Below are 71914 nucleotides of genomic sequence, written 5' to 3'. Positions count from 1 at the left end.
TCGAATAACAATTCTAACCATGAGTATTACACTATTATACACCGGGTTGGTCTAATCCTGAATGTTGATTGGTTAAAAGCGCATTCCAGTCGGTGTCTATTCCACAAATTTCCACCGGCTAAATATATGACCTTAACCCTCCTGCTGTGTTCCGGTCGAATTGGACCGATTTACAAGTTTTCTCTCTGAAAAATGTAGTTTAAAAAAACTCTGATTGTCATAAGGTTCCATGACTTTGCACACACAGGGCATCTGAACACACAAAGTACATTTTGATGATTTCATTAAATTTGGGGTGTTTTATTTAACTTTTGTATACCTGTGGTGTTCCCGGTCATTTTGACCAGTCATTAGAAATGAATGGGTGAGACTACAATTAGTGTATAAAGGCACATGCCCATTCATCAGATGGACACATTTCCTCTCCCAGACCCTCACACGCATGTGTGTTTGAGCACATACACACACCTCACTCCCCTTCTTGGCTTCCATGGCAACCCCCAACCCCCAAGGGAACCTTTCCCCAATAGAATATTTCCCCAACAGGAACCACACCTGTTGACATTTTCACAAACAATCGCAACATTGTTTCAATAGTATATGGAACTTTTCTCACAGCTCTGGTATATAAAGCTTTTTTGAGGCCTTGCTCACAATTCATTCTGTGGCAGCACAATGACCAAACTTTATACTGTATGTGAGGCTCTTGGTCATATCTTTGATCATGACACTGGTGAGGAGGAGAGAGTCCTTGTTAAACTTTGACACAAAGTAGTCTGTGATAAATAGCACAATTTGTTTCATCTGAGTATTTGTTATAGTCAAAATAATCATTTTTTTAAAACTCAAAAACGAGTTGTATGAGCTCAGGTCAATGAGGCCTACAGGCCATAAATAGCAAATAGAAGTTCAAAACAATTAATGATCACAAGAACTTAAGTTGATAAAAAGATTTAACACAACATTAGGTGTTAATATATGTATTATTATGGATTTATAACTGGGGCGGTCATTTTGGACCCGGGAACACAGAATTAATTAACATGAAAATGAACAGTTGGTAGAGCATGGCGCTTGTAACGCCAGGGTAATGGGTTCGATCCCCGGGACCATTATGACTGTAAGTCGCTTTGGATAAAAGCGTCTGCTAAATGGCATATATTATATTATATTATTAACATAACAGGACGGTTAAAATGCCTATTTACTCTGTTCCATCTGACTGTGCAATCGACTGTCTCATCAGCCCAGGCAGGGAAATTATTAACTTGATCTCCAATATAAAAAGCATATAGACATTATCACATTTCTTTTAGTCTAACATTCAGCCAGTCGAAATCATGAATCAGCTGGCATCATTTTCATGGATATACACAAAGAAATGTAAATTGAAAAAATGTCAAACGAAACGAAGTGCAGATAGTTTGCGGTCTTTCCAGCTTCAGTTTGACGTTTTTGTGTTAGCTGTTTTGTTGGTTAGCTCTTAGCTCCTCTGAACAACGGTGTCCTAACGAGAAAACACATTTTCTATACCAGGCGAAATCGTGCCTCATTAGCTTATTGTTATGGATGTATCCAAATAAATGTCACTAGAAAACAGGTTAATTAAACAAATGCAGCTACTGTTATTCTGCCTGCACTGTTTGAAGTTAGCCGTAGTTGGCTAGTTGGGAAGCAAGGGATAATAATGTTGCTAGCCAGTATAGCGATAGAACATTTAGAACCTACGACTGGGTCGCGTCCATAGGTACAGAACAAAAAGACTGAACGTCTGGGTTTTGTGTGTATAAGGTAGTTGTTGTGAAATTGTTAGATTACTTGTTGGTTATTACTGCATTGTCGGAACTAGAAGCACAAGCATTTTGCTACACTCGCATTAACATCTGCTAACCATGTGTATGTGACAAATAAAATTAGATTTGATTTAGGAACAAGTTGTATAAAAGTGATAATGTCCTCGAAGCTGGTGTTTTGGAGGATATGGCACCCGTGCCGATATCTTCCAAACAACGCCTTCGAGGGCATTATCACTTAATTAGGGCAACACACAAAATAGAAATTGACCATGTGAACAGATCTAGGATCAATCAGTAAACCATACTACAAATTTGAGGATGGACTCTTAAGGGGTAAAAATCTAAACTGACTGTAGATCAGCTGCGAGGGCCGCAGTATGACCGACGAAAGGTCCTAACAGGTACACAAAGTAAAATACACCTATTATAATTTAAGACAAAACGTTGATCATGGGATTATCTTTGTCTCCTTCTTTATAATTGAAGATGGCGGATCAGAATAAATATTTAATTTATAAATATATGTTTTATCATTGCCATACAAAAATGTCCGGGACCTGACTGGATTTCCACTTTACCAACCGGGTCTGGGTCTGGGTCCATCGAATTAAATGCCTGACAATATCACCGCCGTGATTTAGCTAGTATTTAGAAATGGTGCATTTTAATACATTTTAGTTAACAATTTATGCTGTAAAACACTGTTCATCGGTCGTTATTCTCAATTTAGCAAATAATGTCGGGAGCGGCCGCCGGAGGGGCGTCCTCTTGCATCGGCGCAGCCGCTGCCAGTTGTAGCTCAGCTGGGTCGTCCTATGTTGCAGCGGGCGGGGAAGTGGGAATAGCAGGCAGGCTACCTAGTCGGGTTCTGGAGCATGTGTTCTCCTATCTGGACTTGTATGATTTGATGCGGTGCTCGTTGGTGTGCTGGCACTGGAACAACTGCCTCGCTGATGAGAACAGCGAGGTGTGGCGGAGTCTGTGCGCTCGCTCTCTTAGTGAAGAGGCACTGCGTTCCGACATTCTTTGCAATCTGACAACATACAAGGGAAAGGTAGCAGCTACTAGCTAAGCTAATAACGTTTGTTTACTATTTGAATCCCGAAGTGAATGCCTATAGCTGTTGTTACAGATTTGGATTTCAATCCAGAAGATACCACATTGTGAAACGATCACAAACCCAATCAGCACACATTAACTTGCCATTCAATCATAGCCTAGGGTACTCATCAATGGTATGAGTCTCCCTGTGTGTCATGCACAGACTAGTGGCTAGCCGTCTATACACACACGCCCAGTTGTTTATATATGCAGAAACGCCAGCATTAACTACGATCCATAAGCATGTTGCAATCATTTCCTTGAATGAGATAATATTTTAAGTAAAATGGAATAGCAATGATTTTTGGTTGGCATGCATGTTGATTCTCTGGATAAGAGCGTCTGCTAAATGACTTAAATGTAAATGTAATGTAAATGATTCTGCTCTCAATCACTTGGATTTATGTCCTCTTCAAAACCCTAGCTCATCTTTGTCTGCCTCTCCTGCAGCTCAAGTCCTACCTGCACGCTCTGAGTTCCCACGACTGCTCACGCAACGTCTACATGAAGAAGAACGGTTTCACCCTTCACCGCAACCCCATCGCCCAGAGCACCGACGGAGCCCGTGGCAAGATCGGCTTCTCTGAGGGCCGCCATGCCTGGGAGATCTGGTGGGAGGGGCCCCTGGGGACCGTGGCAGTGATAGGCATTGCCACTAAGCGTGCTGCCATGCAATGCCAGGGCTATGTGGCCCTCCTGGGAAGTGACGACCAGAGCTGGGGCTGGAATCTGGTGGATAACAACCTGCTCCACAATGGGGAGGTGAACGGGAACTTCCCTCAGTGCAACAACGCACCCAAATACCAGGTAAGTTAATGTTTTTCTCCTGGGTCATATTGATAAGTGCACACCATAGCAAAATGTGTTGCAACGGAAACGACAGCTAAGCCGTGAGATTAGTGCCGGAGTTCAGGGACTTTGTCACCATGGGTAGGCTGGGTAGGCTGCAGACAGGAATAGACAACATATCTGTATGCATCAACTAAAAATGTTCAATTGAAGTTCTAAGCCATTGTTTTAAACTGATGACCCATCCCAATTAAGTGATTCTAGTTGAAATATTATAAACATTTATTGGTGGGATGAGTTAGGCCTGTGCAGTAGAATACATGTCAAGAAGAACGCTACCTTAAATTAGAAGTTCTCTCAACAGTAATCATGTTCAATTGCAGCGTGAAAGAGAAGCCATTCCCTGTATTGTAGCTGTTACTTATTGTTATATTACTTTCTAGTGTAATGGTGTCCATCCACAGATCGGGGAGAGGATACGAGTGATTCTTGACATGGATAACAAGACCTTGGCCTTCGAGAGAGGCTTTGAGTTTCTGGGAGTGGCCTTCAGAGGGCTGCCTAAAGCCTGCCTCTTCCCGGCTGTCTCAGCTGTCTATGGCAACACTGAGGTGACCATGGTCTACCTTGGCACGCCTCTGGATGGATAGCACCGCCACAACACCCGCTGGTGCCACGTCACATCAGGTGTGCCAAGGATAATGACTGATGGTTGACACCGAGAGGATTCTAAACGAACATTCCACAACCACAGGGATGGACTGCAAAATCAACATGGATGAGAGTGAACTATTGATGGACAAGAGGGTTTGACTAGGTTTTTGGGAAGTGATAATTGATAGAGGGTGGGGGACTGGGGGCTGTTTCAAAGGTGTTTCTGACTCAACGTGGATCCTATCCACATCAGCTGCTGGACCATTTTATTTACAGTACGGGAGGACTTTGCTTGTTTTTTTAAATGTTATTTTAGGAAGTAACAACACTGAGTCCTGTACATGCGGACGGTTTTATGATGTCTGTTCCTATGAGGCAAAACCAAATATGAACTGTGGCAAATAAAGACCAATCATAACGTGTGTGTGACAATGCAAGTTGTAACATTTCTAGAGTACACGTGTAACTGCCATGGATGGAACAGCAAGGGGGACACTTCAGAGGACTATACCGTATGGGACACTTGGAAAAGACTGCTTCAGTAGAAAAGCTAGTCATTGCAGTATAACTGAAACGTCTCCTCTCTTCAGATACATTGTATAGGAGAGCAGAAGTGAGGAGACCATGCTACTGTGAATCCATTTTAATTGTGGTGGTATTCATCATAGTATTTCATTATATTTATTTATAGGTTTTAATTCGTGGTACTATTGAAGAGGTCATGGAACCTTCAAAATAAAGTCTACCTGGTGTCAGTCTGTAATTGATTGATTGAGTGTTTCATAATGCTTCCACAAGAGGGCAATCATTGACTTCTATATTCTATATAAAATAAGAACCACCCAATGATATTTGTTGTGAAATCTGTGAATGTATTGTCATTTTTTTTAAATTGTATAAACTGCCTTAATTTTGCTGGACCCCTTGGCAGCAGCAGCTAATGGGGATCCATAATAAATACAAATAGGACATTATTTTACTTACTTCCCAAATTGAAAGCCACCTTTCAATGTATCTAGTCATATTGTACTCTCCCTTTTATCTACAATCAAATTATTGCTGTTTTGTCTGACTTTCTCATACAATTGGTGTTTGTGGGCTGAGTTAACTGCAGCACCATGAAATTTCCTATGCCCCAGGTGACAAGTGTTGGCAGGTTTCTGATATAAACTGAACAAAAATATAAATGCAACATGTAATGTGTTGGTCCCATGTTTCATGAGCTGAAATAAAAGATCCCAAGAATTTTCCATACTCACAAAAACCTTATTTCTCTCAAATTCTGGAACAAATTTGTTTATATCCCTTTGCCAAGATAATCCATCCACCTGACCGGTGTGGCAAATCAAGAAGCTGATTAAACAGCATGATCTTTATACCTTGTGCTGGGGACAATAAAATGCCACTCTAAAATGTGCAGTTTTGTCACAATACAATGCCACAGATGTCTCAAGTTTTCGGGGAGCGTGCAATTGGGAAAGTGACAGCAGGAATTTCCACCAGAACTTTTGCCAGAAAATGTCATGTTAATTTCCCTACCATAGGCTGACATCAGCAAACTGCTCGCCCACACAATGCCATACACACAGTCTGGCAACTGCCCGGTACAGTTGAAACCGAGATTAATCTGTAAAGAGCACACTTCTCCAGTGTGCCAGTGGTCATCGAAGGTGAGCATTTGCCCACTGAAGTCGGTTACGACACAGAACTGCAGTCAGGTCAAGACCCGTCCCAGGGAAGCTCATCTGCTTGCTCGTTGTCCTCACCAGGGTCTTGACCTGACTGCAGTTCTGCTTCGTAACCAACTTCAGTGGGCAAATGCTCACCTTCGATGGCTACTAGCACGCTGGAGAAGTGTGCCCTTCACAGATGAATCCCAGTTTCGATTGTACTGGGCAGATGCCAGACTGTGTATGGCGTCGTGTGGGGACAACAAACACAATTGCATTTTGTCGATAGCAATTTGAATAGACAAAGATACCGTGAAATTATTTTTCTAAGGTATCTGTGACCAACAGATGCATATCTGTATTCCTAGTCATGTGAAATCCATAGATTTGGGCCTAATACATTTATTTCAATTGACTGACTGCCTTATATGAACTGTAATTGTTGCATGATATGTTTATAATTTTGTTCAATATAGTTTTGACAATAATGTACCAGTTTGTCAAGCTTCCTAAGTGTGTTTGTGTGTGTTTCAACCACATGAAAGCTTAGCATGTCATTGGGGTTCTACCTCAATGCTGCACACACACTTTTGATGAGGGAGCATTTAATTTTTGTATTTTATTTAACCAGACAAGTCAGTTAAGATCAAATTCTTATTTACAATGACGGCCTACACCGGCCAAACCCGACGACACTGGGCCAATTGTACGCCACGTTATGGGACTCCAAATCACAGCCAGTTGTGATACAGCCTGAATTCAAACCAGGGTGTCTGCAGTGATACCTCTAGCACTGAGATGCAGTGCCTTAGACCTCTGCACCACTCGGGAGCCCATGAGGGATGTCTGTGTTTGTAGTTTCTACTGTGTACAGTTTTTAAAACAGGCATAAATGTGTTTTTCTAAATAGGATATTGGAAGAAAAGAGATTAGGCTTAATATTTGAAGGGATGCCAAGCCTATGAAAAATGAATGTCAACTGAATTAATGAATTCAACTGAGCATAAAGCTGGCTTCATTTGCCAATCACTTAATCAAGTCAGAAATTAGAACGAGAGGAGAGGACTCATTGCATGAAAACGGGAAGGAAGCCCCAACAAATCACCACTGCGATGGCAGCTCCATCACTTCCTGATTCTAATTCCCTATTCTAATTCCAGAACTATGGGAAAATACGACACAAACTATGCTGTAGGCCGCAGAATTAAACGTAATTACCAGTACTTTCTCAGTGTGTGTGTGTGGAGAGAGAGTGCGCATGGGGAGCAGCAATTTTAATCTGTTTTGTGGTAAACTCGTATGTCATGGTCAGTAAGTTCACAACCAGGTACTATGCTACTGATAACAAGCCGTGTTTCTCTTCCAATGGTTCATGGTAAATGAGAGGGCTGGTTGAGTATTTACAGTGTAAATGTCAGTATGACGTGTCAAAGTAGCTGAACAAAACACAAATAATCAAATCGTTCCCTTGGCTGTTGCAAAAGTGTCAGCTAGGCAGGAAGGGTGTGAATGTTTAGTGGTTTCCTCTCTGTAGTATCTGATGTTCAGAAACAGGAGTTGGAGAGTGAGAGGTGAGAATGGGGTTTGTCGGTAGGTTTTTGTAGTAGCCAAGATAAGCCTACACAAACACATGCACACACAAATCATGATTGCAGGTTTCCAATTATACCAGGGTTTTTTTTGTGAGAGGATGAAGTGCTTCACATTGCAAAAGTTTTTTTTTTTAACAGAATTCCCAAATAGAAACAGATAGGTTAGAAAGTTGCATTTGATGTAAGTCTATTATCTGCAAATAACACAAGTTGACACTGATGTACTATGGACATGCATCACAAAAAAATACAGGGAATCTTCTAGTTCCAATGCAACATGTACAGGACATGCATGTCTCTGACCTAGGCCTGCGAACCTATATATATAATCTTGCTTGTCCATGTGACTTTGGTTTCCGTTGCTTGCCTGCTTCCGCAAATACTAAAAGCACCGCTCAGCTATGTAGAGAACACACACCGCTCCACATAGATGAGAACCGACTTACAGACCGACGCTGCGTCGAACAAACCAGAGAATATGGTCAGGAGCTCAACCGTCAGTGGCTTGAATAACACACACCAAACCACCAGCGTAAGTAGTAGATGCATGGCGCCTTGTGCACTTGCTCTACCTGTGCGTGACCTATCTACACTCAACAGCGTCTGACAAAGTAATGAATGAATAACATCAGCGCAAATGGCACACTTCTCAGTACGTGCTTGTAATATTAGAACAGAAAGTGTGACTTTGAATGTATTGTCATTCATGCTCTTAAGTCAAGGAATGTTACTTTGTAGCTTAATATCCTTATCGTTATACAGCCTATGCTAATTCGTTGTATTCCTCAATCTGCTTATAAATTGATAATAAACGATTAGTTTATTTGACTATTAGTTAACGTCTTGTAAAGCATTATACTGTGCATTATCTGTTCAGATATGTAATATGTCAATTCAATATTTTGGATTTATAAGTAGATTTATATATTATTCCTTATTAATGTATTTGATTACTACAGTAGTGGAGAGTTCAAAAGGTAGTCGCACTCAAACCATGATAAGGACTAACCCTGAGGCTGAGATACCAAAAATTATAAAGGCCTACTTAATTTAATCAATGCTCAAAAGAATACAAAGGGTGACAGTGAAATGTGTTAAAAATTAAACATAAAATAACTTACGTTTCAGACAAGCATGTATTAAATTAAGTATGTTCTTTTTGCGTCTCAGCCTCCTTGGGTTATTCATGTTCATGGTTTGAGTGCGAATACCTTTTGAACTCTCGGTATATACAGTATTACAGTACAGTATTGATCAGATGTAATGGTTGCAGTATAAAAATAATTAATTGAACGCTTTATCAAGGTTAAAAGATAACGGAGATATACAGCTGTTATTCTGTTTTTATGGTTGAGAGACTGCGTTGGTGTTATATTGTCTGGCATACACTCAGTGGCCAGTTTATTAGGTACAGCCATCTAGTACCAGGTCGGACCCCCTTCCTTGCCCCCAGAACAGCCTGAATTCTCTGTTGCATGAAAACATTGCTTAATCGGTATCAAGGGAACTAATGTGGGCCAGGAAACATTCCCCACACCATTACATCACCACCACTAGCCTGTACAGTTGACACAAGGCAGGTTGGGGCCATGGACTCATGCTGCTTATGCCAAATCCTGACTGCCATCAGCATGACGCAACAGGAACCGGGATTCGTCAAACCAGGCAATGTTTTTCCACTCCTCAATTGTCCCGTGTTGGCAATCACGTGCCCAATGGAACTGCTTCTTCTTGTTTTCAGCTGATTGCAGTGGAACCCGGTGTGGTCGTCTGCTGCAATAGCCCATCTGTGACAAGGACCGACGAGTTGTGCATTCCAAGATGTTGTTCTGCACACCACTGTTGTACTGTGCCGTTATTTGCCTGTTTGTGGCCCGTCTGGTAACTTGCACTATTCTTGCCATTCTCCTTCAACCTCTCATCAACGAGCTGTTTTCGCCCACAGGACTTCCCGCTGACTGGACATTTTTTGTTTGTCACACCACTGAGTTTGGGAAAACCTGACATAGATTACCTCTCATTTTCTGAGTCTCAGTCGTCTCCTGCTCCCCTTCTCTCCTCCACAGTGAGGATGTTAAGATGCCCATCCAAGGCCTACTCCCTACCCTGGTCTGTCTCACCATCTGGACCCTGTGGAGCCTGCTAATACCTGCCCTCAGCCACCCTCACCACAGCCTCTGCAGACTGGTAAGAGCTACATTTCTTGAACAAGCTTATTAGAGCGTAGAGGAGAAAATATACACTCTAAAAAGAATGTTCCTATAGGCACCTCCAGGGCTTCCTCTAATTGCAGCTCCAGTGGAACCCCTAAAGGTGCCTCCTGGAACCTTTTCCCTTTGGAACTTTTTAGGTTTTAAGGATCCTGTAGGAACCTTTTATGTCCCATGTATTCTCTTATGAATAATATAAATAATAATACTATTAATACTAATAATACAAATAACATTGAGTGGCACACTTAGTCACAAATGAATTTGATTGACTTTGAAAGTCACAGAAATCCAAATATGCAATCAATAAATAAAGCACAATGCCAACTGTTGACAAACATTCATATTTAATGTGTATCTACAACAAGATAGGAGCCTATACTCATCTGAATCTTGTGAGAAAATACAATAACTATTGTCATCAACAAGACAAATAAAATAAAAACATTTTACTGATAAAAATTATATGTTTAGACACATGGAGAATATTTCACAGGTCAATAATAAAACTCATAGGCATGTATAGCACATTGAATAACAGCTTTTCTAAGTAGTTTCTAAATTGTATACGGTGAGGGTCTGAAATTATTGACATCCTTGATGAAGATGAGCAAATGTTTTATACTAATACAATTGCTCAGAGAAAGAGATGAGTTGAAGAACACATTGGGATGAATTTTAGACCATTCCTCCATATAGAATATTTCTAGATCCTTGATATAATTAGATCTGCCCTTATGGACTGCCCTCTTCAATTCAAACCACATGTTTTCAATGGGTTTCAGATCCGGAGACAGATGGCCTTTGCAAAAAAAATTTTTTTTTATGTGTGCTTGGGGTTATTGTCTTGCTTCAAGATGGCCACCATTGTTCCTATACTCATGAATGCAAAGGTAACTGAACTAAATGACTATCGCCTCGTAGCACTGACTTCTGTCCTCATGAAGTGCTTTGAGAGACCAGTCAAGGATCATATCACTTCCACCTGACCTGTCACCCTAGACCCACTTCAATTTGCTTACCGCCCCAATAGGTCCACAGACGATGCAATCACCATCACACTGCACACTGCCCTATCCCATCTGGACAAGAGGAATACCTATGTAAGAATTCTGTTCATTGAGTCCAGCTCAGCATTCCATACCATAGTACCCTCCAAGCCCATCATTAAGCTCGAGGCCCTGGTTCTGAACCCCGCCATGTGCAATTGTGTCCTGGACTTCCTGACAGGCCTCCCCCAGGTTGTGAAGGTGGGAAACAACACCTCCACTTTCGCTGATCCTCAACACTGGTGCCCCACAAGGGTGCATGCTCAGCCCCCTCCTGTACTCCCTGTTCACCCATGACTGTGTGGCCATGCACGCCTCAAACTCAATCATCACGTTTGCAGACAACACAACAGTAGTAGGCTTGATTACCAACAACGACGAGACGGACTACAGGGAGGAGGTGAGGGCTCTGGGAGAGTGGTGTCAGGAAAATAACCTGTAACCAAACATCAACAAAACAAAGAAGATGATCGTGGACTTCAAGAAACAGCAGAGGGAGCACTCCCCTATCCACATCAACGGGACAGCAGTGGAGAAGGTGGAAAGTTTTAAGTTCCTCGGTGTACATACATTTGAAGTCGGAAGTTTACATAGACCTTAGCCAAATACATTTAAACTCATTTTTTCACAAATCCAGACATTTAATCACAGTAAAAATTCCCTGTCTTAGGTCAGTTAGGATCACCACTTTATTTTAAGAATGTGAAATGTCAGAATAATAGTAGAGTGATTTATTTCAGCTTTTATTTCTTTCATCACATTCCTAGTGGGTCAGAAGTTTGCATACACTCAATTAGTATTTGGCCTTTAAATTGTTTACCTTGGGTCAAACGTTTTGGGTAGCCTTCCCCAAGGTTCCTGCAATAAGTTGGGTGAATTTTGGGCCATTCCTATTGACAGAGCTGGTGTAACTGATTGGTTGGCCTCCTTGCTCGCATGCACTTTTTTAGTTCTGCCCACTAATTGTCTATGAGATTGAGGTCAGGGCTTTGTGATGGCCACTCCAATATCTTGACTTTGTTGTTCTTAAGCCATTTTGCCACAACTTTTGAAGTATGCTTGGTGTCATTGTCCATTTGAAAGACCCATTTGCGACCAAGCTTTTTTTGAGATGTTGCTTCAATATATCCACATAGTTTTCCCTCCTCATGATGCCATCTATTTGTGAAGTGCACCAGTCCCTCCTGCAGCAAAGCACCCCCACAACATGATGCTGCCACACCCGTGCTTCACGGTTGGGATGGTGTTCTTCGGCTTGCAAGCCTCCCTTTTTCCTCCAAATATAACGATAGTCATTATGGCCAAACAATTCTATTTTTGTTTCATCAGACCAGAGGACATTTCTCCAAAACGTACGATCTTTGTCCCCATGTGCAGTTGCAAATGGTAGTCTGGCTTTTTTATGGCGGTTTTGGAGCAGTGGCTTCTTCCTTGCTGAGTGACCTTTCAGGTTATGTCGATATAGGACCCGTTTTACTGTGGATATAGATACTTTTGTACCTGTTTCTTCCAGCATCTTCACAAGGTTGTTTTACTGCGCTGTTGTTCTGTGATTGATTTGCACTTTTTGCATCCAAGTACGTTCATCTCTAGGAGACAGAACGCGTCTCCTTCCTGAGTGGTATGACGGCTGTGTGGTCCCATGGTGTTTATACTTGCGTATTATTGTTTGTACAGATGAACGTGGTACCTTCAGGCTTTTGGAAATTGCTCCCAAGGATGAACCAGACTTGTGGAGGTTTTGGCTGATTTCTTTTGATTTCCCCATGAAGCCAAGCAAAGACGCACTGAGTTTGAAGGTAGGCCTTGAAATACATCCACAGGTATACCTCCAGTTGACTCAAATTATGTCAGTTAGCCTTTCAGAAGCTTCTAAAGCCATGACATATTTTTCTGGTGTTTTTTCCAAGCTTTCCAAGCTGTTGAAAGGCACAGTCAACTGAGTGTATGTAAACGTCTGACCCATTGGAATTGTGATAGTGAAATAATCTGTCTGTAAGCAATTGTTGGAAAAATGACTTGTGTCATGCACAAAGTAGATGTCCTAACCGACTTGCCAAAACCATAGTTTGTTTACAAGAAATTTGTAGAGTGGTTAAAAAAACTAGTTTTAATGACTCCAACTTAATTGTATGTAAACTTCCGACTTCAACTGTATCACTGACAAACTGAAATGTTCCACCGACACAGACAGTGTGGTGAAGAAGGTGCAACAGCACTTCTTCAACCTCAGGGGGCTGAAGAAATTTGGCTTGTCACCTAAAACCCTCACAAACTTTTACAGATGCACTATTGAGAGCATCCTGTCAGGCTGCATCACCACCTGGTACGGCAACTGCACCACCCACAACCTCAGGGCTCTCCAGAGGGTGGTGCGGTCTGCATAAAGCATCACCGGGGCAAACTACCTGCCCTCCAGGACACCTATAGCACCCAATTTCACAGGAAGGCCAAAAAGATAATCAAAGACAACAACCACCCAAGCCACTGCCTGTTCAACCTGCTTGTCATCTAGAAGGCGAGGTCAGTACAGGTGCATCAAAGCTGGGACTGAGCAACTGAAAAACAGCTTCTATCTCAAGGCCATCAGACTGCTAAACAGCCATCACTGGCACAGAGAGGCTGCTGCCTATATACGCAGACTGTAAATCATTGGCCACTTTAATAAATGGAACACTAGTCACTTTTAATAATGTCACTTTAATAATGTTTACGTATCTTGCATTACTCATCTCGTATGTATATACTGTATTCTAAACTATAAACTGTATCTTAGTCTATGCCGATCTGACATTGCTCGTCCATATATTTATATCTTCTTAATTCCATTCCTTTACTTAGATTTATGTGTATTAGGTATTTGTTGTGAACTTGTTAGATATTACTTGTTAGATATTGCTGCACTGTCAACTAGAAGCACAAGTATTTTGCTACACCCGCAATAACATCTGCTAAACATGTATGTGGCCAATAAAATGGGATTTTATTTTATTTGGAAGAGCCACTCCTGGCAGAGGCAACCAGCTTTTTGGCTAAAATATCCTGGTGCTGGGTATAGTTCATGATGTCGTTGACCTTTAACAAGGGCCCAAGGACCAGTGGAAGCAAAATAGCCCACTAACATCAAAAATCCACCACTATATTTTATGGGTTATTTTCTGCTTATGCAGACACACAACCCAAAACCCATAACTAGCCAAAAAGCTCTATTTTCATGTCATCCAACAACTGTAAACGGCAGGAGTTTGCTAAACAGCGGTGGCACTTGGATTGGAATTGGTGCTTTGGTCAGATGACATGAAAATAGAGCACACCAGTGGTGGGTTTGGCGTCAAAATGAGAGTACATGAGAGAAAACGTACATAGTAAAATATGAATGTACCCAGGAAAATGTACCCCCCCCCCAATCATACGTTAGCAAAAATGTCTTATCAAGTAAATTAAGTAACATGAGTAGACTTGGTAGATAGTTGTTCATTATTTTGACCCCCCCCCACATTATAATTGGAAGAGAAAGTGTAAACTCTAATATAGCCTATTAGACAGAAAGGTACTCCAAACACTTTTGCAGCTGTTCGCAAAAATGTATGTCCAAGGTAAGGAAACTTACCAGCATCCAGCGTCACTTGCTACATTGGTAGACTATTCATAGGTGTGTGAGTGTAATTGGCTCCAATTAGTGTAATTTGCTCAATATTAGGAGTTAAAGGTCCAGTGCAGTCAAAAATGAGATTTCTCTTGTGTTTTATATACACTGAGTGTACAAAACATTAGGAACACCTTTCTGATATTGAGTTGCACCCCCTTTTGCCCTCAGACAGCCTCAATTTGTCGGGGCATGAACTACAAGGTGTAGAAAGCGTTCCATAGATATGCTGGCCCATGTTGACTTCCCACAGTTTTGTCAAGTTGGCTGGATATCCTTTCGGTGGTGAACCATTCTTGATACACAACGGGAATCTGTAAAAATACTGTGAAATTGTGAAAATGATGATAATACCCTTTTAGTGTAAGAGCTGTTTGAAAAGACCGCCTGAAATTTCTGCCTGTTTTGGTGGGAGGGAGTTTTGGCGTTCCATGGTGACATCACCATGCAATGAATTAGTTAATTGACCAATAGGAAAGAGTTCCAAGCCTCTCTGCCAATAATAGCACATTTTCAGTCTTCCTCTCCCCACTCAAACCACTCCCAGACATTGCTAGCAAGATTCTTGCTTGAGAAATTGCTGTTTGCTAAGAATAAATGTTTGATTCTTTTTGACCATTTTAATTTAAAACAATCACAGTAAGGTACTTAATTGTTACCCAGAAATGATTTGATATTGAGATAAATGCGGCTGCATTGGTACTTTAAGAAATAAGTTGACATCATTAGAAATAAGATATCCTCCTCTTTTCTACTGTAGGTATGTAATTCAAAATGATTGCTAGCGATATTCATTTTTTATGCACTATTTTTGAGGATCCCCTGCAGTTGCTTGGGCTGCGGACCCCCGGTTGAATACCCCTGGTCTATGATCTCTCCCAATGTGTTCTCCAACTCATAAAATATATCAGAAAAAGGCTCCGTTTTTTTGGAGCCTACAACATAGCTCAGTATTTGAAATAGTTGTTTTATACAGTCATTTTTGTTCATCTCGATCAAGGGTGTCAATCATTTCAGGTCCCACTGTAACTCTCACTGACAATAATAAACATACAATACCGAGTAAAGAAAGTTCCTTCGAAATATGAATTTCAGAGCTTGTGGTTCTCACTGAAAGCTGTGAAAAAGTGCCTCTGATGACATTTTCATAAGAAATGCAGCATACACTCTGGTTTCTGAAGGGAAGAGAGAGCATATGTTACCACAATAGATATAAGCAAAGGTAATTCTATCATGGAAACTGCTGCTACTGCTGGTTCTCAGGGTTTCCGTTCATGCATACATGAAATACTTTTTATACCCTCGTATACTCTCTGGTCTGATTTGTGGTATAATACTTTGCTGTTTTAAAGTATTTTAACATATAAAATGAAGTATTTTCAATTGTATTGATCTCGCATACACTGCATTTATCTCCCTTTCTCCTTACAGACCCAAAAGATTGCTCTCTGTAGTGATAGTGAGATCTCATCTGTGCCGAGGGACCTACCGGACAACATAGAGGAACTCCACCTGACCCATAACCACATTCAGATGCTACAAGATGACTCCCTCTCCCGCTACATCTCCCTTCGCACTCTAAGCTGTGCAAAAAACCGCTTGGAGACAGTGGGGTCAAAACTCTTTCACAACTCACCTCATCTAGAGAGCCTCAATCTAGCTGCCAATCAACTTCACGTTGGATACCAGGAAACTAGCAGGGCACTGCTCACCCTGTCTAGACTCAAAGTTCTGGATCTGTCAGAAAACCAGCTTACAAACGACATAGCTTCGGTCCTCCTCCAGAATATGACATCCCTGGAGTACCTCAACCTTTCCAGGAACCTCCTGCTGAGGCTGGACGAAAGTTCCTTCAGCGACCTCCACCAGCTCAGAGAGCTGGACCTGCAGAGGAACATGCTGTTTGAGATCGTTGATGCCTTTGACCACCTGCACAAGCTCCAGAGACTAAACCTGGCCTTCAACCACCTGGCCTGCCTGATGGACTTCGACATGACCCAGCTCGTGGTGCTCAACGCAAGTCACAACAACATTGAGTGGTTCATAGCCAACCAGGACCTCCAGGAAACTTTCCAGCTGGAGACCCTGGATCTCACCAACAACAACCTCCTTTTCTTCCCCTTCCTTCCCATCCAGAGCCGCCTGAGGAACCTCCATCTGTCCCAGAACAGGGTGAGCTTCTACGAACACCTGGCAGACACCGCTGGCTACCCAAACTGGACCAACAGTGTCCAGTTCTTCAACCTGAGGGGCAACGTGACCAATGTCACAGCCCAGCTGTGGGACGAGAGCCTTCACGGTGACATCTCCTCTCTAGTCCTGCTGGATCTGAGTGGAAATCAGGTGGGCTACTTCCCCCAAGGGTTTATCAGCAAAATGCCTAGCCTGGTCAGGCTCAGGATGCAGACAAACTGTCTTGAGGTTTTAAATCTAACACTGGAAAAACTTCCAGGGACGTTGTACGAGTTGGATGTGAGCAACAATAGATTGACGGAGCTCCATGCTGACCAAGGTAGTTTAAGTGAGTTAGGAAAACTGAGCTATCTCAACCTGAGCCAGAATGACCTGCAGAGTCTTCCTCCTAGACTGTTCTCCTCTCTCACCAGCATCAGCTCTGTGGATATCAGCTTTAACAGAATTGGCATATGCCCCCTTGAGGAATGGGGAGGGAACAGAGATGGGGGTAACCAATCAGACTGTGTTGTTTGGAGAAACATTATCTCCCTGAGACAGCTCCACCTATCAGGGTGCAACCTGGGGAGACTGCCGTCGTCAGCATTCACAGGGACACCTCTAACACACCTGGAGTTGTCTAACAACCCAGAACTCAACATTGGGCCCAGATCGATAGTAGGCCTCAGCAGAACTTTACACCATCTAGGATTGGGAAACACAGGCCTGAGAGACTTTGACTTCTCCCATTTCCACCACTTAAAGTCTTTGAACATTTCCAGAAACTCTCTTACTCAGCTCCCTGCTTCACTGCAACGCCTTGAGCTGAGGCTGCTGGACCTGAGGGACAACAAACTTAACACTGTCCCCTCAGATCAGGCTAACACATTATCCTTGAAACTACAGACTGTTTTTCTTAATGGAAACACTTTCAACTGCTGCCAGTTGGACTGGTACAGGACGTTTGAGAGGGCGAAAACGGTCAATATCATCGACCTCTCAGACATTTCATGTCAGGATCTGACAAAAAATACACACAAAGTGGTGTTTTTAGACCCTTTAATGTGTGGTGGGAGTGAGGAGGAGTCTGTATACTGGTACATCCTGTTGTTTATCGTACCTGTCCTCTGCCTGGTTGGGATTTCTGTCATCTTCCTGCTCACCTTCAGGCCCAGACTGCTTCCCAAGGCCATTAAAAATAAATGCCGGAGGCCCACGTCATACTGACATTTCAGTCACCTTCCCTGTGTTGTGGAAGAAAGGTCAAATGATTAAGACAATGTGGTACATTCTGTCCAAGTGTGATGTTTTGCACATGGGTCGTTCCATGTCATTTCAGCAAGTCATGACGTCCACCATCTCAGATTGTTCTGAAATCGTTTCTGTAGTTAGAAACAGATACGGGGTGGCAGATAGCCTAGTGGTTTGAGCGTTGGACTAGTAACCGAAAGGTTGCAAGATCAAATCCCAGAGCTGACAAGGTAAACATCTGTTGTTCTGCCCCTGAAGAAGGCAGTTAACCCACTGTTCCTAGGCCGTCATTGAAAATAAGAATTTTGCCTAGTTAAATAAAGGTTAAGTAAGAGAAGCATTCCGGAAACATTATTTTGTTGAAAAATAATTGGATCTCTGAGAAATTAAGCTAATTGATTGCACCCAAATTGACCACTTTAATTTATAGGATTCATTATAATATTCAATAATTATAGTACCAAATTATTTTCTAACAATGAGTAAGACGTGAGAAATCCTCACACCAATCCCAACCCAGCAAAGAGTATATAATATCAGTTCTCTATGTTTGACAGGTAGTTTGGAGTTGCGGCTCTGAGCATTGTTTCTTCATCCTATGTAATGTATTCTCAGTGAATTTGGTTGAATTTGGTTGTTGTTAGGTTACAAAACTAACAAAACCTTTCTCCTGATATTACCATATCCAATGCAAGTCAAATGTACCTATATCAGCATTTTTGCACTTCATATCCAAATAATCTATAAGTCACATCATTTACATTTTTAAATACTTTAGGATGATTTGGAGATGAAGTGTAAAAATGCTAATATAGGTACCAGGATGTAGGATGGGACATACAGTGCCTTCAAAAAGTATTCACATCCTTTGACCTTTCCAAATGTGTAAATACGTATGTAAATGAGATATTTCTGTATTTAATTTTCAATACATTTGCAAAAATGTCTAAAACATTTTTTCACTTTGTCATTGTGGGGTATTGTGTGTAGATGGGTAATTGTTTTAAATATTGAATCCATTTTGAATTCAGTCACAACAAAATGTGGAATAAAGTCAAGGGATATGACTACTTTCTGAAGGCACTGTAAAAAAAATATCACCAAAATCACTGAGAATACATTACATAAGATGAAGAAACAATACTCAGAACCGCAACTCCATACTACCTGTCAAACACAGAGAACTGATACTATATAACCATTGATGGGTCGGGATTAGCGTGGGGTGTGGGGGGTCAGTGGGTGGCGTTTAACCATGTCTTTGGATTCTTTGTGTCTTACTCATTGTTAAAAAAAAGTTTGGTTCAAATCAGATGTAAGGTACTACAGTATATTTATTGAATATTATATGAATCCTATACATTTAAAATGTCCAATTTGGGTGCAGTCAATTAGCTTCATTTTAAGGAGATTAAATTGAGTTTAGGTTAGTAACTAAAACATTTATATTCGGAGAGAGTGGGGTAAGTTGAGCCACAGTTGTTTCTAGGAAACCATACACAAAATGAATCATTTGACCAAATATTTAGGAAGATGTCATCATTTCATGGACTCTGTGAAGGAGGAAAACACATTGAAAAAGTAGTAAGCAAGTTGGATCCAAAAAATGGATTTTCACCAAGTCAAAAAGATGTATTATGTTAGAGGTTTCATGATGCTTGTATCTTAACCAAAGTAGATCATTTAAAGATCGTTCTATACATCAGTTTTGGTCTCTATTTGCTTCCATATGAGGTCCAAACCTAACATCAAAGTGCATCCCTGTAGCTCTGTGGGATTATATAGTCAAAATGTTTGCCTTGGGTTAAGTTGAGCTAATGACCATGGGGTAAGTTGAGCAAATTAAAAGTGTTTTCTTCCCATGTCGCTTTTTATAATAAAATAAAGATATATATATATTTTTTGTTGATGCCTGGTTTGCATGTTATTTTGGCATTAATACGTGTCAGATATCAGTTTGCATGTCACATATAAAGCTGCATACAAACATGGTCTCCTTTTTGCTTTCTTGAGGAAGGCAGCTCCTAAATGCAGGATTTTCGGCCTAGTTCAGTGCTTTCTGTGGTGGAGGGGCAGCCAGCGGAAAATACAGAGCATGGGGATTAGTAATCTTCTCTAGTTGCGCCGTGATTGGCTCAGTGTTCTGTCACTCACCGGTACACAATGTCACCGAAAAATCTAGAGGGAGAGCTGGAAAGTTCAAGCCCCCTTGGGTACTGCCATAGATTTACATCAGAAGTGCCCATCCAAGAAGGCTCAAGGTCATTGGCCACAGATAAAAGGATGTCAAATCACATTATATCTACCGTAGCTTTGATTGGACTGATCATGTCAGCATTATACTTTCAAAACCGCAGCTAGCAAGCTAGACAAGCACTCATCATCATGATTCATATCAACAATCTACTGGCAAATCCTTTCCAATCCTTGTCATATGAAGAGAAATTATAGATAAAAACGTATCAGTACTTATCAGCCATTGGACATAAACATTACACAACAAGATAAACATTTCAAATTCAACAATGAGTAGTTTGCAAAACAATCAGCTATTGTCCTTCCCCTGCTATTCAGTGGAGAGGGTGTGTGGTCCAAGTCTGGGTTTAAGAGTCTCTTTTCCAAGCTTAAAAGGATTAACATTCACACGTAACACCATTGGTCAGAAAAGGTTGAATATATTGGCCTTGCTATCAATACAGCATGACTTCTGCTGCATTCAAAACAACTGGAAAAACGGAACTGGGAAAACTACCTCAGACTGGAAAAATACATTGAAGTCGGGAACTCGGGCCTCTTTCTAGAGCTCAGACCGGAAGATCACTGATGTCATGATTCAACCTTGTTTTTTTCAGAGTTCCCAGTTGTCTTGAAAGCACCATAAATCCAGAGAATGGCAGACGTTGATGGCAAAGTTTAATGAAAAAATTGGCACACAAAAGTCCAAAATGTATTCTATGCTGCTGCATAAATGATGTAATATGCCAGGGGAGATATGTATACGGTAGCTAAGAAAGTCATTCTAAGTGTATGTTATATAGTAAGCTGTTAGTAGCCCATTTGCCTCACCCTAATAATTTGGTCACTTTCCCCCTCCTAACTTTGCCTACTTTTCTGACTTAGAGGTGCCCGTGTAGCCTATAGCCTGTTTTTAGAGAAACGTCATCATCAAATTTTGTAAGAGCTTTCATTGTCTGCTTATATGCCCCCTTTATTTATCCTACGGTTCTGACTTGATGTACAGGGAGAATACTGTAAGAATGGCCCATGTTCTGAATTCTGTCCTTGTACATTTTAAAAGTGCTGAACAAATAGTTATATTGACCTCGTCCGTCTTAGCTCGCTCACTCATGTCTTAATCGAAATTACGGATTGCCTCTTATCCGCTCATCGTTCCCTTATGCCATCGTTTGTACATCTCAATTGTCAGTAGAAACCACATTTGTTTAAGTAAGTCAGCCATATCAGCTATGTTTAAAAGGCAGTAAACAAGGCTGAATTAATTGTTTCACTGCTAGACAAGGCTTCGCTGATAGCCAGGTGTAGCGGTGGTAAGGATTCACTCCATTGTGCTGAAAAGAAAACTCTGCTGTTGGGACAGCTTTATGTAGGCTCTAACAGTTTGTGGGCACCATTTGTCACCGTTATAGTGCAATCAATGTATTGTTGAGTGTTGTGTAGTTGCTATGCTGGCATGCATCTAAAAAAAAATTGTGGTTTGCCACACCAAGATTTACATGCTAAAATCCCCACTGCCCAGGCATAATGCAAGGCATTATTGCTGGGATATGAGGTAACAACATGGCCTGGCCTATGTTATAGTGTAAAATCAAAGTGTTTGTTAGATGTTAAACTTGTGTTAAATGATGCTTAAAATTATTAAAAGACAAAAAGTAATTGCGATTGTGTTGACAAGATAGACAAGGTTTTCAAAATGTTGTGGTAATATTTTTATTTGGTACAGAAATGTATAGGCGGCTTAAATTACCCTGTCCAGCGGCTCAACTTACCACATAACTTCTGCCAAGAGACCAATTTTTTTGGGACAAGCTATGTTTTCAAAGCTGTAATGTTAACATGAGTTCTGATTATGTAACCCCACTCTCCTCTACATGTGGTGATTTCTCATATTGACGAAATATAAAACAAACACCGTATCCTGTTAAAATAACCAGATGTGATAAATAACTGCGTGCTTTACATTTTTCGGAAGCCAGTCAGGATTTCCCATAAATTTGCTCGACCTTTTTGCATTGTTATAATCTGATGGCGCAATGTGTAGTTGGTTCACACAATCCCTGCCTCTACGGGCCTATTGTGTGCGCATGATGTGTGTATGTGTGTGCAGAAGTCTTGTGATGCAAACTGTTGCTAAAAGTGGCAGAGGAAACATGAAATTTCCTGTTTTGTTGAGTTGTGCAGCAATTGCCCAGTTCTTTATCTCAGAAAGGAGGGGTTGGCCTCGAGTCGCATTTGTGAGGCACAGTTACAACATTGGCCACAGGGACCGTATCCAGTATTCCACCAATATGGGTTTGAAAGGTACAATTTTAGTATAAAAGTGTGTTAGACTACGGCACAACTTTATCCTTCACATTTGCTATGTTGTCAGGTCAGTCCTACGTACTGAACTAAGAGCAGTTAAAGGTTCTGGATTTCCTAAAAGTATTGTGCTTTCACTGTGTTTAAAACTGACAATCACTATGCTCCGTACAAATAAACCCTGCCTACAGTGAAGCACCAATCAACACCCGATGAAAGAAATGACACAGCTCAGAAAGCATTAACAACCTGTCTCAGGGCCACATTTCACGATCGGCACATGGGCCAAAATAATAAATGTAAGTAAGAAACAGCACATACCTTTATCTTCATGTTCTTCAGCCCTAGTTTAGTTTGTGCTCGTATACTTTCAACTTCATCTGGTCATCTGGGCATGATGTGATGAAAAGTGGGTCTTCCATAGCTCTAGGTTGAAGATGACAAAGGTTAAGACAACAGGATTCTAATAGCCCATAGCTATTTGCAACAATGGGACCAGCTTTGCTAGTTAACAACGGTGCTGGTCCCAGATTTGTGATGGCATTGACTTAACCTGTATGCTTTCGACTTAGCTGCTGCCTGTCCTCCATTGCGGATGTAATCTCCTCCTCCAGTCCGGTCTCCCTCCTGAGCTGGTCCTCATAAGTGAACCTATGAGTGGAGAAATGACAAATTAGAAATGGATTGAATTACATGTACATTTAATAAAATAATAGTTTGGTTAAATTAACCAGTTCATTAATTCAGTCCAAATTTAAAGCCAAAATTCAGTATTTTATTTTTGCTCACACTGAAAGTAGTCTAAGAGCCAGGTGAAACTGTAATCCACAGCCACTACAAAGCTAACCTTAGCCACAGCTGGCTAACAATCAATGGAAGGGATAGGGGCAACCGGTTTATTTCAGTGAATATAAAAAACCCTCTTCATGTTCTTAGCCTACATTGGGAAGTACATAGACTTTTTGTTTATTCAAACATAAACAACCTGCCATGTAGACAGTAGGGACCCATATAATGAAATACAAATGCAGAATCCAGCAGAGGGGAAACCCATTTTCACAAAATACCTTTATGATGAGACCACTTAACCTTTACAGAAAGCCTCTAAATAAACATAGGAGATTTTATGCATTAGGCCCACTCCACAGGCAGCAGTTTTTCAAAATGGCCACCAACCAGCTCAAAGGAACCAAATTAGGCCTAGGGCTACTAAGAGTGGTTTAAATGGCCACAAACCAGCTCAAAGGGACCAAATTAGGCCCAGGGCTACTAAGAGTGGTTTAAATGGCCACCAACCAGCTCAAAGGGACCCAATTAGGCCTAGGGCTACTAAGAGTGGTTTAAATGGCCACCAACCAGCTCAAAGGGACCAAATTAGGCCTAGGGCTACTAAGAGTGGTTTAAATGGCCACAAACCAGCTCAAAGGGACCAAATTAGGCCTAGGGCTACTAAGAGTGGTTTAAATGGCCACCAACCAGCTCAAAGGGACCAAATTAGACCTAGGGCTACTAAGAGTGGTTTAAATGGCAACAACTATCGAATGGCTTAAATAGCTTGAGATGGTCTGGAAGACCAAATAAAATGAAACTGATATCAGAACAGTGAATTACACATTTTCTTTCAAAGTTTTACTTTACCAAACAACCACACAGTTGTAAACCTCTAAAGTAGTTACACGAGAAAATGCTGTATTATTATGTTTCTTAATCACTGCACCACACAGACCTTAGGTCTAGCTACTTAAAACAAAGTTACAGAATAAAAACCTTGGCAAAAAACTGAATCCTATAGATCTAGGGGAGACCGGGGCACAAAGTAACGCAGGCCACAAAGGAACAACTAAATAGTGTATCTACATTCCTAGGAAGTTTTGCTTAAATCCATGAATTTAAAAAAAAGAATGAATTGACAAAAAAAAAAATCTGGCCTAATTCTAAATATTCTTGCTGCCACTCATTTTTGATTATTGACCTGTGCAACATTCTCCATGAAGGCTATCTAATCATAATCACATCATTTTGATCAGTAAGATGAGATCTTTTGATTGGTATAGTTGATGACAATAATTATTGTTGTATTTTCTCACAACCACTTACCTACAATGCAATGGTATTTTATATGGTATTAACAGTAGACACATTCACATAATGATACTGGATCAGTTTCCCAAAAAGGAACTCAGTCGAGGTCTCAATTTACATTTCAGAGTTAGAATAGTAGAACACACAAGATGCAGTTTCTACATTTGGTTGTGCATCAGCAGGTTTTCTTTTGTCATGTCAGTCACTGATAATCAGTCAATAAGCCCAAATCAGCTACAATTGTTTAGATTGCTAAATTAGTTTAGAGGCCAGCTATCTAAACTTGTTATCATGGTCGAATTACCGGCCAGGGCGACCCCAATGATTGTGTCAGTCTCACTCAGATATCATATAAAAAATGGAAACATTTCTATAGTCACGGGAAGGAGGGTTGCTCACGGGGCTGAAAGCATCTTATATAAAATGTATTCATTTTGGCTACTCCATTTTTGGTCAATATGGTAGGACTAGAAGATTAAATTTATCATTTATCATTTATAATTCGGGTACGTTTATCCAAATATCAGTTTCAAATCAGAAATGTTTTCAATTACCCCTAATTTTTTTTACAATCGAAGACAGTAACCAGGTCTCCATCCAACCATTTCATGTGGATTAATTACCTGGCGCATGAAAAAAATCCGGGCTGATGGAAACAGGACATGCCAGTATAATTTTCTAAATGTCGACAGACAATTTGTTCGTTTGACATGGTGGGATCTTTTTGTGTCGGTGGTTGTACTTGATTAACATTTTAGTAAAAGTATGAATTTCAGCAAACAAAGGAAGGCACACAACTACAGAGAACAAGCAGGCGTTTCCTAAATTAAATTTTTTGAAGTATTGGCCTTGGGCGAAACAATGTAGGCGGCTCTGAATTCCACAAAGCCTGGTCTCTGCTCAATTCCGTTGGTGGAGTTCATCAGAAACTTCCTTCACCATGGAGTTGAGTTTAGTCAGCTACCTTAGCTCTGGTATGTAAGAGTGTTGGTATGTGTGTATCAGTTCAGGACCCTCAGGGTTACTGGCAGGCAGGCATTACTGGGTGCCAGTCAGGATGGCTGTGTGGAGCTTTGGAGTGTAGAGCAACCGTGATGTGGAGTGTAGAGCAACCGTGATGTGGAGTGAAGGCTTAACCAGAGCGTAACCAGATTACCACTGTGGTTATGGAGGTCATGGTGGTTGGAACCATAGAGATAGATAGAGGACTCTAGTGCCCAAAATCCCATTTTAGCATTGGCAGTGCTATTGAGAACTTTCACAATGTAGTCAACTGGGTGGTACTTCCTATGGGTTAGGGAAGGATCACATAATTCCATCCAGGTCAACAGGAGGGATCAGCCAATGAATTATACTCGTGAGCAAACATTCCATAACTGCAGGTGGCAGTAAATTGCCAACTTTGGGGTTTATACTCAAAGTTAAGACACAGCTTAATGTGAGCTCTCATATTTTTCAACATGTCTTCTACAAAAGGATAGATTTTGAGTTCGACAAACTTGAATTTTTCGGCAGGTACATATGCAGGACGCTACGCTCCACAGCATGGCCTTCGCTACAGATCAAAACTCCAAACCTGCAACCTAATTTTAACCAGAGAGATTACTCCTTTCAAGGTTTTTATTTTTCCAAGCTATACAGAGGGTGCTCTAGCCAACAAACAGCAGAGAACTGAGGACACCATTCCAACCTGGAACGGAGATCTGCATGGAGGAATGGGCCAAAATACTAGCAACCAGCAATACCAGTGTGTGAAAACCTTGTGAAGACTTACAGAAAATGTTTGACCTCTGTCATTGCCAACAAAGGGTATATAACAAAGTATTGAGATAAAACTTTGTTATTGACCAAATACTTATTTTCCCCCCATAATTTGCAAATAAATTCATTAAAAATCCTACAATGTGATTTTCTGGATTTTCTTTCTAATTTTGTCTGTCATAATTGAAGTGTACCTATGATGAAAATTACAGGCCTCTCATATTTTTAAGTGGGAGAACTTGCACAATTGGTGGCTGACTAAATACTTTTTTTGCCCCACTGTATATATATTTTTTTTATTGTGCATTTTGCTATTTGCCTCATGACTCCTGCATACTTTGTTGACTACAAACTTTCTTTACCCAACCGTGGGACAGACTATGTTTGTTCCCACACTCGGGACTCTGACTCTCTATTGGTTACACTGACTTTTGGCCTCCCATCTTATTCTAACCACCTTTTTGTATTCATGTTACCTGATGAAATTGCTGTACAATATGATCTTGTTTCCGTCTGATGCACATTCAGATGTCATAAATCAGCACTGCAGAGCTCTCCCTGTCCTATGTCGTGCCTTGATTGTATTACTGTTGATGATATCTGGAAATGTGCATGTACACTCTGGCCCATCTACAGTTGCTAGCCCCAATTCTGATTTGTGCTCTGATATCTGCTTCACTGATTTCTGCTCTCGTAAAAGCCTGGGTTTTATGCACATTAACACTAGAAGCTTATTACCTAAAATGGTTCAATTGAAAGTGTGGATTCACAGCTTCAATCCAGATGTGTTGGTCATTACTGAGACGTGGTTCAGAAAGAGTGTTTTGAATACTGATGTTTACCTTTTTGGTTATAACCTTTTTCGGCAAAACAGATCTTCCAAAGGTGGGGGAGTGGCCATCTTTACCAAGGATCACCTTCAGTGCTCGGTTGTCTCCACCAAGTCTGTCCTCAAACAATTTGATTCGCTGGTTTTAGGCATTAAACTTTCAAATAGCTCTTTGTTGACTGTTGCTGGGTGCTATCGTCTTCCATCAGCACCGGCCTGTACCCTACCTGCCCCAAGCTCTCTCCTGGCCCCTTACACTAATTCTGAATTTGTCCTGCTAGGTGACCTAAACTGGGACATGCTTAAACCACTTGACCAAGTCCTAAAGCAATGGGACTCAAAAATCAAAATCAAATTTTATTTGTCACATACACATGGTTAGCAGATGTTAATGCGAGTGTAGCGAAATGCTTGTAATGCATCGTCTGTGGACCTATTTGGGCGGTAAGCAAATTGGAGTGGGTCTAGGGTGTCAGGTAGGGTGGAGGTGATATGGTCCTTGACTAGTCTCTCAAAGCACTTCATGATGACGGAAGTGAGTGCTACGGGGCGGTAGTCGTTTAGCTCAGTTACCTTAGCTTTCTTGGGAACAGGAACAATGGTGGCCCTCTTGAAGCATGTGGGAACAGCAGACTGGTATAGGGATTGATTGAATATGTCCGTAAACACACCGGCCAGCTGGTCTGCGCATGCTCGGAGAGCGCGGCTGGGGATGCCGTCTGGGCCTGCAGCCTTGCGAGGGTTAACACGTTTAAATGTCTTACTCACCTCGGCTGCAGTGAAGGAGAGACTGCATGTTTCCGTTGCAGGCCGTGTCAGTGGCACTGTATTGTCCTCAAAGCGGGCAAAAAAGTTATTTAGTCTGCCTGGGAGCAAGACATCCTGGTCCGTGACTGGGCTGGATTTCATCTTGTAGTCCGTGATTGACTGTAGACCCTGCCACATGCCTCTTGTGTCTGAGCCATTGAATTGAGATTCCACTTTGTCTCTGTACTGACGCTTAGCTTGTTTGATAGCCTTACGGAGGGAATAGCTGCACTGTTTGTATTCAGTCATGTTGCCAGACACCTTGCCCTGATTAAAAGCAGTGGTTCGCGCTTTCAGTTTCACGCGAATGCTGCCATCAATCCACGGTTTCTGGTTAGGGAATGTTTTTATCGTTGCTATGGGAACGACATCTTCGACGCACGTTCTAATGAACTCGCACACCGAATCAGCGTATTCGTCAATATTCCCATCTGACGCAATACGAAACATGTCCCAGTCCACGTGATGGAAGCAGTCTTGGAGTGTAGAGTCAGCTTGGTCTGACCAGCGTTGGACAGACCTCAGCGTGGGAGCCTCTTGTTTTAATTTCTGCCTGTAGGCAGGGATCAGCAAAATGGAGTCGTGGTCAGCTTTTCCGAAAGGGGGGCGGGGCAGGGCCTTATATGCGTCGCGGAAGTTAGAGTAACAATGATCCAAGGTTTTACCACCCCTGGTTGCGCAATCGATATGCTGATAAAATTTAGGGAGTCTTGTTTTCAGATTGGCTTTGTTAAAATCCCCAGCTACAATGAATGCAGCCTCCGGATAAATGTTTTCCAGTTTGCAAAGAGTTAAATAAAGTTCGTTCAGAGCCATCGATGTGTCTGCTTGGGGGGGGATATATACGGCTGTGATTATAATCGAAGAGAATTCTCTTGGAAGATAATGCGGTCTACATTTGATTGGTGATAATCTTTCTCAGATTATCACCAATCCCACAAGTTTTGACTCTAACCACAAGTTTTGACTCCAACCACTCTCCTCTATGTTATCCTCACAAATAATCCTGACAGGTACCAGTCTGGTGTTTTCTGTAATAACCTTAGAGATCACTGTTTTACAGCCTGTGTTCGTAATGGCTGCACAGTGAAATGACCTGTCCTGATTTGTCATATAGTCTTGCTAAAAAACTTTAATGAGCAAGCCTTCCTTCATGAACTGGCCTTTGTAAAATGGTATAGAATCAGCTTGATCCCCTTTGTCAAAGACGCTTGGTCCTTCTTTTTTGAAATTGTCAGTGGTATTGTTAACAAACATGCCCCCATAAAGAAAATGAGAGTTTAAAACAGGTTCAGCCCCTGGTTCGACCATGATCTTGCAGAGTTACTCCACCTCAAGAATTGCATTTGGTGAAAGGCTCGGCACACGCATACTCAAGCTGACTGGCTATCGTTCAGGGAAATGAGAAATAAGTGCACTCAGGCTACCCGGAAGGCCAAAGTTTGTTATTTTATGGAGCAGTTCTCTCTCTGTGGCTCCAACCCCAAGAAGTAGGGAAAACTGATAATAGACCCTCCTCCTCACAGCTGCCCATCAAATCAATCAAATCAAATCAAATGTATTTATATAGCCCTTCGTACATCAGCTGATATCTCAAAGTGCTGTACAGAAACCCAGCCTAAAACCCCAAACAGCAAGCAATGCAGGTGTAGGTGGCTAGGAAAAACTCCCTAGAAAGGCCAAAACCTAGGAAGAAACCTAGAGAGGAACCAGGCTATGTGGGGTGGCCAGTCCTCTTCTGGCTGTGCCGGGTGGAGATTATAACAGAACATGGCCATGATGTTCAAATGTTCATAAATGACCAGCATGGTCCAATAATAATAAGGCAGAACAGTTGAAACTGGAGCAGCAGCACGGCCAGGTGGACTGGGGACAGCAAGGAGTCATCATGTCAGGTAGTCCTGAAGCATGGTCCTAGGGCTCAGGTCCTCCGAGAGAGAGAGAAAGAGAGAAAGAGAGAATTAGAGAGAGCACACTTAAATTCACACAGGACACCGAATAGGACAGGAGAAGTACTCCAGATATAACAAACTGACCCTAGCCCCCCGACACATAACCTACTGCAGCATAAATACTGGAGGCTGAGACAGTTGATGTTGATGATGTGGTTGCTACTGACAAGAAGCACATGGTTGAGCTCTTTAATCACTACTTCATTAAGTCAGGATTCCTATTTGACTCAGCCATGCCTCCTTGTCCGTCCAACATTTCCTCACCTCTCACCCCTTCTAATGCGACCATCCCCGGCAGCGTAGCCTAGTGATTAGAGCGTTGGACTAGTAACCGGAAAGTTGCGAGTTCAAACCCCTGAGCTGACAAGGTACAAATCTGTCGTTCTACCCCTGAACAGGCAGTTAACCCACTGTTCCCAGGCCGTCATTGAAAATAAGAATATGTTCTTAACGGACTTGCCTGGTTAAATAAAGGTTAAAAAAAATGCAGCTCCCTCTTTTCCCCCTGCTCCGCTACAAAGCTTTTCCCTCCAGGCAGTCACTGAGTCCGAGGTGCTAAAGGAGCTCCTAAAATTTAACCTCCAAACAACATATGGGTCAAATGGTTTAGACCCTTTCTTCTTTAAGGTTGCTACCCCTATCGTCGCCAAGCCTGTCTCCAGCCTTTTTAACCTGTCTCTCCTTTCTGGGGAGGTTCACATTGCTTGGAAGGCAGCAACAGTTCATCCTTTATTTAAAGGGGGAGACCAAGCTGATCCTAACTGTTATAAGCCTATTTCTTTTTTGCCCTGTTTATCAAAAGTGTTGGAAAAACTTGTCAATAACTGACTGGCTTTCTTGATGTCTACAGTATTCTCTCGGGTATGCAATCTGGTTTCCGCTCAGGTTCTGTATGTCTCACTGCAACCTTAAAGATCCTCATTGATGTCACCATTGCCCTTGATTCTAAGCAATATTGTGCTGCTATTTTTATTGACTTGGCCAAAGATTTTGATACGGTAAACCATTCCATTCTTGTGGTTCCGGCTAAGGAGTATTGGTGTCTCTGAGGGGTCTTTGGCCTGGTTTGAAAACTACCTCTCTCAAAGAGTGCAGTGGATAAAGTCAGAAAATCTGCTGTCTCAGCCACTGCCTGTCACCAAGGTAGTACCCCAAGGCTCAATCCTAGGCCCTACGCTCTTCTCAATTTACATCAACAACATAGCTCAGGCAGTAGGAAGCTCTCTCATCCATTTATATGCAGATGATACAGTCTTATACTCAGCTGGCCCCTCCCCAGATTGTGTGCTAAATGCTCTACAACAAATCGTTCTTAGTGTCCAACAAGCTTTCTCTACCCTTAACCTTGTTCTGAACACCTCCAAAACAAAGGTAATATGGTTTGGCAAGAAGAATGTTCCTCTTCCCACAGGTGTTATTACTACCACTGAGTGTTTAGAGATTGAGGTAGTCACCTCATACAAGTACTTGGGAGTAAGGCTAGAAGGTGCACTGTCCTTCTCTCAGCACATATAAAACCTGCAGTCTAAAGGTAAATCTAGACATGGCTTCCTCCATCGTAATCGCTCCTCTATCACCGCAGTTATCAAACTAAACCTGTTTCAGATGACCATCCTGCCCATGCTAGATTACGGAGACATAATTTATAGATTGGCAGGTAAGGGTACTCTCGTGTGGCTAGATGTTCTTTACCATTTGGCCATCAGATTTTCCACCAATGCTCCTTATAGGACACATCACTGTACTCTATACTCCTCTGTAAACTGATCATCTCTGTATACCCGTCGCAAGACCCACTGGTTGATGCTTATTTATAAAACCCTCTTAGGCCTCACTCCCCCTATCTGAGATATCTACTGCAGCCCTCATCCTCCACATACAACACCCGATCTGCCAGTCACATTCTGTTAAAGGTCCCCAAAGCACACACATCCCTGGGTCGCTCCTCTTCTCAGTTCGCTGCAGCTAGCGACTGGAACGAGCTACAACAAACACTCAAACTGGACAGTTTATCTCAATCTCTTCATTCAAAGACTCAATCATGGACACTATTATTGACAGTTGTGGCTGCTTTGTGTGATGTATTGTTGTCTCTACCTTCTTGACCTTTGTGTTGCTGTGTAATGTTTGTACCATGTTTTGTTCTGCTACCATGTTGTGTTGCTACCATGTTGTTGCTACCATGCTGTGTTGTCATGTGTTGCTGCTTTGCTATGTTGTTGTCTTAGGTCTCTCTTTATGTACTGTTCTCTCTATTGTTGTGATGTGTGTTTTGTCCTATATTTATATTTTATTTTAAGTTAAATTACATTTTTAATCCCAGGCCCCCGTCCTCGCAGGAGGCCTTTTGCCTATTGGTAGGCCGTCATTGTAAATAAGAATTTGTTCTTAACTGACTTGCCTAGTAAAATAAAGGTTAAATAAAATATTAAAATTAAAATTATACCTGTTCAAACAACACACTCCAGGTGGCAGTATGCACCCTTTCCATTTGTATACCAACTCATAGATGTAGTTGAAGAGGAATGTTGAATACCTCAATGGCGCGGCCTCAATGGCGCTGCCTCAAGGCCCCAGGGTTCTGTTCTGGAGCACACTTTCCACTGTGCCCAGAGGACATCATCAGTATTGCAGTACAGCCCAGAAAAACAATTCCCATAGACAGCCCCATAGAGAAGTCAAATTAGAACATTCCTAATTAGACACTTTAGTCATCACCTTTGTGAAAAAACATCTATTAAGTTATTCAAATAATGACGGTGAGGCCGATTTATTTTCCATCACTTACAGCCGAAGATATTAACATTTTAACGTCTCTGACATCATGAGCCCAGCTGGCCAGGGGCCAAGTGCTGGTTGGTATGTTTAACTGTCCACGAGCTTGGTACACTCTGGCAGAGTTCATGGAGCAGGTTCGTGCGATACAGCTGTCCAGATCTGTCCCTCTAGTGCGCAGGCGTATTAATCCCAGTAAAGGCGGATATAAAAATATGTCAGAAACCACATAACAGCGTATGGGAACGCGAGTAGGTTTTTGTTGAGAACAACGGGCGTCTGTCTTGGATGCTGTCTGGAGTTCATATATACCTCAGTGCCTTGCCCCTGCTCACACAGACACAATAATGGGACAGATACAATAATGCAATGCCTATGGTTGAAACAAAAAGAGAAAGAGAAACGCAGCTGGCAGGGAGGGAAGGCCTTTGAGAAGCCTGAAGCTCAGGCTGCAGTGGCCTTTATGAGGGTTCACTCTCTCTGCACACTTCGGGCTGCTCTCCACACCAGGGGTCATCTACTAAGCTGACTGAGAATAGGTTTGTGTATTGGTTTGTTCATTAAAAATACATGTAAAACGGCCATCTCCTGATGAAAGAGGAAAGTGCGCTTTCACAACTCAGGGTGAATTCTAAAGTAATCTATGATGTAGCCTCTACGTACACACCACTGCACCCAGTCTCATTGTGAACAAGTAATGATGCAATGCCACGGAAATCAAACTCAAAACGACAGAAAACTATGTTTATTAATATAGGCCTATGTGGAAGCTTAGACATTCCTCAATGCCACTTTATTCAATCAAGTTGTGAAAAGTATCAGGCCCAATACAGATACTGGGTAACAGCCCAGCCACAAGGGGCTTTGTCCTGAGACCAACAAAGCTACAGTACAAGTACACTATATATACAAAAGTATGTCAACAACCCTTCAAATTAGTGTATTTGGCTATTTTAGGAACACCTGTTGCTGACAGGTGTATAAAATCGATCACATAGCCATGCAATCTCCATAGACAACCATTGGCAGTAGAATGGCCTTACTGAAGAGCTCAGTGACTTTCAATGTGACACCGTCATAGGATGCCACCTTTCCAACAAGTCAATTCGTCAAATTTCTGCCCTGCTAGAGCTGCTCGGTTAACTCTAAGTGCTGTTATTGTGAAGTGGAAACGTCTAGGAGCAACAACGGCTCAGCCGCAAAGTGGTAGGCCAAACAAGCTCTCAGAACGGGACTGCCGAGTGCTGAAGTGCTTAGCGCTTAAAACTCGCCTGTCCTCGGTTTTAACACTCCTCGGGAAGAAAACGTCATCACAAGAACTGTTTGTTGGGAGCTTCATGAAATGGGTTTCCATGGCCTAGCAGCCAACCACAAGCCTAAGATCACCATGCAAAATGCCAAGCGTCAGCTGGATTGGGGGAACGCTTGCTGCAATTGGACTCTAGAGCACTGGAAACGCTTTCTCTGGAGTGATTAATCACACTTTACCATCTGGCAGTCCAACAGACAAATCTGGGTTTGCCAGGTGCCACGAGAGCGCTACCTGCCCCAATGCATAGTGCCAACTGTAAAGTTTGGTGGAGAAAGAATAATGGTCTCGGGCTGATTTTCATGGTTCAGGCTGGCCCTTTAGTTCCAGTGAAGGGAAATCTTAACTCTACAACATACCATGACATTATAGACAATTTTGTACGTCCAACTTTGTGGCAACAGTTTGGGGAAGGCCCTTTTTTTTCAGCATGGCAATGCCCCTGTGCACCAAGCGAGGTCCATTCAGAAATGGTTTTTCAAGATTGGTGTGGGAGAACTTGACTGGCCTGCACAGAGCCCTGACCTCAACCCCATCGAACACCTTTGGGATGAATTGGAATGCCGATGCCAGGCCTAATCGCCCAACATCAGTGCCTGACCTCACTAATGCTCTTGTGGCTGAATGGAAGCAAGTCCCTGCAGCAATGTTCCAACAGCTAGTGGAAAGCCTTTCCAGAACAGTGGAGGCTGTTATAGCACCAATTCCATATTAATGCCCATGAATTTGGAATGAGATGTTCGACAAGCAGGTGTCCACATACTTTTGGTAATGTAGTGTGCCATCTCCTGTTGTGGAAAAAGGTAACCAATTGTCATACTTCACTGAAAATAAAGATACCTTAAGATACCTTAACCTTAAATGACAAGTAAAAGTGAAAGTCACCCAGTAAAATATTACACGAGTAAAAAGGTAAAAGTATGTGGTTTTAAATATACTTAGGAATCAAAGGTAAATGTAATTGCTAAAATATACTTAAGTATCAAAAGTGAAAGTAAAAGCATAAATCATTTCAAATTCCTTATATTAAGTAAACCAGACGGCACCATGTTCTTGTTTTTTAAATGTATTTGCGGATAGCCAGCAGCACACTCCAACACTCAGACATCATTTACAATTAAGCATGTGTGTTTAGTGAGTCAGATTAGAGGCAGTAGGGATGACCAGGGATGTTCTCTTAATATGCGAGGGAATTTCCTGTCCTGCTAAGCATTCAAAATGCAATGAGTACTTTTGGGTGTCAAGGAAAATGAATGGAGTAAAAAGTACATAATTTGTTTAGGAATGTAGTGAATTAAATATAAATTTGTAAAAAATATAAATAGAAAAGTACAGAACTCAGAAAAGGACTTAAGTACTAAGGTATTTTCTCTATACACCTAGTCATAGATAGTGATGTCTAAGCGAGAGTCCGGGGCTGGGTTTCCGGTGAGGACCTGCCTTACAACAAGCCTGCAAGCCCTCAGTCCAGCCTCTCTCAGCCTATTGCGGACAGTCAGCACTGATGGAGGGATTGTGAGTTCCTGTTGTAACTTGGGCACTTGTTGTTGCCATCCTGTACCTGTCCCGAAGGTGTGATGTTCTGATGTGCAATTCCTGTGCAGGTGTTGTTACACGTGGTCTGGCACTGCGAGGGCGATCAGCTGTCCGTCCTGTCTCCCTGTAGCGCTGTCTTAGGCGTCTCACAGTACGGACATTGCAATTTATTGCCCTGGCCACATCTGCAGTCCTCATGTATCCTTGCAGCATGCCTAAGGCACGTTCATGCAGATGAGCAGAAACCCTGGGCATATTTTTGTTTTGTTTTTCAGTCAGTAGAAAGGCCTCTTTAGCATCCTAAGTTTCATAACTGTGACCTTAATTGCCTATTGTCTGTAAGTTGTTAGTGTCTTAACGACTGTTCCACAGGTACATGTTCATTCATTGTTTATGGTTCATTGAACAAGCATGGGAAACATTGTTTAATTTAACCCTTTACAATGATGATCTGTGAAGTTATTTTGATTTTTACAAAATATCTTTGAAAGACAGGGTCCTGAAAAAAGGGATTAATCCAGATCAAGACCCTGGTGAGGACAACGAGCACACAGATGAGCTTCCACTACGGTTCCTGACTGTTTGTGCAGAAATTCTTTGGTTGTGCCAACTGGTCTCAGACAATCCCGCAGGTGAAGAAGCCGGATGTGGAGGTGCTGGGCGGGCGTGGTTACATGTGATACCCTTTGGGTGTACTGCCAAATTCTCTAAAATGACATTGGAGGTGGCTTATGGTAGAGAAATTAACATTAAATTCTCTGGCATCAACTCTGGTGGACATTCCTGTAGTCAGCATGCCAATGGCACGCTCCCTCAAAACATGTGGCATTGTGTTGTGTGACAAAACTGCACATTTGAGTGGCCTTTTATTGTCCCCAGCACATAGTGCACCTGTGTAATGATCATGTTGTTTATTCAACTTATTGATATGCCACACCTGCCAGGTAGATCATTTTGGCAAAGGAGAAATGCTCACTAACAGGGATGTAAACAAATTTGTGCACAAAATGAGAAAAATAAGCTTTTGGTATGTAAGGAAAATGTATGGGATCTTTATTTAAGCTCGTGAAACATGGGACCAACACCTTACATTTGTGTTTATATTTTTGTTCAGTGTAGTTGATGATCCCTGATCTTAGTGCTGCGATGCATTTGGGAAATTGCTATGTGGCGGAAGCTGTGTGCGTGGGGCCCTGGTTTGCATTACATGGTTACACGCTCATGCTTTTGGGAAGGAACTGCTCTGGGCCTCTGCCCCAGTCATGTGAGCATGAGTAACAGGCAGCAACACTGGAAGGTTTCTGAGCTCCACTTCCTCTTAACCCTCTCCTCTGACCTCAATCACAGGCTGGTAGATTGCAACCAAAGAGAAAAGGCCTACTAGTGTACAATAGTGTTTACTTCAACCATGGGGTTTAATAGGCTCTGTCCCAAATGGAACCCAATTCCCTATGACGTGAACTACTTTTGTTCAGGGCCCATAGGGCTCTGGTCAAAAGTAGGGCACTTTATAGGGGGTAGGATACAATGTTTGCCTCCCAAATTGTATTAGCGTAAGTGGGCCTTAAAGTTAAACAAATGAAATGAATCCTGACCTATTTTTAAAGTTCATAATCATGTCAAGGCCAAGCAGGATGAACCTTGATTATGTACCAGCCTTTATACAGTGCCTAACAATGCATATAATCTTAAATTCAGATACATTTCCCCATGGGGATAGACATTTGGTTGCAGCTCTGTGCATACATAACACAATCGAAGATAGACTAAGGACATATACGGACAATAAATACAGGTAGAAAAAGTACAATTCAGGAGCGATCAATGTTTAATCTGTACACAACAGAACACTATATAAACTACAATGTCAGCCATAGTCCAACCTGCTGTTCCCACTTGTAGATGTAAACATTCAGACGCCTTTCTGCCACTGGGACAGAGGATAATTTGTCCCCATTTATTTTGTGTCCAGTTGGATGCTTTGTAAAAAGTTGTGCAGAATGCTAATGAATATCCATGGAGAACAAGTTCTTGACAGTTTTGTTATGAGTCTCATTTGAATTTCCTTGACTCCGTGTCCCATCTCCTCGCTTCCTTCTCCAAGAGCATCAGAGAAGGCCTGAGGGGAGGAACCTCTAACCTTCTCCTCCAGTGCGTTTTGAAGAGGCAAGGAGAGGACATGAGGATCACAATTGGGATTGACTCTTGGTCCTCACAGAGCAGTCACAAGCCTGTCCTCTAGTGGTTACAAAAAGGAATAAATGACTGTGACATACTGCATGTTAATATGAAGAAAAACAAGAGACGGTCAAGCAATACGTTATTACTTTAATACCAAACTGCATACGTTCTTTACAATTCTATGATTACAGTTTATTTTTTTAAAGAGCAGCAATAAGCCATTATATAATTTAACCCCCCCAATGAACTAGGGTGTTTGGGGTTGGTGGCACCTTAATTGGGGAGGACGGGTTTGTGGTAATAGCTGGAGCGGAATCGTATCAAACACATGGTTTCTGTGTGTTTGATGCCATTCCATTTGCTCCCTTCCGGCCATTATTAAGAGTCATTCTCCCCTCAGCAGCCTCCATTGGTATGTGTGCTCGCATGGGGGGGGGGGGGGGGGGGGTCTGCTTGGTTACACACTACATGTTAGTACTGAAAAAATGAAGACCACCTCTTGCTTTCCATTAAGGCACTGTTGCCCATCAAAGTAAACATAAAGCCTAGCCACACACCGCTGAGCACTGAGGACAGCCCATATTAAAACAGACTATTTAACCATATTGTATAATCAAATCAGAAGCAGTAAGAGAATACCTGAAGCTGCTTGAGAGTTGCTACTACTGAATGAAATAAAAAGGCTTACCTAAAGTCAAAATATGCTTTCCTAAAATTATGTTGCCGACGGTGAAAATGTTGGTCCCTAATTCTTAGACAATGTAAATAAAATATAGATTAGGAGTCAATATTAAGAAAGATTATTTGAAATGATTTCTTATTAACAAATACTTTACTGGGTAGCTACAGTTATGGCTTTTATATATATATATATATATATATATATATATATATATATATATATATATATATATATATATATATATATATATAAACAGGGTCTTAACAGGGTTAACTAATGTTTAACCCACCCTTACATCAGAGATACATCTCTCCAGACACCCCCGTCAGATTGAGAACGTAAATGAGAGGCACATGTCTCTCCTAGCCATGCCAGACAATCCTTAATGTAACTTACAGTAAGACCTTACCCATTCTAACTGCATTCTAATCTAATGGAATTTTCCTGGACCGTTGTCATGGTTAAGGTTCCACAAAAGGCACTGTGCAATTGTCAAAAGGCAACCAGTAGCTAATATTTATTTTTATTTAACCTTTATTTAACTAGGCAAGTCAGTTAAGAACAAATTCTTATTTACAATGACGGCCTAGGAACAGTGGGTTAACTGCCTTGTTTTGGGGTCAGAACAACAGATTTTTACCTTGTCTGCTCTGGGATTCGATCGAGTAACCTTTCAGTTACTGGCCCAATGTTCTAACCACTAGGCTACCTGCCGCCCCTGATTATGATCTACAAAATAATACTTAAAAGTTAAGATTGGTTTATTTTTTTATGCAAATTAAAGTGCTTTTTTGTCTTGTTGACAATACAAAAAAAAGACATGCCTAGCATTTCAACCATATTACAAACTGGACTATTGGCAGTGAGTAGAAAAAGAAATCACATCAAAAAGCACTTTAAGATCAACATCTGAATTGTACTTTAAACAAAAGGTTTGGTTGTACAAATGGAAGGTTGTGGAGAAAGTCTGGCACATATTGAATTAAGATTGCATTGAGCGAAAACATTGAAGCGGCTTGTATAAACATAGTTGCATACATGGCACGGCAGGGATAGGGTCAGTTCCAACTCAATCCACACAATTCCTTTGACGAATTTCAATTCACAATGTCATTGTCACTGTTTTCCATCGACTTACAACACTCCTGATGAATTGACAGAATTAGCATGGAGCAGACCATATCCCGTGGTAGACAGTATAAATAGGGAAACCTTGCTCTACTACACTGGGCTTGCTTGTTGCTTTCCTCTGGATCCTGGTGCCTGTATCAACAAAGCGTCTCAGAGTATGACTGCTGAACTAGGATCAGGTAATCAGATCCCGCATATCCATATAGTTATAATCTAAAGTGTAAATCTGATCCTAGGACCTACTCTGAGATGCATTATGAATACGGGCCCAGCCGTCTGGACTCTCTTGAGTCTCTCCACATACAGGCATCACTCCGCTCTGATCAGTTCAACAGCTCCAGATAGGTGATGGGCACTTTACCCTTCTGGGTACCCCGCTCACCCATCAGCCAATCAGAGTCCATGCCTGGGACACTGCTCACCATGATGACCTGGAAGTAAACGAGACATTACACACCCCTTCTCAGTCATGCAATAAACAAATCTCATCACCAAGAACCTCAGATGTTGCTGTCGGAACAAACAAGAGGGAAAGAGAAAGATGAAGAGATACGGTGGGAAGGAAAGAAGGAAAGATGGAGGAAGAGAAAGCTAAAAGGCAAAGAGCGAGCAAGAAAAAACAGACGGAAGAGCATGCCCAAAACCAGAGCCCATTAAAGCTTTGAGAAGTGCTCAACTCCAGTCCCATGTTACCTCATCAGCGAGCAGGGAGAGTTCACTGCTGCCAGCAGCATCGTAGTCATAGAGAACGCGGGCTTTACGGCTGCCGCTGGAGTTCCGGAGCTCATGGAAGCCTGACAAGCCCAGGCCGGGAGAGGGGCTGAGCATGGAGGCAGACAAGGGGATGGTGGGTACTGAGATACTGGCCCCACCGGAACTACTAGACGACTGGTTGTTGTTGGAGGAGAACGTAGATGGGAAGCTGGGGAGAGAAGACCACCACTGGTAAAAAAAAAGAAGGCTAACCACATTTAAGAGCAGATCCTCACACTTTACAAATAGATGTCATGCTGTGACAACAAAACTGTAGTAGAATAAGCCTCACACGCTTAGATGGAGGTGAGTTGTCAGAGTAGGTAAACATACCTCCCCAGTTGCTTCTGGAGGTCAACCATGTATTGGTAAGACTGGGCATAGTATGTAGTCTGGGCCTCCACAAAGTCAGTCAGACAGCGGAGGTGGTGTGCCTATTGTAAAGATAGTATAGGGATTGGGGATAAGGGGAGAAAGAGAGGCATGTCTACTAACAGGAAAACTCCTCTACAAACAGGTATTTATGAATTAAACCAAAGATGCACGCTGGTACAGTAATAGACCCTTTGGGTTAGACAGAGTCTAGGTCATGCTGGCGTCATGGAGGGTTGTGGTGGGTAAGGACAGGCAGGACACCCTATTCCGCTAGGATCTGGTCAAAAGTAGTGCACTATAAAAAAAAGGCAATAGGGGGCCATTTCAGACAAATGCTGATCGAGGTCATGCGAGTCGTGGGGTCAGAGGTCGGGGTACGTACATGGGTGCTGCTGACCCCCTCCAGGAGCAGCCTGGTGATCTCAGCCTGTCGATCAAACTCACTCTGGGTCATCCTCAGGTCCTGCTCTGCCTGGTGGGGAGGGGGGAACACAACATACAGTCATCACAGACACAGAAACAACACTTTTCAGGGATGAAAATATGGTAAATCAGCTTAATATACAGTTGAAGTCAGAAGCTAACATACACCTTAGCCAAAAACATTTAAACTCAGTTTCACACACATTGAATCCAAGTAAAAAGTCCCTGTCTTAGGTCAGTTAGGATCATCACTTTATTTTAAGAACGTGAAATGTCAAAAATAGTAGAGAGAATGATTTATTTCAGCTTTTATTTATTTCATCACATTCCTAGTGGGTCAGAAGTTTACATACAGCCGTGGCCAAAAGTTTTGAGAATGACACAAATATGAATATTCACAAAGTCTGCTGCCTCAGTTTGTATGATGGCAATTTGTATATACTCCAGAATGTTATGAAGAGTGATCAGATTAATTGCAAAGTCTCTTTGCCATGCAAACGAACTGAACCCCCCTCCAAAAAAATCCACCTCATTTCAGCTCTGCCACAAATGGATCAACTGATATCATGTCAGTGAAGCTTCAAAAGGAGGCTGGTGCTTGGAATCATTGTTCTTCCTCTGTCAGCCATGGTTACCTGCAAGGAAACACGTGCCGTCATCATTGCTTTGCACAAAAAGGGCTTCACAGGCAAGGATATTGCTGCAAGTAAGATTGCACCTAAATCAACCATTTATCAGATCATCAAGTACTTCAAGGAGAGCGGTTCAATTGTTGTGAAGAAGGCTTCAGGGTGCCCAAGAAAGTCCAGCAAGCGTCAGGACCGTCTCCTAAAGTTGATTCAGCTGCGGGATCGGGGCACCACCAGTACAGAGCTTGCTCAGGAATGGCAGCAGGCACATGCACGTACATTGAGGCGAAGACTTTTGGATGATGGCCTGGTGTCAAGAAGGGCAGCAAAGAAGCCACTTCTATCCAGGAAAAACATTAGGGACAGACTGATATTCTGCAAAAGGAACAGGGATTGGACTGCTGAGGACTGGGGTAAAGTAATTTTCTCTGATGAATCCCCTTTCCCGATTGTTTGGGGCATCTGAAAAAAAGCTTGTCCGGAGAAGACAAGGTGAGAGCTACCATCAGTTCTGTGTCATGCCAACAGTAAAGCATCCTGAGACCATTCTTGTGTGGGGTTGCTTCTCAGCCAAGGGAGTGGGCTCACTCACAATTTGGCCTAAGAACACAGCCATGAATAAGGAATGGTACCAACACATCCCCCGAAAGCAACTTCTTCCAAACATCCAGGAACAGTTTGGTGACGAACAATGCCTTTTTCAGCATGATGGAGCACCTTGCCATAAGGCAAAAGTGATAGTGGCTCGGGGGAACAAAACATTGATACTTTGGGTCCATGGCCAGGAAACTCCCCAGACCTTAATCCCATTGAACTTGTGGTCAATCCTCAAGAAGCGGTAGACAAACAAAACCCCACAAATTCTGACAAACTCCAACCATTGATGATGTAAGAATGGGCTGCCATCATTCAGGATGTGGCCCAGAAGTTAATTGAAAGCATGCCAGGTCGGATTGCAGAGGTCTTGAAAAAGAAGGGTCAACACTGCAAATATTGTCTCCTTGCATCAACTTCATGTAATTGTCAATATAAGCCTTTGACACTTGTGAAATGCTTGTAATTATACTTCAGTATTCCATAGTAACATCTGAGAAAAATATCTAGAGACACTGAAGCAGTAAACTTTGTGAAAATTAATATTTGTCATTCAAAACCTTTTGGCCACGACTGTACACTCAATTAGTATTTGGTAGCATTGCCTTTAAATTGTTTAACTTGGGTCAAACGTTTCATGTAGCCTTCCACAAGCTTCCCACAATATATTGGGTGAATTTTGGCCCATTCCTTCTGACAGAGCTGGTGTAACGGAGTCAGGTTTGTAGGCCTCCTTGCTTACACACACTTTTTCAGTTCTGCCCACAAATTTTCTGTAGAATTGAGGTCAGGGCTTTGTGATTGCCACTCCAATACCTTGACTTTGTTGTCGTTGAAAACCTCTTTGGGCTGAGATCGATATGACAACAGTCAGTGAAAGTGCAGGGTGCCAAATTCATAAACAGAAATCCCATAATTAACATTCCTCAAACATACAAGAATTTTACACCATTTTAAAGATACACTTCTTGTTAATCCCACCACAGTGTCCGATTTCAAAAAGGCTTTACAGCGAAAGCAAACCAAACGATTATGTTAGGTCAGAGCCAAGTCACAGAAAAACAGAAATTTTTCCAGTCAGAGAGGAGTCACAAAAAGCAGAAATAGATCAAATTAATTATTAACCTTTGATGATCTTCATCAGATGACACTCATAGGACTTAATGTTACACAATACATGTTTTGTTTGATACGGTTCATATTTATATTTTTAAAAATCTCAGTTTACATTGGCGCCTTACGTTCAGTAGTTCCAAAACATCCGGTGATTTTGCAGAGAGTCACATCAATTTACAGAAATACTCATAATAAACATTGATAAAAGATACAACTATTACACATTGAATTATAGCTACACTTCTCCTTAATGCAACCGCTGTGTCAGATTTCAAAATAACTTTACGGAAAAAGCACACCATGCTATAATCTGAGCACGGCTCTCAGAGACCAAAACGACACCAACAGATATCCACCACTACCAGGAATCTCAGTTCCACAATAAATGTTCGTTTTGTTCAATAATGTCCATCATTTGTCCAAATACCTCCTTTTGTTAGCGCGTTCAGTTCACAAATCCAAATTCATGATGCGATCACTAGGAGCAGACAAAGTCAAAGTTCCGTTACAGTCCGTAGAAACATGGTAAACGATGTATAGAATCAATCTTTAGGATGTTTTTAACATAAGTCTTCATTAATGTTCCAACCCGAGAAATCCTGTGTCTGTAGAAATGCAATGGAACAAGAGCTCGCTCTCACGTGAACAAGCGTGGCCAGCTCGTGGCTCTCTGGCAGACCTCTGACTCATTCCCCTCTCATTCGCCCCACTTCACAGTAGAAGCATCAAACAAGGTTCTAAAGACTGTCGACTTCGAGTGGAAGTCTAGATGGAAGCCAATATACCACTATCTTTGATAGGCAATGAGTTGAAAACCTACAAACCTCAGATTTCCCACTTCCGGGTTGGATTTTTTTCTCAGGTTTTTGCCTGCCATATGAGTTCTGTTATACTCACAGACATCAATCAAACAGTTTTAGAAACATCAGTGTTTTCTATCCAAATATACTAATACTATGCATATCTTAGCTTCTGGGACTGAGTAGCAGGTAGTTTACTCTGGGCACCAGAAGGTAGGCCTTGAAATACATCCACAGGTACACCTCCAATTGACTCAAATGATGTCAATTAGCCTATCAGAAGCTTCTAAAGCCATGACATCATTATCTGTCTTTTTCCAAGCTGTTGAAAGGCAGTCAACTTAGTGTATGTAAACTTCTGACCCACTGGAATTGTGATACAGTGAAATAATCTGTCTGTAAACAATTGTTGGCAAAAATTACTTTTGTCATGCACAAAGTAGATGTCCTAACCGACTTGCCAAAACTATAGTTTGTATCAAGACAATTGTGGAGTGGTTGAAAAACGAGTTTTAATGACTCCAACCTAAGTTTATGTAAACTACCAACTTCAACTGTAGGTATGTTTTGGAGCAATTTATTGTGTATAATGAACCCGTTTGTGAACATTTCAGGGCATTTGTTTCAACCCTAAGAGAAATCAGGACAACCTTTTTTTTCATGAGGTTGTGTGCTCTGTGGTTCAGGAACAGGAGTTATCAGGCAGAGTGAGGACAATGGCATATTCTTCTGACTCATTTGACTCTAGTAGTTGCACGCAGAAGAAAAAGACCCATAAACATTGACTGATGGCCACTGTGACATTGACAATGGTGTTGGACCCCTCTGTTCCTTCCAGCTTTAGACTATTATTCCAGAGAGACCGTGCGAGATGGCAGAGAGAGGAGACCGAGAGTAGAGATATGGAAAGAGAAGATGGGAGATAGTGAGACAGCGCGAGATGGCAGAGAGAGAAGGAGACCGAGAGTAGAGATCTGGAAAGAGAAGATGGGAGATAGAGAGACAGAGTGAGTGAGAGAAAGATCAGAGTCGAGAGATATACGGAAGGAGCAAAAGGGAGATAAGAGATAGACAGAGACAGACCGAGACAGAGCACAAGACACACACAAACAGCTGCTAACCATGACACCAGCAGGAGGTGTTCCGGTCCTCAGTTCCAACATGGCTGCTGAACATTCTACTCACCTCGGTCACTTCCTATGGTCACATCTGTTTGTTAGCGCGGTGTGAAACCGTGACAGAGACATTCTATTAGAGCTACAGCTGCTGCAACACCACAGCCAACACAATACAGCCTACTATTCTGTGTGTGTGTGTGTGTATCCGTGTGTTTACAGTACAACTGTCCGACTACAACACACGATAGTGCATGTCAGTTTACTAGTATTCACAGATCCACAGACTGATACACAAGCTGCACTACAAGCACATGACAGTTTCTCAACAAACGCCAAGCGGCCTTCTCTCGCTGTTGTCAACATCCTTCAGGGAAACAGCTGACGGCTGTACCAACAAATTGACTGGGGCCTCCTACAGTACGGTACAAAGATACACAGCTAAGCTAAATGTAACTAGTTTCGCTGGTTCCCTTAAGAGGCAATCTGGGATTCGTACAGCATTGGTTACATTTCTCCAGCCCCATCCCTCATCTTTTTACCAACACATTGGTGGGGCGACTGACCACTTTGCTGCTGTTTCAATCCCAGAACGAGGATATGCTTTTTAACCATCACTGCTACGTGTTTCACAACGTCTCCCTTCATGGTTTGGTCATTTGCTGTGCCTGTTGTAACAGTCAACAGCTCAATCCTCTGAAGGACATGGTCAGTCAGTCAGTCATGATGACACATCCGATCATATCAGTCAGACTGGTAACAACATGGCTTGCAGGGGAACCCAGGCCACAGCTAAGGTCTAGTGCTAGATAGATAATGAAGGGTGGGACCACAAGAGATAGCCAACCTACACAGTCCCCATCTGATGAGGGAACACCACTTTACATCGGCCTTTGACCTTAGATACTATAGCGGAATACGCCTGTTTCAGGCGGTTATGTAGTACAGTATGTGACATCCAGTTCTCTTGTATAATAGGTTAAGTGCTGTAAGTAAATTATTAGAGCAGGATTCCAAACTATTCCCACGCATAATGGAGATATGTGATCATATAGAAAATGTAAGGTAAGTTCGAAATTATTATGTTTCAGTCGAATACATTTGTTCCGGCTTCACGCGGTTAATTTGCAGTCTACAAATGATTTGTAATTATGTTCCGGCCCCCTGACCATCCACTCAAGAAAATAAATGGGGCCGCGGCTGAATCTAGTTGATCATCCCTGAATTAGCGTGTGCATGTACCTGGACCGGGGAGAGGCTAGTTAGCATAGAAACTAGCCTAGAAACTATTCCACTATAGCTTCAATGACACAGGCCATGCATTCACATGAATGAAAAGGCAACCAACCTTCAGCCACCCATGTGACGTGCAGGAGACTGAACATGTAGCTAGAAAGAGAAGACGTACACAGAGGAAAGGACGGAGTAGAATGGGAGTTCGGAGGAGTGCTACAGGAAAATAGGATGGTGGAAGAGCTCCAGAAAGGAGCTCCAGAGAAATTGAAATGAGGAACTGGCCCATCTCATAACGAGCCATGTGTGTTGGTCAGGGAGGGGGAACGATTCAGCCAATGTTGTGTAACCAAGGCCACAGTGTTGTAGGTCAGTCTAGTGACTTGTGTCTGGAGACTTAACAGACTACGCCCAGATAACTTTCACCCGTCCGACAAGGTCTCCCTCTACAAGGTTTTTTGTTGTTCTTCTTAGCAATTTAGTTATCTACAAATGAACACTGTCCTACATTACCACCCACTTCAGACATGTGTGTGTTTGCACGCATTTTGAAACTAAAGACACAGTAAACAGCCCACTCACCACTGCTCTAGCGTCAGGAACTCTGGCTTTCTTTAGCCTGGTTTTGGCCGCGTCCAGATCCAAACGCTTCACCTGCAAAAGCTTCCGTTCTTTCTGCACACAACACAACAAACAATGGCAGATTACTATCAAATCAGCTGCATTATCACATTTGGAATCAAAACGATTGATGTTAATAGGACTGTCTGCGTCATTACAGAGTAATAACTATGAAACCAGGATAGAGTGTATGAGGGCCTGCAGAGAAACGGCAACATAACATCATGCCACAAATATGACTGGACTGACTATTACATCTATTAGGCCAATTAGCGTTCACGTGGTGGGCACTGGCAGAGAAAAGGGACCTTAACTCTTTTAGATTCAATTACTTCCAACCACCTAGTTTCAATCCAAAAGGTCATGACCCTCAGGGGAATGAATGGGGACTGGGCCAAAGTAGTTCTGTACTACATAAGGATTAGGGTGACATTTAGGACGCTGAACGGATCATCCCGTTGATACTCACCAGGATGGTTTTGAAATCTCCTTCTAGAAAGTTCCTGAATGGCGTGAGGAAGTTGATGGCTGAGCTCTGGATGAACTCTCTCTCCGCTCCTCCAATCTGCTTCTCCGTCTCGCCACATTTAATAAGTGCGTTTCCTGTAGGGACAGGAAGTAGACAAGGTTTAACCAGGAAGTAGAAATGAAAGGTTTTACTATAGAGACGTCCAGGAGGACACAGACGCTGGATATATCAGCTTTGCTTTTATATAGTGATAACACGTAGGAATTCCTTGGCACCTGGCCAATGTGAATGTTGTGCTCAGCTGAATGAGACAACTCTATATGGATTTGAAATATGTCCAAATAAAATCAATAAAAATTGATTCAGTCACAGGCTACATTATCATAAACGCTCATTGCTCTTTTTATTTTAGCAACTGCATTGTTGATAAGGCATAGCCTATACAGGGTTCTACACCATTTTTCCCCCAGTTGGTGGCACCAGTACATGATAAGGTCACACCAATGTTTTTTTAAATAAAATCATTTATAATGGCCTGGCCTGTGTAATAATGTTCCTGCATTCCAATCAGAACCAGGCTAATAACGACTAGCCATCTTTTAAATGCCCTTGTGTTTTTACATTTGATTTGGATCGGTTTACTGTAACAGAAAAGAGACTGTTAAAATGAATTGCAAAATGTTTGAAAAAAAAAGAAAAAGAAAATGAAATGGGGAAGACTGATTTCCTCTAGTTTCATCAGGGTTTCACTCTCAAAACACTTAATAGAAAAACCCAATTTGGATGTTCCAAGTCTACAACAATGCTTAAACCACGTCAGGGGACCATTTGAGGTCTGGGAAAAATCTGATATTTTTTGTGTGTGTGCACCAGCCAGGTTGTGTTTGGCTAGTGGCGTTTCTGTAGAGCATCTGTAATGGAGTTTGCGCACTGAGCAAGAAGCCTATTAGGTTAGATGTTTGCAGCGCATGTGTGACAAGTAATCGACATAACAGTCTGCATGTTCTTCAAAGAGGGCAACGGATGCTACTGAGCCAGATGTCTATGAGTCAGGGGAGAAGTAGGTGGTATCTGAATTGAAGTACCTTGGCATCATACTTGATTCCAACCTCTCTTTTAAAAAGCAGGTGAAAAAGGAAACTCAAATTCAACCTAGCTCATTTACGATTCTTACAAAATTGTTTGACTATAGAGGCAGCCAAACTGTACTTCAAATTAATGCTACACCCCCATTTAACATACCAGTCTTCCTGGCGTCCGACACATAACAAAAAAGACAGACAAAAATACTTTACAATTTACATACATTTAAAACATTATCATACACAACTCCAAAAGTGAAGGGTGGCTACTTTTTAGAATCTCAAATATTAAATATTTTGATTTGTTTAACACTTTCTTGGTTACTACATGATTGCATGTGTTATTTCATAGTATTGATGTATTCACTATTATTCTACAATGTAGAAAATAGTTTTTTATTTTTTTAAAAATGAATTTTAAAAACCCTGGAATGAGTAGGTGTCCAAACTCTTGACTGGTACTGTATATATATTTTTTTTAAAGACAAACAATAATACAAAGGAATCAGTGTGTGTGTGTGTACATCTACCAGTTACACATACGTCAGTACATACACACAAGAATGAGCCGTTTTCAACAGTGCCATTTCTAAGAGATGACATTCAGTTAATTGGGGGAGGGGTTATGACAGTGTTCCCTCCTATCGACCTTTGTTCACTCCCATTGACAGATCTGACAGGGGAGGTGAACAGCTTTGTGGAATGAATCGCAGCCTAAAAAATAGACTACCAGCATATGTCAAATAAGAAATGCCTGTTTTGATTTGAAGTTGCACTTACTAATGCACCCCAGGTACAACTCACTCACCATAGGCCGTTCCAGGGCCAAACTCACTCCCCGACTCGATCATGGACTGGCCAAGCACCTCGTGGTTGTTCATCCGCGTGGGGACTTTCTTCTCCAGTTTCTCGTACAGAAATTCCTCTATTCTGACATCTGAAAATTGTAAGATAAACTCAATTAGAGAGAAAGGAGAGTCACGAGGAAACAAGACTAAGGAGCAACCTTGTGCTGCATGACCCGAGCCAGTTAACAGGGATATCACACAGGCTATCCGGGAAAATCCAGTCTGCGATCTAGTCTAGTAAATCTTCAACAACATTACTGGGGTTCAAAGAGCCTTATAGTAGGCTAATTGAGCTAGCACAGACCTACATAAGACCGTACAATGACTACACAAGTCAATTCTGGCACTAGGCTAACTAACCACCTTTGATGGAGCCACCTGCTTTATCTACTAAGCTGCTGAGTACAATCATAATAACTATGCCTAACAGCAAGCAGAAGTAGGTGTGCTTTGGTTGTGAGTGTGCCTGGAGATAAGATGTGTGTGTGTGTGGCCCTAGCAGCAGACTGAGCTATGCAGCACCATGGTGTAAACTCAGAGGGTCGACAGCTGAGCATGCAGTCGCATAGACACCCAACTGTGGTTTAACAGTCAATACTCATAAGTACACATAGTGTGGTTCGTTGAAGAATTGGCAATATGACTGCATTTACACAGGCAGCCCATTCAGATCTTTTTTTACCAATCACATCAGATCTTTTTCAGATCTGATTGATTAAAATACCAATTTGTAATTTTAAAAATCAGAATTGGGCTGTAAACGCTGCCTATGTAGCCTAGACTTAGAATGTAAAGGATTATGACCATCCAATTGTGGCACAAAAGCTGGATAAAATGTAGCCTATTGGCTATGAAGGGAAAGTGGCTAACCAGTTACTGCATCTTTACCGAATGGGGAACTAGGCCCAAAAACCAACCGTTATTCTTATACCCTGACTGGTGTCTAAGTACTAACAAGGGGATATTCAATTCCGGTTGGTTCATATGTGAAAAATCCTAACATTGGATACTGATGTTACAGTTTGCCAACAACACGATGGTGGTAGGCTTGTTCACCAATGACAATGAGACAGTCTACATGGAGGAGATCAGAGACCTGGCAGTGTGGTGCCCGGGCAACAACCTCTCCCCACAAGGTAAGCAAGACAAAGGAGCTGATTGTGGATGACAGGAAACGGAAGGCTGAGCACGCCCCATTCACATCGACACGGCTGTAGTGGAGCGGGTCGAAAGCTTCAAGTTCCTCTGTGTCCACATCACTAAGGACGAATCATGGCCCAAACACATCAACACAGTCATGAAGAGGGCGCGATTGCCTCTTCATGAGTCTGAGATTTGGCATGGGCCCTCAGATCCTCAAAAGCTCTACAGCTGCACCATTGAAAGCATCCTGACTGGCTGCATCACCGCTTGGGTATGGCAACTGATTGGCATCCAACCGCAAGGCACTACAGAGGGTAGTGTGTACGGCCCAGTACATTACTGGGGCTGCCATTCAGGAGATCTGTACCAGGCGATGTCAGAAGGAGGCCCTAAACATTTTCAAAGACTCCAGGCACCCAAGTCAGACTGTTCTCTTTGCTACCGCATGGCAAGTGGTACCGGAGCACCATGTCTGGGACCAAAAGGCTCCTGAACCGCACAGCAACCATATGACTGCTGAAGTTAATCAAATGGCTACCTGGACTATTTTCATAACCCCCCCCCCTTTTGTTATTTTTGCACTGACATTCTTGGCCCTGCTCTAAACACACTCACACTCGTACCCTGATTGCCTAGTCACTTTCACCCCTACACGCATGTACATATTACCTCCATTTTTAAAAAACATTTGAATCTTTATTTAACTAGACAACTCAGTTAAGAACAAATTCTTATTTACAATGACAGCCTACCGGGGAACAGTGTGTTAACTGCCTTGTTCAGGGGCAGAATGCCATATTTTTGCTTTGTCAGCTCTGGATTCGATCCAGCAACCTTTCGGTTACAGGCCAAACGCCCGAACCACTAGGCTACCTGCCACATTACCTCGTAACCCTGCACATTGACACGGTACCGGTACTCCTTGTATATAGCCTCTTTATTGTCATTGTATTGTGTTAATATATTTTCTTTCTTACTTTTTAACTTAGCATTGTTGGGAAAGGGTTCTTAAGTAAGCATTTCACGGCAAGTCTGCACCTGTTGTACTCGACGCACGTGACAAATATAATTTGATTTGACATCAGCGAGTGCAGTCTTACTTGGGTTTGGTTGTAGTAGAACCTCTGTCTGCTTCATGATTCTTTCCGTGTTTTGCTTGGTGCATTCTGCTCTGCACAGAAGGTTCTCCAGGTGAGCATCCAACTCAGTCTTCTCAGCTTGCCCAAGTTTTTCCTCCGTAAACTGAAGATGAAATGAAAGGGTGAGTCTCTAGTGGCTACAAACTGACAAAGGTCATGGTTGTCAAACTAGGCTACCTGTAGCTCAATTAAAGTGAGGCTTTTATTTGACATAAGTACTTGGCACTGTCTATTTACCTCTTCCAAGTTGGCTTAGATTGCCTGACTAGCTAACCCAATCACAGCTCTGATCCAGGACGTTACGTGCCGCTGAAGCCTTCTTGCGGTACTGATGAACCAAGTCTGGAACCAACAGGACCCATAACAGCTTCTACCCCCAAGCCATAAGACTGCTAAATAGTTAGTTAAACAGTTACCCAAATAGCTACCCAGACTATCTGGATTGACCCTTTGTATGTTGACAGGCCATGTCAGAGCAAAAACCAAATCATGAGGTTGAAGGAATTGTCCGACACAGGATTGTGTCAAGGTACAGATCTGGGGAAGGGTACCTTCTGCAGCATTGAAGGTCCCCAAGAACACAGTGTCCTCCATCATTCTTACATGGAAGAAGTATGGAACCACCTACACTCATCCTAGAGCAATCTGAGCAATCGGGGGAGAAGGGCCTTAGTCAGGGAGGTGACCAATAACCCAATGGTCACTCTGACTGAGCTCCTCTGTGGAGAATAACCATCTCTGCGGAGAATAACCATCTCTGCAGCACTCCACCAATCAGGCCTTTATGGTGGAGTGGCCAGACAGATGCTTGTCCTCAGTAAAAGGCACATGGCCGCTCGCTTGGAGTTTGCCAAAAGGCACTTAAAGGACTCTCAGACCATGAGAAACAAGATTCTCTGGTCTGATGAAACCAAGATTGAACTCTTTGGCCTGAATGCCCAGCGTCACGTCTGGAGGAAACCTGGCACCATCCCTACGGTGAAGCACGGTGGTGGCAGCAGAGCCCAGACTTGAACCAATCGAACAAGAGACCTGGAAATAGCTGTGTAGCAACGCTCCCCATCCAACCTGACAGAGCTTGAAAGAATCTGCAGAGAAGAATGGGAGAAACTCCCAAATACAGGTGTGCCAAGCTTGAAGCATCATACCAAAGAAGACTCGAGGCTGTAATCGCTGCCAAAGGTATGTCAACAAAGTACTGAGTAAAGGGTCTGAATACTTATGTATATGTGATTTCATTTTGTTTTTCATGACTAAAAATCTGTTTTTGCTTTGACATTATGGGGTATTGTGTGTAGGTTGATGAGTGAAAAACAATTTAATCAATTCTAGAATAAGGCTGTAATGTAACAAAATGTGGAAAAGTGAAGGGGTGTGAATAGTTTCCGAATGCACTGTACGCTGCTGCTACTGTTTATCTGTCGGTGTATTCCTAGTTATAAACTGGGTGATTCGAGCTCTGAATGCTGATTGGCTGACAGCCGTGGTATACCACAGGTACGACAAAACATTTATTTTTAATGCTCTACTTACGTTGGTAACCAGTTTATAATATCAATAAGGCACCTCTGGGGTTTGTGGTGTATTGGCCATATACCACTGGCCTTATTGCTTAATTATAAACCAACTTGTCTGAGTCAGATTTACATGGCTATCAAAATGTCATGCCAGGGTAAGCCTACATGAAACACAGACCGTATTTTATTTTAAGCCCCTTTTTCTCCCCAATTTCGTGGTATCCAATTGTTTTTTAGTAGCTACTATCTTGTCTCATAGCTACAACTCCCGTACGGCTCAGGAGAGACGAAGGTTGAAAGTCATGTGTCCTCCGATACACAACACAACCAAGCCGCACTGCTTCTTAACACAGGGCGCATCCAACCCAGAAGCCAGCCGCACCAATGTGTGGGAGGAAACACCGTGCACCTGGAAACCTTGGTTAGCGCGCACTGCGCCCGGCCCGCCACAGAAGTCGCTGGTGCGCGATGAGACAAGGATATCCCTACCGGCCAAGCCCTCCCTAACCCAGACGACGCTAGGCCAATTGTGCGTCGCCCCACCGACCTCCCGGACACAGCCCTTATTTTAATTGTTTCTAAAATTCCCTCAGGGAAAAATGTATGTAGAAAAAATGATTGGATGCATTTCCCTGTCTGACCGCTAGGTTTTATGGGTATTATGACACCTCCACTGTGGGGCTCTATGAGAGATGAGATGATGACTTGAAATTCAAGTCATCAAATAAAACAAATGTAATAGACAACTGAAATATTGTATTGAAGTTAACAAGTGATAAGCAGTAATGGGCAGTCACTGCCATCATGGGCATTTTATTAATTGTTTTATTCTATGTTGCTAAAGCAGTCATCCCACATAATGCATAGTGCATTTAACGTTATTGTTGAATAGATAATCGAAACCAACATCGAAACCCCCCAATTTGGATTAGTGACTGGCTTCAATATACTTTTGTTAGTCACCAAAGTAAAAATGTTGCTGGAGTTATAAGCTTCTCTCTTTTTGGAAACTGTCGTTTCTCAACAACAACAACAAAAATATATACAGTATATTTTTAAAAAGACTAACGCTTTCACTTTGTTTTCTGCCAGACTAGTATGCGCGCGCGTCTGATCTATTCCCCGAGGCATGCACATGGAACAGAGTATGGACAGCGCATTCAGAGAAAAATACCTGGAAACACCTTTACTTTGCTCAGTGACTAAGTATACTTTACAAAATCTAAAACACACCACATAGGGAGGGATAAACGGAAAGATGCAGGAATCAAGCCGCACGTAACGCCCTGGATCAGAGTTGACCCAATCACTGCCTAATTTACTCCCGTTCCAAGCTAGAGCGGATGTGCTGAGTTTACTATTCTAAACTTTGTCAAACAAAACATGTATTTGTTAGTTGGCTGTTAAAGTGTATCAAATAAAGTAAGTCATGTAGAAGTAATGACATTATTACACACACATCTTTAGCCAAATATGACAAATTCCAAACTAGCTAGCTAACTAGCCTAGCAATAGCATATCGCCAGCAGTCGCAGGCCTGAAACAGCAGCGGAGTTTCCGAAAGTTGATGCCTCGCTCTCAACATTGTTAGTTAGCTAACGACATTGTGAAGACCGCAAAATATCTGAATTCAGAAAATAACAACAAATGTGTAAACTTACTTGAACTGCACGACTGAATAAAGTACCGGCGTCTGCTGCTAACCTTTTGACGTTGAAATCCATGTTTAGTTATAGATTACACTTTGTGCTCAAAAAGCTGGTAAATTACTTATCCATACAGAGGAATGGTAAACCAATTAATATTTTCCTTGCTAGCTACGTTTCCCGTGGTTAGATTTTGACAAGAAGCAGCCAAGTGTTGACTGTTTCGTTTTAGGGAGTTTTCCGACTGTCGATGTGTGGCATTCGTAGATAGAGTAGGCGGGGTTGGCAGTGGTCAGAGTTGATCCAAAACCTTTTGTCACCACTAGGGGTCAGATTTGTCTCAAATTTCAGCTGTTGCCTTCACTCTTCTGTGGACCATATTACACTTGAACCTAGAAAACATGCTTAATTGGAACATCTACATTGAAAGTTCTTTTTAGTCCAGGACTAGCCTTATTCTTCCTCTTGGAAACCAGCCCTATGTGTTCAGGGCTAAGCTTTTGCACTGATTTTACTTCATAATATTGTTCAGAGGGTCTTGATGGCGTGGAGGCAATGTTCAATGCATGGGGTAGACATGTACATTTTAGTCATTTAGAAGACGCTCTTATCCAGCATACATTTTCATACTTTTTCATATACAGTCAGTGACATGCATTAGCCATACTAATTTGAGCAGTTAGTATAATTAGTATAATTAGAGCAGTCAGAGATTTAGTGCTGTCACGACTAGCGCTTGAAGTGAACCGTAAAAGGTGCCAGTGGTTTGTTTACTAGTTCATATTTTACAGCTGCTGGATGGTAGGCTACTCCATTACTAAACACTTAGGGGGCCAGGCCGTTTGTTCGGGCACTGGCTCACTACTTCAACCACATTGCCGTGGTCACTTTCATTCATAGTGTTCAAAAACCGGTCGTTACTGTAGGTAGGATATCAGTCTACAATTTGTATTTTTTATTTAACCTTTATTTAACTAGGCAAGTCAGTCCAGAACAAATTCTTATTTACAATGACGGCCTAACCCGGTCAAACCCTCCCCAGCCCAAACGATGCTGGGCCAATTGTGTGCCGCCCTATGGGATTCCCACTCAGGACCGGTTGTGATAAAGCCTGGGATCGAACCAGGGTCTGTAGTGACGCATCTAGCACTTAGATGCAGTGCCTTAGACCACTGTGCCACTCGGGAGCCCAAATCTCGTGCACTGTGAAGCAGAGAGTGAGCCAGATTTGTTTATCAGGGGAAAATGACACGTTGGCCATGCAATGCAGCGTGTGATCTGTTTCTCATTAGTGTGAGTCTGGTCTGTCGGCTGTTTTGTTTCCCCTTTCATCTTTTACAGTGTTTGGTGGTGGAATCAGAAGCCTAGCACACACAAACACACACACACACACACACACACACACACACACACACACACACACACACACACACACACACACACACACACACACACACACACACACACACACACACACACACACACACACACACACACACACACACACACCTCTGCTATATATGGGCGGGGTCTCCTCTCTCTGACAAGCTGGCTTAGCAGAGGCCTTCTGCCACACAGCTGATAAAGCCTGGAGACCATCACTACAGAATTTCCGTTGCCAGGGAGACAGGAAAGGGAAACTCCCCGTCCGATGTTACAACATGAGATAAGATGACTTTGTAGGAAACTCAGAGCTTGAGATGTAATCTAAACACTTTGCACTGACTGACTGAACACAATGCACCAGATAAATTATATTGCCCCCCCCCCCTCTCTTCATCTCGCTCTCTCTCTTTCTCTCTCTCTCTTTACCCCCCCCCTCTATCTCTCACATGTAGACATTCTGTGAATCAGTGCACGGACCAGATTTGAAGATAAAAAACAAGACACCTTGAAGATCTGGATACAATTATCTCCGATACAGCCGGTTACCTGCTGTGGTGCCTGCTGGGTAAGAGGAAGTGGGTGAGAGGGATCAAATGACTTCCCCTCATTACTCATAGACAGACACACATTGATACACCGATGTTCCTCCTGTTGGAAGGGCTGTGTTGCCTCAGTTCACTGATGACTAGCAGTGAGTTTACCATAACACACCTAGTGAAATATTTAGCAAACAAAACAATACAAGAGGAAAATGTAATGATGAGGTAGCCTTAAAACGTGCTGTCACTACTCTGTCAGTACACATAGTTATTGAGTCTCCTATGGTTATCCGACGTGTACAGATTGAAATGTACACATTTTTAAAGGCTGGACTCTTGTAATGTAGGCCTATGCAATTTAAGCAAACTTAAGCCATTAACAGGTTGTAGTTTTGAATGCTGATCTGACTAGCCATGGCCTCCTGTTAGAGAGAGAGCAACGCAGCTGTTTTATCTTATGCCAGCCATATAAACAAGTAATAGTCGATGTGAGCAAAGTCACTATCTCTGATTTTACAAGTGCATATAATGTAATTCAGTCACACTGCTCTCAGTTATAACATCTAGTAGTCAACTTTCACCACATCTTATAGCCAGAGCCATGCAAACCCATGAAAGATTTTACACTGCATTACATCTTATATTCCTGTTTTCATAACCACACTCCATGTCAAAGATATTAAGACATTGGCTTCATTTTATGCAGAGAGTACATTCAAAATCATCAGAGGAGCCATTGAGAACATGGTAATATGGAAGTCAGCAATTTTAAGAAAACAGACTAACTCCTTTGAGGGAGGGATAAGTTGCAGTCCCTTCAGTTGTTTCAGCACGGTAAATCTTTGTGTCTCTGTTATTTCACTTCAACAGAACCCATGCCAGAGAGAGAAAGAGATAGAGAGTATTGAAACTCGCTGAAATTCATTTCCTCTTTTGCAAAATACATTTCTGTTCTTTAAATTATTGCAAGCCCTCAGTTTCTCTAACCGGAGCAGAGGTTATTTCAACTGAAAAACCACCCAAAACCATAGAGACAGCATTTCAGAGCTGTAGCTAAGGTGAAGTAAACAACTGCAATATGCGATAAGTTAATACTTTCCTATACATGCAAGCACCACAACACACACATGCTATTTGTAATCCTCCTCATTTAGTTGAGATGCTATGTTAATTCATTTGATGTACTCAGTTACCTCAAAAATGGTTCACAAGTATCCTTCCTCTTTTAATCCTAATGTATACACGACAAGACTATTCCATATTCCATATACTCATCATTTTGCAACATACTGCAGCTGTGACAGAGCAACAAGGTTCAAGTTACATCCGTCAAATGTTACTTTAGAATGTAACTTTCATAAACTGTTTTGTCAAAGTACAACTGTGTTATAAAATGGACTTACAAAGCAAAAAAAACTACCAAAAAACATCATCAATACATAATTCATATTCCCAAATAATATGTTGGACTGGTTATGTTAATCAGCTTTAGCAATACATTAATTTAGTAAATACATTTGCATAACTGCCTTTAACGCGATGTGCCAAGTCTAGGCTTGCTGTGAGCCTACAACTTTCTTAGCCAGTCCCAGCAGCACAGGATATTTGAGGGTCCTGTTCTTCCAAGACTCTGGGATTCCCTGAAGACCTGTCTGGAAAGAAAAGGGAGGAGGAACAGATAAAGGCTACAGTATATAAAATGCTAAGCCTTCAGAGCAGACACAAAGCAACCCATCCGAGGTCAAACTCATTACCCAGGCTGAAACTATGGACACGGGATACAGAAAAGTTGTTTTTATTGCTTGCTCGTTATATAGGCTCCACCTTATAGTCAACATTTATAAATTGGATGAAGGTTGACTTATAGAACAAATAACTTGAATGATTAGGTTTGAATATCCCGCTGTGTGGAATGTCTTACAATCAAATGACCATGTGACAACTACAGTGAGGGAAAAAAGTATTTGATCCCCTGCTGATTTTGTATGTTTGCCCACTGACAAAGAAATGATCCGTCTATAATTTTAATGGTAGGTTTATTTGAACAGTGAGAGACAGAATAACAGCAACAAAAAAATCCAGAAAAACAATTGATTTGCATTTTGATTTGATTTGTATTTTGATTTGATTTGCATTTTGATTTGATTTTTAATGAGGGAAATAGGTATTTGACCCCTTCTCAATCTGGCTACCAGGTGTCTTTTATACAGGTAACAAACTGAGATTAGGAGCACACTCTTAAAGGGAGTGTCAGTTTGTTACCTGTTTAAAAGACACCTGTCCACAGAAGCAATCAATCAATCAGATTCCAAACTCTCCACCATGGCCAAGACCAAAGAGCTCTCCAAGGATGTCAGGGACAAGATTGTAGACCTACACAAGGCTGGAATGGGCTACAAGACCATCGCCAAGCAGCTTGGTGAGATGGTGACAACAGTTGGTGAGATTATTCGCAAATGGAAGAAACACAAAAGAACTATCAATCTCCCTCGGCCTGGGGCTCCATGCAAGATCTCACCTCATAGAGTTGCAATGATCATGAGAATGGTGAGGAATCAGCCCAGAATTACACGGGAGGATCTTGTCAATGATCTCAAGGCAGCTGGGACCATAGTCAACAAGAAAACAATTGGTAACACACTACGCCGTGAAGGACTGAAATCCTGCAGCGCCCGCAAGGTCCCCCTCCCAGGACAACTGGGTGAAAGTGTTTTGGTCAGATGAGACCAAAATGGAGCTCTTTGCATCAACTCAACTCGCCGTGTTTCGAGGAGGAGGAAGGCTGCCACCATCCCCACCGTCAAACATGGAGGTGAAAACATTATGCTTTGGGGGTGTTTTTCTTCTAAATGGACAGGACAACTTCAACGCATCAAAGGGATGATGGACGGGGCCATGTACCGTTAAATCTTTGGTGAGAACCTCCTTCCCTCAGCCAGGGCATTGAAAATGGGTAGTGGATGGGTATTCCAGCATGACAATGACCCCAAACACACGGCCAAGGCAACAAAGGAGTGGCTCAAGAAGAAGCACATTAAGGTCCTGGAGTGGCCAAGCCATTCTCCAGACCTTAATCCCATAGAAAATCTCTGGAGGGAGCTGAAGGTTGCCAAACATCAGCCTCGAAACCTTAATGACTTGGAGAAGATCTGTAAAGAGGAGTGGGACTAAATCCCTCCTGAGATGTATGCAAACCTGGTGGCCAACTACAAGAAATGTCTGACCTCTGTGATTGCCAACAAAGGTTTTGCCACCAAGTACTAAGTCATGTTTTGCAGAGGGGTCAAATACTTACTTCTCTCATTAAAATGCAAGTCAATTTATAACATTTTTGACATGTGTTTTTCTAGATTTTGTTGTTGTTATTCTGTCTCTCACTGTTCAAATAAATCTAACGTTAAAATTACAGACTGATAATTTCTTTGTCAGTGGGCAAACATACAAAGTCAGCAGGGGATCAAATACTTTTTTCCCTCACTGTATGGAAATACTAGCTACTTGAAATACTAGCTAGCTACTTCTGATGAATAAAAGTTCCATATTTTGATAATTTTTGCATGGGCCAGACAGTATAACTGACTGTAAGTTGCTCTGGATAAGAACACCTGCTAAATGACCAAAATGTAAATGTAGGGTTTTGCTCCAACCCTACCTGTGCTCCAAAACAGGCCCCTATGAATGAGGCCCTACTGGCGGTGCATCCCCCGTGGCGCATGGTTCCCCTGACTGCCTCCTCCAGCTGGCTCATTGTCAGGACCCCGTGCAGTGCTCCCTGGAATGCACCTGGCAAGGCTGGGGATAGGAACCGCAGACACAGATAAGGACCAAGAGGTAATACTATTTACTTATGTCATCAATCATTCAATATATTTCTTAAGTTTTATTGGGCAGTGTATGTGGTTACATTTTCCATGTCAATAAATCATTTTGAACTGAGAGGTGAAGGGAGGAATACACCAACATGAATTACACACATCCTAACATGAGTTACACACACATCCTAACATGAGTTACATACACATCCTAACATGAGTTACATACACATCCTAACATGAGTTACATACACATCCTAACATGAGTTACACACACATCCTAACATGAGTTACATACACATCCTAACATGAGTTACACACACATCCTAACATGAGTTACACACTTCCCAACATGAGTTACACACATCCTAACATGAGTTACACACAACATCCTAACATGAGTTACACACTCCCTAACATGAGTTACACACATCCTAACATGAGTTACACACATCCTAACATGAGTTACACACACATCCTAACATGAGTTACACACTTCCCAACATGAGTTACACACATCCTAACATGAGTTACACACAACATCCTAACATGAGTTACACACTCCCTAACATGAGTTACATACACATCCTAACATGAGTTACATACACATCCTAACATGAGTTACATACACATCCTAACATGAGTTACACACACATCCTAACATGAGTTACACACACATCCTAACATGAGTTACACACATCCTAACATGAGTTACATACACATCCTAACATGAGTTACACACACATCCTAACATGAGTTACACACATCCTAACATGAGTTACATACACATCCTAACATGTGTTTTAGGTTCAAAGATGCAGGAGCTCCCGTCTCCCACTTCAGACGAGAGGGAAATTTAAGCACGAGGTCATTAATGACGGGATCAAAGACTAGAGAGAAGGAAAGCACTTTCTTAGACCAGGGCTAACTAACTAACTAACTAGCTAACGGATGTGCTGACTGGGATGGTGTGGTTACAGTGCCAAGTCGACAGACTGGACCCTGCTGCTGCCACAGCCGAGGTCATTAATGACGGGATGCTGGCACTTTCTTAGACCGCCTCCTACCTAGTGTGTGTGCGTGTGCGTGTGCGTGTGCAGACTGGACCCTGCTGCTGCCACAGCCGTGCTGGCGACGCCTCCTACCTAGTGTGTGTGTGTGTGTGTGTGTGTGTGTGTGTGTGTGTGTGTGTGTGTGTGTGTGTGTGTGTGTGTGTGTGTGTGTGTGTGTGTGTGTGTGTGTGTGTGTGTGTGTGTGTGTGTGTGTGTGTGTGTGTGTGTGTGGGACCTACCTCATGTGTTAGTGAACACAGCAGGTATCAGCTCTGGGGAATGCTTGGATAAGTTGTCCTTCACCTGACAGATTTGTGCTGCAATGGTGAAAGGCAGAGTGAAATGCAACATTTAACACTTCCCATATGCATTTTTTATTACCATACTTTGGGGGAAAATTATATTTTCTTCATTAACCTGCCACTCAAGATTCTATGTCCATTTACATTTTACAGTCTTGTGTTAGGTTTTAGGTTTTAGTTTTTGACTGGCTGAGATTTGGCTGTTCCCACCATTGTATGAATATTTAATATAAAATATGTATAATCTAACGCTCATAGGAGATTAGTAAAATAAATCAGTTGAGATCAACATCATTACTTAACATCTCCCCAATTTCGTGGTATCCAATTGTTAGTAGTTACTGTCTTGTCTCATTGCTACAACTTCCCTATGGGCTCGGGAGAGACAAAGGTCGAGAGCAATGCGTCCCCCGAAACACAATCCAACCAAGCCGCACTGCTTCTTAACACAGTGCGCATCCAACCCGGAAGCCAGCCGCACCAATGTTTCGGAGGAAACACCGTACACCTAGCAACCTGTTCAACGCGCACTGCACCCGGCCCGCCACTGGAGTCGCTAGTGCTCAATGAGACAAGGATATCCCTACCGGACAATCCCTCCCTAACCCGGACGTCGCCCCATGGACCTCCCAGTCGCGGCCGGCTGCGACAGAGCCTGGGCTCTAACCCAGAGTCTCTGGTGGCACAGCTAGCACTGCGATGCAGTGCCTTAGACCACTGCGCCACCTGGGAGGCCTTTACTTAACATTCTACCCTATTCCCTAAATAGTGCACTACTTTTGACCAGAGCTCTATGGGTCCTGATCCAAAGGAGGGCAGAAAATATGGAATAGGGTGCCATTTGGGATGAAGCCCTAATAATATATGAGCAGAAAGATTGTGAATGCTTATAAACGGGAGTGGCATTAGAGTCGTACCAATAACATCCCTGTCCAGGTCCTGAGGGTTGTTTCTGTTTGGGTCGTTGAGCTGGGCCAACACTGAGTCCAGAGCATTGGGGTCAGAACCATTCAGGATGAAATGCTCCAGGAACCTGACAAGAAATGCATTCTGAGCAAAATTATAAACTCAACATGCAACATTTTCAAAGATTTTACTGAGTTACAGTTCATATAAGGAAATCAGTCAATTGAAATAAATAAATTAGGCCATAATCTATGGAATTCACATGACTGGGAATACCGACATGCATCTGTTTGTCACAGATACCTTAAAAAAGGTAGGGAGGTGGATCAGAAAACCAGTCAGTATCTGGTGTGACCACTATTTGCCTCATGCAGCGCAACACATTTCCTTTGCATAGAGTTGATCATGCTGTTGATTGTGGCCTGTGGAATGTTGTCCCACTACCCTTCAATGGCTGTGCAAAGTTGCTGGATATTGGCAGGAACTGGAACATGCTGTCGTACACATCAATCCAGAGCATCCCAAACATGCTCAATGGGTGACATGTCTGGTGAGTATGCAGGCCATGGAAGAACTGGGACATTTTCAGCTTCCAGGAACTGTGTACAGATCCTTGCGGCATGGGGCCGTGCATTATCATGGAGAAAATGAGGTGATGGCAGATGAATGGCATGACAATGGGCCTCAGGATCTCGTCACAGTATATCTGTGTTTTTAAATTGACATTGACAAAATGTTATCCATAGCTTATGCCTTGCCATACCATAACCCCACCGCCACCAATGCAGCCTTCTGTTCACAATGTTGACATCAGCAAACCGCTCGTCCACATGACGCCATACACGTGGTCTGTGGTTGTGAGTTAGACATACTGTCAAATTCTCGAAAACGATGTTGGAAGCGGCTTATGGTAGAGAAATTAACAATAAATTATCTGGCAAGAGCTCTGGTGGAAATTCCTGCAGTCAGCATGCCAATTGCACTCTCCTTCAAAATTTGAGACATTTGTGGCATTGCGTTGTGTGACAAAACTGCAAATTTTAGAGTGGCTTTTTATTTTCCTAGCACAAGGTGCACCTGTGTAATGATCATGTTGTTGAATCACCTTCTTGATATACTACATGGATTATCTTGGCAAATGAGAAATGTTCACTAACAGTAATGTAAATGTATTGGTGTTCAACATTTTAGAGAAATAAGCTTTTTGTACTTATGGAATTTTTGGGGGATATTTTATTTCAGCTCATGAAACATGGGACCTTTACATGTTGCATTTATATTTTTTGTTCAGTTTAGATATTGTACCTACCACAACTGTAGTCAGTATTTTACCTTTATTTAGCTAGGCAAGTCAGTTAAGAACAAATTATTATTTACAATGACGGCCTACACCAGCCAAACCAATTGTGCGCCACCCTATGCGATCCCCAATCACAGCCTGTTGTGATACAACCTGTATTCGAACCAGGGTGTCTGTATTGACGCCTCTAGCATTGAGATGTTGTGCCTTAGACCACTGCGCCACTTGGGAGCCCATTAAGCATGGATTGTGTTATGAAGCATGTTAATGGACGTGAGTAATGAGATAAATTACACAATTTATGAGGCCTTTATGCATTAAGAGCCATTATCTGCTCTAAAGGCCTACAGTACCTTGCTGCAGCCAGTGTCATGGCCACACACATATCGTTGTTCTGGGTTACACGTATGGCCGTCTCCACCTTCTCCAACATCTCCGGCATCCCAGCAAACATCGCCACAACGGGAGCCATCTTGGTGACCCCGTCCATCTGACAGTCCACATCACATCCTGAAATGGGGAGTGAAAAAGTAAAATCTTTGATTCCCTCAATTCCTCACGTCCCTCTCAAAGCTCATTGGAGGAGGAGGTCTAAGGAGAGGGACCTTGGAGCCTATCCTCCAATGCGCCTTGAGAGGGAGGTGAGGAATCAGTGACAGAAGGAATCAGCGATTTGACAGCTTGTACTTTTTTCAAACAGGTTGTGTCTAAATGTAACTCATAATAAATGAACCCAGGACAGACGTGCTTCCTTTCAGCTGGTGATCTTTATGTTACTGTACCTGTCTTTTCGTTTCCTGCATCCACGTTCCTCATGAAGGCTTTGAGGCTTGCGTTTCTCCAAGGGCCATCAATGGGCAGGACAGCTTTAGGACCTTTACATTTCAATTGAGAGTGAACAGCTTTAGCTGACTGAAAAAAATATAAACTCAGCGAAAAAAGAAACGTCCTCTCACTGTCAACAGCGTTTATTTTCAGCAAACTTATATAATACAAATATATATTTATAAAACAAATATTTGTATGAACATAACAAGATTCAACAACTGAGACATAAACTGAACAGGTTCCACAGACATGTGACTAACATAAATTGAATAATGTGTCCCTGAACAAAGGGAGAGTCAAAATCAAAAGTAACAGTCAGTATCTGGTGTGGCCACCAGCTGCATTAGGTACTGCTGTGCATCTCCTCCTCATGGACTGCACCCGATTTTCCAGTTCTTGTTACCCCACTCTTCCACCAAGGCACCTGCAAGTTCTCGGACATGTCTGGGGGGAATGGCCCTAGCCCTCACCCTCCGATCCAACAGGTCCCAGACATGCTCAATGGGATTGAGATCCGGGCTCTTCGCTGGCCATGGAAGAACACTGACATTCTTGTCTTGCAGGAAATCGCGCACAGAACAAGCAGTATGGCTGGTGGCATTGTCATGCTGGAGGGTCATGTCAGGATGAGCCTGCAGGAAGGGTACCACATGAGGAAGGAGGATGTCTTCACTGTAACGCACAGCGTTGCGATTGCCTGCAATGACAACAAGCTCAGTCTGATGATGCTGTGACACACCACCCCAGACCATGACGGACCCTCCAACTCCAAATCGATCCCGCAACAGGCCTGCAAGCCCTCAGTCCGGCCTCTCTCAGTCTATTGCGGACAGTCTGAGCACTGATGGAGGGATTGTGCGTTCCTGGTGTAATTCGGGCAGTTGTTGTTGCCATCCTGTACCTGTCCCGCAGGTGTGATGTTCTGATGTACCGATCCGGTGCAGGTGTTGTTACACGTGGTCTGCCACTGCGAGGACGATCGGCTGTCCATCCTGTCTTCCTGTAGCGCATTCTTAGGCGTCTCACAGTACGGACATTGCAATTTATTGCCCTGGCCACATCTGCAGTCCTCATGCCTCCTTGCAGCATGCCTAAGGCAAGTTCACGCATATGACCATCCTTCTTTAGGTGTTTTTCAGAGTCAGTAGAAAGGCCTCTTTAGTGTCCTAGGTTTTCATAACTGTGACCATAATTGCCTACCGTCTGTAAGCTGTTAGTGTCTTAATGACCGTTCCACAGGTGCATGTTCATTAATTGTTTATGGTTCATTGAACAAGCATGAGAAACAGTGTTTAAACCCTTTACAATGAAGATCTGTGAAGTAATTTGGATTTTTACGAATTATCTTTGAAAGATGTGGTCCTGATGTGGTTTCTTTTTTTGCAGAGTTTTACATGTTCAATAACCGTACTATGCAGAATAGTTTAAAAACCCTGGCTTCACAATATCCCAATAGGAAAGTGTTTTTGTCCGGAACATCGTTTTTTCAAAAGGGGATTCCCCATAAGTTACCAAAGGGGAAAATAAAACTCTGTGGTATAGAAAACTGACAAAAGCACACAACCACTTCTACCCCTCTGTGGGACCAGATGCCTAGTCAGTTATTCATTTAAAAAAAAAAAACTGTTTCTCTTGTCATTGGTCAGATGATGGGGCACAGAAAAGTAACAGTTTGTACACATACAGGAAATGACTGCTGATTGGTTGCCTACCGTTCTTTTGTCTGTATGGGTTATTGAGAGGAAGATCATACACAGTGTCAGGGCCAAAGAACTTGTAGATGCGCTTGGTCAAGTCCTCCACGTTCACATCTAGTGATTACCAATAAAAACATAGAGCATATGAGTATATTATGTCATTCATGGAGTGAACATGATAACACAAACTCGACGTGAAATGTTCTTTATTTAGCAAGACCTCGGGCCATTGGAAGTTTGTCCTATTGGGTGTCAGTATGCTACCTCCACATTGACTGAGTGACTCTAGCAGTACGTAGGCCTGGTCTCCGTAGCACGTCTGCTCTCCGGTCTCTCTGAGGTAGAACGGGTTAGCAGACTGAGGGCGGAACTCTGGACATGGTTCCAGGTCTGACAGAACCTCCTTCAGTCGCTCTGGGTTGTAAATCCAATGCATGGGCTGGGCTGTTAGGGTGGGGTACATAGAGAAGAGAAAGTTACTGGATTGATATTAGTGTAGCCTTAGTTGTATTTTGACTCTTATTTTGGCATAGACCTAATGTATTGAGTCATTGTTGTAGTCTGTGACCCTTATTTCCTGTGGATGTTTTATAAGGTATCTACAACCAGAAATAGGGGTTTCATCAGCTTGGATCCAACTCGCTTCCCTGTCATAATATTCAGTCTTCGGTATGCGTTATGTACTGTGGTTATTAGACATAATGATATTGAACACTTTCCAAATCTAGAACGAGTCCAGATCATGAATTGCCATACTGTACGTGTACGGCTTGTAATATTGCACAAAGCAAGAGCGCAATGTCAATCAATCCATATGACATTGATTGTATGTACTTTAATTCTAATGGAACACTATTGATTTTCTAACACTGTTGTTTAACTTTGTTGAGAAGGCAGAGTAGGGTAACACCCTTTTATACTCTTAATATCATCAGTGGCAGATGTGCAGCTGTGCAGCTGTCTCTTACTGATTAACACCAAGACATTACATCAGAGCTATGTTTGAGCCAGTGCTGCATCTATCTTATTGGGATATTACAGTTATTGAAAAGACATCAGTCCCATGAAATTACCTGCTGCGTCTGCCACAGCTGCTCCAAGGATTGCCCCCATGGCTCTCTCTGCCACAGTTGAAGTCATCTGTGTCATTTAGTCCAACAGGAACAGAATTAGCGGTTAAAATGGCTTTCTATTGAAATGTACTTCAGCTTTTCAGTTTTTCTCTGTTTTTATTGTACTGGATGACAAAATGTGAATTTTGAATAATTGAAATTGAAAACATTATTACTAGATACTATATTGGCAAGAAAAATAACAATATTTAACATGGCTGTAAAACAAAATATATGAATCAACTAAGAAATGTAACAGACAGTTGACCATACCGCCCTCTGTACTGTACATCATACATTCAAAACAATATGAGTCAATTAGCACACAAGATGAACACTTTCCTTACCATCGTTTTCTTCTTATTCTCCCCCCAGCACCACACCGATGTTGTTTTGAAAACTTGACTGACGTTGTGTCATCTGACGCTGGAGGACTGCCCAGATATACTGAGACGGTTATAACACTGCAACGATGACTCATGAAAAAGGCCAAAGGTCTGAGAGAGACCGGCAGGGGGTCATATACTCTGATCTGTTATTGCATCGCTCAGGTTTAAGATAAGATTGTTTAATAAAATATGTTACTCAGTCAAACCACGGTAACCTTTTTTTTGAATATAGTGTTTGCTCCCAGGACACTCATGTGGGTGACCCCCCTCCATTTCCATGTCTGTATGCTTTCCACTCCACTGCTTTGTCCATCAGTTATACACAGCTGATGCCCTCTGGCCGTCTGATCTGATCCCCCTCATCCTGTCATGTTTGTCATTTATTGTCATGTCTTGTCCCTGTGCTCCCCATGCTATTCGTTTCCCTCTGCTGGTCTTGTTTGGTTCTTTCCCTCCTTCTATCCCTCTCTCTCCCCCTCCCTCTCTCACTCTCTCGCTCTCTCTTCTCTCTGTCGTTCCGTTCCTGCTCCCAGCTGTTCCTATTCCCCTAATCATCATTTAGTCTTCCCACACCTGTTCCCGATCCTTTCCCCTGATTAGAGTCCCTATTTATTCCTTTGTGATCCGTTCCTGTCCCGTCGGTTCCTTGTATTGTATTCACCATGCTGTGATTGCGTTTCGCCCTGTCCTGTCGTGTTTTTGCCGTGATTGTGTATCACCCTGTCCTGTCGTGTTTTGTGCCTTCATCAGATGCTGCGTGTGAGCAGGTGTCTCAGTCGACTACGGCCTGCGCCTACCCGAAGCGACCTGCAGTCTGTGGCCGCTTCTCCAGTTGTTTCCCTCTACAAGTCTAGAGGATTTCTGTTATTCCGTTTTGGACTTTAATAAACTCTGTTTCTGTTAAGTCGCGTTTGGGTCCTCTTTCACCTGCATGACAGAAGGAACCGACCAAGGAATGGACCCAGCGACTTCAGACGCTCGTTACACTGCCGTCGAGATCCAAGGAGCCATGCTCGGCAGACACGAGCAGGAATTGTCTGCTGCTCGCCATGCCGTGGAAAACCTGGCTGCTCAGGTTTCCAACCTCTCTGGACAGTTCCAGAGTCTACGTCTCGTGCCACCTGTTACTTCCTGGCCTGCCGAGCCTCCAGAACCTAGGGTTAATAACCCACCTTGCTACTCCGGGCAGCCCACTGAGTGCCGCTCCTTTCTCACGCAGTGTGAGATTGTGTTCTCTCTCCAACCCAACACATACTCTAGAGAGAGAGCTCGGGTTGCTTACGTCATTTCACTCCTTACTGGCCGGGCTCGAGAATGGGGCACAGCTATCTGGGAGGCAAGGGCTGATTGCTCTAACGATTTCCAGAACTTTAAAGAGGAGATGATTCGGGTTTTTGACCGTTCAGTTTTTGGTGGGGAGGCTTCTAGGGTCCTGGCTTCCTTATGCCAAGGTGAACGGTCCATAACGGATTATTCCATTGAGTTTCGCACTCTTGCTGCCTCTAGTGAGTGGAACGAGCCGGCGCTGCTCGCTCGTTTTCTGGAGGGACTCCACGCAGTGGTTAAGGATGAGATTCTCTCCCGGGAGGTTCCATCAGATGTGGATTCTTTGATTGCTCTCGCCATCCGCATAGAACGACGGGTAGATCTTCGTCACCGGGCTCGTGGAAGAGAGCTCGCATCAACGGTGTTTCCCTGCTCCGCATCGCAACCATCTCCCTCCTCTGGCTTTGAGACTGAGCCCATGCAGCTGGGAGGGATTCGCATCTCGAATAAGGAGAGGGAACGGAGGATCACCAACCGCCTGTGCCTCTATTGCGGAGTTGCTGGACATTTTGTTAATTCATGTCCAGTAAGAGGCCAGAGCCCATCAGTAAGCGGAGGGCTACTGGTGAGCGCTACTACTCAGGTCCCTTCATCTAGATCTTGTACTACTATGTCGGTCCATCTACGCTGGACCGGTTCGGGTGCTACATGCAGTGCTTTGATTGACTCTGGGGCTGAGGGTTGTTTCATGGACGAAGCATGGGCTCGGAAACATAACATTCCTTTCAGACCGTTAGACAGGCCTACGCCCATGTTTGCCTTAGATGGTAGTCATCTTCCCAGTATCAAATTTGAGACACTACCTTTAACTCTCACAGTATCTGGTAACCACAGTGAGACTATTTCTTTTTTGATTTTCCGTTCACCGTTTACACCTGTTGTTTTGGGTCATCCCTGGCTAGTATGTCATAATCCTTCTATTAATTGGTCTAGTAATTCTATCCTATCCTGGAACGTTTCTTGTCATGTGAAGTGTTTAATGTCTGCCATCCCTCCCGTTTCTTCTGTCCCTACTTCTCAGGAGGAACCTGGCGATTTGACAGGAGTGCCGGAGGAATATCATGATCTGCGCACGGTCTTCAGTCGGTCCCGAGCCAACTCCCTTCCTCCTCACCGGTCGTATGATTGTAGTATTGATCTCCTTCCGGGGACCACTCCTCCTCGAGGTAGACTATACTCTCTGTCGGCTCCCGAACGTAAGGCTCTCGAGGATTATTTGTCTGTGTCTCTTGACGCCGGTACCATAGTGCCTTCTTCTTCTCCGGCCGGGGCGGGGTTCTTTTTGTTAAAAAGAAGGACGGTACTCTGCGCCCCTGCGTGGATTATCGAGGGCTGAATGACATAACGGTTAAGAATCGTTATCCGCTTCCCCTTATGTCATCAGCCTTCGAGATTCTGCAGGGAGCCAGGTGCTTTACTAAGTTGGACCTTCGTAACGCTTACCATCTCGTGCGCATCAGAGAGGGGGACGAGTGGAAAACGGCGTTTAACACTCCGTTAGGGCATTTTGAGTACCGGGTTCTGCCGTTCGGTCTCGCCAATGCGCCAGCTGTTTTTCAGGCATTAGTTAATGATGTTCTGAGAGACATGCTGAACATTTTTGTTTTTGTCTATCTTGACGATATCCTGATTTTTTCTCCGTCACTCGAGATTCATGTTCAGCACGTTCGACGTGTTCTACAGCGCCTTTTAGAGAATTGTCTCTACGTAAAGGCTGAGAAGTGCTCTTTTCATGTCTCCTCCGTTACTTTTCTCGGTTCCGTTATTTCCGCTGAAGGCATTCAGATGGATTCCACTAAGGTCCAAGCTGTCAGTGATTGGCCCGTTCCAAGGTCACGTGTCGAGTTGCAGCGCTTTTTAGGTTTCGCTAATTTCTATCGGCGTTTCATTCGTAATTTCGGTCAAGTTGCTGCCCCTCTCACAGCTCTTACTTCTGTCAAGACGTGTTTTAAGTGGTCCGGTTCCGCCCAGGGAGCTTTTGATCTTCTAAAAGAACGCTTTACGTCCGCTCCTATCCTCGTTACTCCTGACGTCACTAGACAATTCATTGTCGAGGTTGACGCTTCAGAGGTAGGCGTGGGAGCCATCCTATCCCAGCGCTTCCAGTCTGACGATAAGGTTCATCCTTGCGCTTATTTTTCTCATCGCCTGTCGCCATCTGAGCGCAACTATGATGTGGGTAACCGTGAACTGCTCGCCATCCGCTTAGCCCTAGGCGAATGGCGACAGTGGTTGGAGGGGGCGACCG

The 71914-nt window shown here is 42.7% G+C and overlaps 3 protein-coding genes and 1 pseudogene across 6 annotated transcripts; 2 read left to right on the top strand and 2 right to left on the bottom strand.

Annotated features, from left to right (window-relative positions):
* The first annotated feature begins 2202 nt into the window (after positions 1-2202).
* On the top strand, positions 2203-5095 carry fbxo45 (F-box protein 45). 2 transcript variants are annotated; one of them, XM_046292539.1, is made up of 3 exons: positions 2203-2850; positions 3348-3704; positions 4151-5095. In XM_046292539.1, exons 1-3 carry the CDS (start codon positions 2533-2535, stop codon positions 4334-4336), a joined length of 861 nt encoding a protein of 286 aa, XP_046148495.1. In that variant the 5' UTR covers positions 2203-2532; the 3' UTR covers positions 4337-5095. The 2 variants fall into 2 exon arrangements, with proteins under 2 accessions (XP_046148495.1, XP_046148494.1); XM_046292538.1 differs by having other exon boundaries at positions 4130-5095.
* Positions 5096-7998: 2903 nt separating this feature from the next.
* nrros (negative regulator of reactive oxygen species) lies at positions 7999-18125 on the top strand. Its single transcript, XM_046292536.1, has 3 exons — positions 7999-8134; positions 9669-9789; positions 15939-18125. The coding sequence occupies exons 2-3, from the start codon at positions 9682-9684 to the stop codon at positions 17904-17906; spliced, it is 2076 nt and encodes a 691-aa protein (XP_046148492.1). The 5' UTR covers positions 7999-8134; positions 9669-9681; the 3' UTR covers positions 17907-18125.
* Positions 18126-39139: 21014 nt separating this feature from the next.
* sh3glb1a (SH3-domain GRB2-like endophilin B1a) lies at positions 39140-55290 on the bottom strand. 2 transcript variants are annotated; one of them, XM_046292534.1, is made up of 9 exons: positions 55033-55289; positions 51816-51957; positions 49533-49661; positions 47643-47776; positions 47135-47227; positions 41025-41114; positions 40601-40701; positions 40208-40436; positions 39140-39945 (listed from the first exon to the last, which is right to left on the bottom strand). In XM_046292534.1, the coding sequence occupies exons 1-9, from the start codon at positions 55093-55095 to the stop codon at positions 39838-39840; spliced, it is 1089 nt and encodes a 362-aa protein (XP_046148490.1). In that variant the 5' UTR covers positions 55096-55289; the 3' UTR covers positions 39140-39837. The 2 variants fall into 2 exon arrangements, with proteins under 2 accessions (XP_046148490.1, XP_046148491.1); XM_046292535.1 differs by lacking the exon at positions 51816-51957 and having other exon boundaries at positions 55033-55290.
* A 2331-nt stretch (positions 55291-57621) lies between these two features.
* Positions 57622-68392, bottom strand: LOC123991202 (annotated as a pseudogene). The gene is made up of 10 exons (XR_006830764.1): positions 68299-68392; positions 67913-67979; positions 67104-67283; positions 66855-66953; positions 65097-65189; positions 64668-64824; positions 63026-63141; positions 62046-62123; positions 60595-60734; positions 57622-58594 (listed from the first exon to the last, which is right to left on the bottom strand). The product of XR_006830764.1 is annotated as a crystallin J1B-like (transcript).
* Positions 68393-71914: the final 3522 nt, after the last annotated feature.

Source organism: Oncorhynchus gorbuscha, linkage group LG12, assembly GCF_021184085.1.
Source record: "Oncorhynchus gorbuscha isolate QuinsamMale2020 ecotype Even-year linkage group LG12, OgorEven_v1.0, whole genome shotgun sequence".
NCBI lineage: Eukaryota > Metazoa > Chordata > Actinopteri > Salmoniformes > Salmonidae > Oncorhynchus > Oncorhynchus gorbuscha.
Note: the sequence above shows the minus strand (reverse complement) of the source record. Positions and strands in the feature narration are given on the sequence as shown.

Coding starts and splice junctions, on each gene's coding strand:
- fbxo45 (XM_046292538.1), top strand. CDS start 2,533: ATGTCGGGAGCGGCCGCCGGAGGGGCGTCCTCTTGCATCGGCGCAGCC. Junction 2,851..3,347: donor TGACAACATACAAGGGAAAG/GTAGCAGCTACT, acceptor CCTCTCCTGCAG/CTCAAGTCCTACCTGCACGC. Junction 3,705..4,129: donor ACAACGCACCCAAATACCAG/GTAAGTTAATGT, acceptor ATTACTTTCTAG/TGTAATGGTGTCCATCCACA.
- nrros (XM_046292536.1), top strand. CDS start 9,682: ATGCCCATCCAAGGCCTACTCCCTACCCTGGTCTGTCTCACCATCTGG. Junction 9,790..15,938: donor ACCACAGCCTCTGCAGACTG/GTAAGAGCTACA, acceptor TTCTCCTTACAG/ACCCAAAAGATTGCTCTCTG.
- sh3glb1a (XM_046292534.1), bottom strand. CDS start 55,095: ATGGATTTCAACGTCAAAAGGTTAGCAGCAGACGCCGGTACTTTATTC. Junction 40,437..40,600: donor CTCCAGAAGCAACTGGGGAG/GTATGTTTACCT, acceptor TTCTCTCCCCAG/CTTCCCATCTACGTTCTCCT. Junction 39,946..40,207: donor TCTCCCTGCTCGCTGATGAG/GTAACATGGGAC, acceptor GTTTACTTCCAG/GTCATCATGGTGAGCAGTGT.